Genomic DNA, 72089 nt, shown 5'->3' with positions numbered 1-72089 from the left:
CTGATATTTCTAGACAATATGAGTTTAACTTGCACTGAGTGGGTCCAGGTTAGGCAGAAGGGATGGGGGGAAGGGTTAGACATGCCTCAGCTCACCTTTGAACCTACTGGGTGCCATGTACTAAACTTCAAAAGAGGGATTCTTGTACCCGGAGTCAAAGGGATGAGAATTAAAATTTATTTAGGGATGACTCAGTGCCAGGTATTATGTTAATAATAATCATAACAATTATTATAGTAATAATAATAGTATCAAAAATAAAGATAACTTATATTGAGTGCTTTGTAGCAGATATTTCATATATATCATGTATTATAATTTTCTCAAAATCCTTCTGGAGAAACAGAGAACCTCACTTTGTTGTAGAGGAAACTAAGACTAAGATGGTTGTAGAATCTAGGTCTGTTTTCCTTTTCATTTGTTTCTGTATTTAGTGCTTCTTATCCTCAGCACACAGCCAGACAGCAAACCCAGCCTCAAAAGTTCACAAAGCTTTTGTTTTTTTGTTTTTGTTTACTAAAATCTAGAAGTTGCAAACAAGCCAATTCACCCTGAATTCAGTCACGTTGCTAGTACATATCTCTTTCTCTACACAATGTTTCCATTTAACTTCAATAGGACAGGAGCTTCCTACAAGTGCTTCCTCACCACTAAAAACTTGATAAGTTTATTTATTTACTGGCATTAATAGGAGTCAAAAATTTTTTCAAAAAACTAATAGGAATCACCAAAGATAGTCATACATTGAGACACAAGCAATAAGCAATACAAATTACAGCTCTCCTCAGTCAAAGAGGATCAGCTTATAAGTACTGGCAACGTGAATTCCATTTAAATAGACTGCTAGCTATGATAGCAAGAAAAGAATAGCGCTGGCATGAGCAATCATGCCCAGCAAGACCTGAATGCTGCCTGCCACTTTCTTGTGCTCCCTGAAAATTTTAGATAAGAGAGATCTGGACAATTTTTTTTTTTCAATAGTGGGTCTTTGGTAAACAGTTTGGAATTATGAACAGGCTGTATTCATTAATTTCCACTCAGTCTCATTTTAGGGAAACGTTTTTTGTTTATTTTTATTTATAAAATAGTTCTTTTTAGGATAATACATTTTGAATGAAGTAGATGAATTAGATGCCATCCAGTATGTATGCATGTTCTCTTTTCTAAAAGTGACCTGAGTGGCCCAGCCTCAATTTCTTTGTGATAGTATCTCAGTGGTGATGACAGATTGATGTTTTTCAGCATCATTCCCTTTTTAGCTTATGGTCACCATCAGCATGCTTGTGCAAGATACTCGGCTGGCAATGCGGTCCATGTGATGATAAAAGGTCAGAGACGTAGAAAAGTATAGCTGGAAAACATTTTAGATATTATCTGTTCAGGGTTTCTCAAACTGTATTAAAGCACGGGACTCCTATAGAGGCAAATTCTTTGGGCTTTCAGTGTTGACTTAAACTGTATTATGGTAATAGTTAAATACATACATTTATAAAACCAAGGCAAGGACTAATTATCAATTTAGTGTGACATGCTATTTTGCTAAAACAAAATTTATAACATTGAATTTAATAAAAAATATAAAAATGTTTGGGTTTTATATGTCAGCTGTGGATTGGATTCTTTTGATCTTCAACATAGTGGATCATCATTGGGGTCCTTGTTATTATTGATATTGATTTTGCCTTTTAGAAAATGAATTCAGGAAATTCCCTGGTGATCCAGTGGTTAGGACTCACGCTTTCACTGCTGGGGGCCTGGGTTCAATCCCTGGTCAGGGAACTAAGATCCTGCAAGCCACAAGGCACGGCCAAAAAAAAAACCGAAAGAATTCATATGAAAGCACCAATCTATTGAATAGACCTGTAAATTTATGGTATATTCCAATATCGGAGATTTAGAAAGTTTCTTTCAACCAAAAAAATTCTCTGAGTTTTGGTTGCTGCATTTATCCTAATGATTGATACATGTAAGCAATATGTTTGTTGGCAAAGTGCATTTGACTCTGACTGCCATGATATTATTTCTTCTTTGTTGTTGTTTGTTTGTTTTTAGTTCAGTGTGTTCAATCTGCTTTGTGATACTTGAACTCTAGCACCTCTATTCTCTATTCAGACCACTCTAAACACTTCATTTCCCAGTGCCACTGGGGTACCATGTAACTTACCTTGGTATAAACTGAATCATTTATCTATTACTTTTATATCTATTTTATTCTCATTAGCCTGTGGCAAGGAACACATCATTCTGCTTTACTACATTGTTTTTATAATATTAAATCAATTTCAATTTAGTAAGTAAATTAAGGAAATAAAGTCTTATTTTATAAAAATGTCTTTAAATTGTAAAGGAGAAAAATATTTTTATCTACCAATGGTAAACAAAAGCAAATGTAGTCATTTTCATGTTAGAATACGCCAACAGAATGGTGGTCACACTTGTTATCCAACATATGCGTAAGATAAATACCATGATTACAGGTGACCCTTGGGCATCACAGGATGGTAAGGGCAAACACAAATGCAAGTATTAAATTATAGGGCAGTCTTGGTAATGAGATAGTTATCCAGATAACTCAAAATATACTTTTTAAAAATCATCATCACTAAAACTGAAAGACAATGTTAACTTTCTCATAGTGAAATGGAGCAGGACCCTATGGCCCTTCCCCCCACTCCACCATGTCCTCCGCCTGCCTTTTGTCTGTAGAAAAATTTTAGCCAAAGAATATGTTTAATCAGAGAAGTGAGAAAATGCAGAAGCAAAGAAAAGCAGTCAAACAGGACAAAATAATAATACTTCAGTCATTAAGCAAAGTCAAGGATCTTTGGTTCCTCCTCAAGGGCTATAGAGAATATTCTGAGCCGTGTCCTGTGAGCTGTCTTGTAGATACTGAAACCCCACCAGGTGGAAGAACTATTGATACATGATGACCAGCCTGTAGCTGTGACATAAGCTGCCACAATTCTGAGAACTGGCCTCAAAGAAATGGTAACGGACCCTGGCATTGAAGATTAACTGTACTTAAAACAAGATGATGCGATCAGACCACCACATGATCAATTTCAAGATGACTGTCAAAGCCGACTGTGCTGTTTCTGCATGTAGCCCCTCCCTCCGCCGATAAAGGCTCTTGGCCACTGATTGTCAGTGGGGGGAAGTCAGCCTTTGGACAGGAGTCAAAGGAATTCAGCCTTTGGACAGCCCTCCCCGCTCCCCGCACAGCCCCGGTTGCTAGCATCCAAAATAAAGCAAACTTTCCTTTCCACCAACTTGCCTCTTTACTGGCTTTAGAGCGGCGAGCAGCCGGACCTCCACTTTCAGTAACAAAAGAACTTGTGTATTCCCTTGAGAATACATCTGTAAATTCCAGTTTGAGAAACATTGACTCAGTCTAGCCTATTTGCTGTAATTCTGGAAAATTGTCTGTTTCCATATGGAACGAGGAATATTAACCTTGGCTTGGTGTGTTAAACTTATCATTATTATCATTAGTTGTTTGAGAGACATTTTTAACAACACCTATCTGATACATTAGCTGAAAAACTGAGTAGAATAACATATCAATAGTTTATCCTGTTATTTATTTATTTATTTTTTTGGTGGTACGCGGGCCTCTCACTGCTGTGGCCTCTCCGTTGCAGAGCACAGGTTCCGGACGCGCAGGCTCAGCGGCCATGGCTCACGGGCCCAGCCGCTCCACGGCATGTGGGATCTTCCCGGACTGGGGCACGAACCCGTGTCCCCTACATCGGCAGGCGGACTCTCAACCACTGCGCCACCAGGGAAGCCCTAACCTGTTATTTTTAATGTCAAATTTCCTCCAAATATTCAAAGACATCCAGTGCCTGGATAACAGTAGCCTATAGTTTTAGTTACTTGATTCACAGAAAATCAAAGCAAATGATTCACAATTTATTTTTGTTTTTTTTTCTGCAGTACATGGGCCTCTCACTGCTGTGGCCTCTCCTGTTGCGGAGCACAGGCTCTGGACGCGCAGGCTCAGCGGCCATGGCTCACGGGCTCAGCCGCTCCGCGGCATGTGGGATTTTCCCGGACCGGGGCACGAACCCGTGTCCCCTGCATCGGCAGGCGGACTCTCAACCACTGCGCCACCAGGGAAGCCCTGATTCACAGTTTCATAAATGATATCTGTTTTTTCACCCTCAAGTATCATATTTCTTCATTTCCTTAAGGATAAAGGCACCACCTTGACTGTATTCCTCACCTTAGTCATTAGAATATTGTCTCCTCATACACACTTTACTATGTGAGTTTCAAGCTAACGTTTTGCATGTGAAATTTCATTCTGAGGTTTTTTTTCTAAGTGGGTGAGAATGTTTACTCTGAATTTTAGAAGTGTTTAAATCTGTAATCAAGGAACTGTATGTGAGGCAAGATTGGTGAAGCTTTGAGAATCTAACTTAATTCTCCCTTTTGCAAAAGGAGTACTGCAAGTCCTTCACAATGGCTTGAGGCATAAGATGCTTCAAGAGAATTCACAATTGTTTCTTTTTCATTTTTTAAACATCTTTATTGGAGTATAATTGCTTTACGACGGTGTGTTAGTTTCTGCTGTATAACAAAGTGAATCAGCTACATGCATAAGTATACCCCATATCCCCTCCCTCCTGTGTCTCCCTCCCACCCTACTTAGCCCACCCCTCTAGGTGGTCGCAAAGCACAGAGCTTATCCCCTGTGCTATGTGGCTGCTTCCCACTAGCTATCTGTTTTACATTTGGTAGTGTATATACGTCAATGTTACTCTCTCACTTCGTCCCAGCTTATCCTTCCCCCTTCCCTTGTCCTCATATCCATTCTCTATGCCTGTGTCTTTATTCCTGTCTGGCCCCTAGGTTCTTCAGAACCATTTTTTTTTTTTAGATTCCATATATATGTAATTACATATGGTATTTGTTTTTCTATTTCAGACTTACTTCACTCTGTATGATAGACTCTAGGTGCATCCACCTCACTACAAATAACTCAATTTCACTTCTTTTTATGGCTGAGTAATATTCCATTGTATATATGTGTCACATCTTCTTTATCCATTCACCTGTTGATGGACACATTGGTTGCTTCCATGTCCTGGCTATTGTAAATAGTGCTGAAACGAACATTGTAGTGCATGTCTCTTTTTGAATTATAGTTTTCTCAGGGTATATGCCCAGTAGTGGGATTGCTGGGTCATATGGTAGTTCTATTTTTAGTTTTTTAAGGAACCGCCATACTGTTTTCCATAGTGGCTGTATCAATTTACATTCCCACTAACAGTGCAAGAGGGTTCCCTTTTCTCCAACTCCCTCCAGCATTTATTGTTTGTAGATTTTTTGATGATGGCCACTCTGACCGGTGTGAGGTGATACCTCATTGTAGTTTTAATTCGCATTTCCTTAATGATTAGTCATGTTGAGCATATTTTCATGTGTTTGTTGGCAATCTGTATATCTTCTTTGGAGAAATGTCTATTTAAGTCTTCTGCCCATTTTTGGATTGGGTTGTTTGTTTTTTTGATATTGAGCTGCATGAGAGGCTTGTATATTTTGGAGATTAATCCTCTGTCGCTTCGTTTGCAAATATTTTCTCCCGTTGGTTGTCTTTTCATCTTGTTTATGGTTTCCTTTGCTGTGCAAAAGCTTTTAAGTTTCAATAGGTCCTATTTGTTTATTTTTGTTTTTATTTCCATTTCTCTAGGAGGTGGGTCAGAAAGGATCTTGCTGTGATTTATGTCGTAGAGTGTTCTGCCTATGTTTTACTCTAAGAGTTTGATAGTGTCTGGCCTTACATTTAGGTCTTTAATCCATTTTGAGTTTATTTTTGTGTATGGTGTTAGGGAGTGTTCTAATTTCATTCTTTTACATGTAGCTGTCCAGTTTTCCCAGCACCACTTATTGAAGAGGCTGTCTTTTCTCCATTGTATATTCTTGCCTCCTTTATCAAAGATAAGGTGACCATAGGTAAGTGGTTTTATCTCTGGGCTTTCTATCCTGTTCCACTGATCTGTTTTTGTGCCAGTACCATACTGTCTTGATTACTGTAGCTTTGTAGCATAGTATGAAGTCTGGGAGCCTTATTCCTCCAGCTCTGTTTTTCTTTCTCAAGATTGCTTTGGCTATTTGGGGTCTTTTGTGTTTCCATACAAATTGTGAAATTTTTTGTTCTAGTTCTGTGAAAAATGCCATTGGTAGTTTGATAGGGATTACACTGAATTGGTAGATTGCTTTGGGTAGTATAGACATTTTCACAATGTTGATTCTTCCAATCCAAGAACATGGTATATCTCTCCATCTGTTTGTATCATCTTTAATTTCTTTCATCAATATCTTACAGTTTTCTGCACACAGGTCTTTTGTCTCCTTTGGTAGGTTTTATGCCTAGGTATTTTACACTTTTTGTTGCAGTGGTAAATGGGAGTGTTTCCTTAATTCCTCTTTCAGATTTTTCATCATTAGTGCATAGGAATGCCAGAGATTTCTGTGCATTAATTTTGTGTTCTGCTACTCTACCAAATTCGTTGATTAGCTCTAGTAGTTCTCTGGTAACATCTTTAGGGTTCTCTATGTATAGTATCATGTCATCTGCAAACCGTGACAGGTTTACTTCTTCTTTTCCCATTTGGATGCCTTTTATTTCTTTTTCTTCTCTGATTGCTGTGGCTAAAACTTCCAAAACTAGGTTGAATAATAGTGGTGAGAGTGGGCAACCTTGTCTTGTTCCTGATCTTAGAGGAAATGGTTTCAGTTTTTCACCATTGAGGACGATGTTGGCTGTGGGTTTGTCATATATGGCCTTTATTATGTTGAGGAAAGTTCCCTCTATGCCTACTTTCTGGAGAGTTTTTATCATAAATGGGTATTGAATTTTGCCAACAGCTTTTTCTGCATCTACTGAGATTATCATACGGTTTTTAACTTTCAATTTGTTAATATGGTGTATCACATTGAATGATTTGCGTATACTGAAAAATCCTTGCATTCCTGGGATAAACCCCATTTGATCATGGTGTAGGACCCTTTTAATGTGCTGTTGGATTCTGTTCGCTTGCATTTTGTTGAGGATTTTTGCATCTATGTTCATCAGAGATATTGGGCTGTAGTTTTCTTTTTTTGTGACATCTTTGTCTGGTTTTGGTATCAGCGTGATGGTGGCCGTGTAGAATGTGTTTGGGAGTGTTCCTCCCTCTGCTATATTTTGGAAGAGTTTGAGAAGGATAGGTGTTATCTCTTCTCTAAATGTTTGATAGAATTCTCCGGTGAAGCCATCTGGTCCTGGGCTTTTGTTAATTGGAAGACTTTTAATCACAGTTTCAATTTCGTTACTTGTGATAGGTCTGTTCATATTTTCTATTTCTTCCTGGTTCAGTCTCGGAAGGTCATACCTTTTTAAGAATTTGTCCATTTCTTCCAGGTTTACCATTTTATTGGCATAGAGTTGCTTGTAGTAGTCTCTTAGGATGCTTTGTATTTCTGCAGTGTGTTGTAACTTCTCCTTTTTCATTTCTAATTTTATTGATTTAAGTCCTCTCCCTCTTTTTATTTATGAGTCTGGCTAAAGGTTTATCAATTTTGTTTATCTTCTCAAAGAACCAGCTTTTAGTTTTATTGATCTTTGGTATTGTTTTCTTCATTTCTTTTTCATTTATTTCTGATCTGATCTTTATGATTTCTTTCCTTTTGCTACCTTGGGTTTTTTTTGTTGTTGTTCTTCTTCTTTCTCTAATAGCTTTAGGTGTAAGGTTAGGTTGTTTATTTGAGATGTTTCTTGTTTCTTGAGGTAGGATTGTATTGCTATAAACTTTCCTCTTACAACTGCTTTTGCTGCATCCCATAGGTTTTGCTCATCGTGTTTTCATTGTTATTTACTTCTAGGTATTTTTTGATTTCCCCTTTGATTTCTTCAGTGATCTCTTGGTTATTAAGTTGCGTATTGTTTAGCCTCCATGTGTTTGTATTTTTTACAGTTTGTTTTCCTGTAATTGACATCTAGTCTCAAAGCATTGTGGTTGGAAAAGATACTTGATATGATTTCAATTTTCTTAAATTTACCAAGGCTTGATTTGTGACCCAAGATATGGTCTATCCTGGAGAATGTTCCATGAGCACTTGAGAAGAAAGTGTATTCTGTTCTTTTTGGATGGAATGTCCTATAAATATCAATTAAATCCATCTTGTTTAATGTGTCATTTAAAGCCTGTGTTTCCTTATTTATTTTCATTTTGGATGATCTGTCCATTGGTGAAAGTGGGGTGTTAAAGTTCTCTACTATTATTCTGTCACTGTCAATTTACCCTTTTATGGCTATTAGCATTTGCCTTATGTACTGAGGTGCTCCTTTGTTGGGTGTATAAATAATTACAATTGTTATATCTTCTTCTTGGATTGATCCTTTGATCATTATGTAGTTTCCTGCTTTGTCTCTGGTAATAGTCTTTATTTTAAAGTCTATTTTGTCTGATATGACAATTGCTACTTCAGCTTTCTTTTGATTCCCATTTGCATGGAATATCTTTTTCCATCCCCTCACTTTCAGTCTGTATGTGTCCCTAGGTCTGAAGTGGGTCTCTTGTAGACAGCATATATACGGGTCTTGTTTTTGTATCCATTCAGCCAGTTTGTGTCTTTTGGTTGGAGCATTTAATCCATTTACATTTAAGGTAATTATCAATATGTATGTTCCTATTACCATTTTCTTAATTGTTTGGGCTTGTTTTTGTAGGTCTTTTCCTTCTCTTGTGTTTCCTGCCTAGAGAAGTTCCTTTAGCATTTGGTGTAAAGCTGGTTTGTTGGTGAATTCTCTTAGCTTTTGTTTATCTGGAAAGGTTTTAATTTCTCCATTGAATCTGAATGAGATCCTGGCTGGGTAGAGTAATCTTGGCTGTAGGTTTTTCCCTTTCATCACTTTAAATATGTCCTGCCACTCCCTTCTGGCTTGCAGAGTTTCTGCTGAAAAATCAGCTGTTAACCTTATTGGGATTCCCTTGTATGTTATTTCTTGCTTTTCCCTTGCTGCTTTTAATATTTTTTCTTTGTATTTAATTTTTAATAGTTTGATTAATATGTGTCTTGGCATGTTTCAGTTTGGGTTTATCCTGTATGGGACTCTCTGTGCTTCTTGGACTTGACTGACTATTTTCTTTCCCATGTTAGGGAAGGTTTCAACTATAATATCTTCAAATATTTTCTCAGTCCTTTTCTTTTTCTCTTCTTCTTCTGGGACCCCTATAATTCAAATGTTGGTGCATTTAATGTTGTCCCAGAGGTCTCTGAGACTGTCCTCAATTCTTTTATCCTTTTTCTTTATTCTGCTCCCTGGCAGTTATTTCCACCATTTTACCTTCCAGCTCACTTATTCATTCTTCTGCCTCAGTTATTCTGGTATTGACTCCTTCTACAGTATTTTTAATTTCAATAATTGTGTTGTTCATCACTGTTTGTTTGCTCCTTAGTTCTTCTAGATCCTTGTTAAATGTTTCCTGTATTTTCTCCATTCTGTTTCCAAGATTTGGGATCATCTTTACTATCATTACGCTGAATTCTTTTTCAGGTAATTTGCCTATTTTATCTTCATTTATTTGGTCTTGTAGGTTTTTACCTTGCTCCTTCGTCTGTAACACATTTTTTGTTGTTTCATTGTTTTTTTTTTCTTTTTTTTGATGGGTGGTGCTGTATTCCTGTCTTGCTGGTTGTTTGGCCTGAGATGTCCAGCATTGGTGTTTGCAGGCAGTCGCATAGAGACAGGTCTTGGTGCTGAGATGAGGACCTCCAGGAGGCCTCACTCCAGTTGGTATTCCCTGGTGCCTGAGGTTCACTTTTAGTCCAATGGTTTGGATTCAGAACTCCCAACACAGGAGCCTGGGGATTACCTCCAGCCTGGGAACCAAGATCCCACAAGCTTTGTGGCACAGTGAAAAAAAAAATAAGAAAGAAAGAAAGAAAATAAGGAGCAGTACAATATCAAAGAATAAAAAACAAAATAATATTGGAAAGATAAAAAATAGGGGCTTCCCTGGTGGCTCAGTGGTTGAGAATCTGCCTGCTAATGCAGGGGACATGGGTTCGAGCCCTGGGCTGGGAAGATCCCACATGCCGCGGAGCAACTAGGCCCGTGAGCCACAACTACTGAGCCTGCACGTCTGGAGCCTGTGCTCCGCAAGAAGAGAGGCATGGTAGTGAGAGGCCCGTGCACCTCGATGAAGAGTGGACCCCGCTTGCCGCAACTAGAGAAAGCCCTCACACAGAAACGAAGACCCAACACAGCCAAAAAGAAAGAAAGAAAGAAAGATATATTAGGAACAATAAAACTATAATTGAAACAACTATAACCAGGTAAAATAAAACCACAACAGAAAAAAGATAAGAAAAAAAATGGTGGGGTGGGGGCAACAAGCCAAAAGGACAGAGCAAGGTATAAAGAATAAAATAAAATTAGAAAATTAAAAGATTAGGAAAAATAAAAATAGAAAACAATCAACAATAATGAATAAACAAGGTAAAACAGAACCCCAATCTAAAAGAGGAAAAAGGAAAAAAATAGGCTTGGCTATGGGGGAGGAGTTTAGGTGAGGGGTGGAACTTAGGCAGGGGCAGTGTTTAGGGTGGGGTGGGACCTAGGCAGGTCGGGGGGTGACGTTTGAGCATGGGGCAGGGCCTAGGCAGGGTGACGTTCAAGCATGGGCAGGGCCTCTGCTTAGGACCTGCATAGAAGGGGTGAGGCAGCACCTTGAAAGGAGGGCCTCTGGAGTGTGGAGTTCTGGAGTTTGGAGGTAACGCCCTGAGTGAGGGTGTGTGGGTGGCGTTTAGGCCCAGCACGTTGGAGGGGGTCTCCAAGTGTAGAGGTGTGACCCTGGGTGGGAGTGCAGGGGCGGGGCTTGGGCTCTGCGCAGCAGGAGGGAGGCTCCGAGGGCAGAGGATTAGGCCCGGGAGCCCAACAGGCTCCCCCATGCCTAAGTGGACAGGGAAAGCACTGGTCACGCTCCCTTCCCTTCCTTCGCGCCCCTCCCCATCGTGTCCCCCAGGGTCTCCCCCATTGCCGCTAGACCCCTAACCATGGGTGGGTCCCACTGGGTGTAGAAACTCCTCCCCTCCCCCAGGCACCCCTCAGGGGTGCCAGTCCCGGAGGTCCGGCCTTTACTTTTGCTCCCCCTTCCCTCCCTCCCACTCCCTCAGGACCCGCGCAGCTAGAGGGGGCCTAGGTGGGCAGAGGATCAGGCCTGGGATCTCAGCAGGTCCCCCAATTTCCCCCTTTGGGCGTGGGATCCCTTCCCCTCCCCCAGCTGTCCCTGAGGGGTGCCAGTCCTGTCCCACCTCCACTTCTCCTCCCCCCTCACTCCCCTCATGCCCCATGTCCTACCCGGTCACTGGAGGTTCCTCCCGTCCCCTTAGGTGTCCGTGGTCCCCCACCGGTGCGTGGTAGGTGCCCTCATTGTGAGGAGATGTGAATTCCATGTCCTCCTAGTCTGCCATCTTGACTCCACCCCCACAGTTGCTTCTTTATTCACCAAGTCCACTGAAGTGGAACTATGAATATTATCTCTTACAATATTTTCTTCTGCCTCTTTTTCTTTCATGTTTGATCTCTATCTAATATGCAATTCTCACATGAAGACACTTTTTACCAAAACCTTTTCTGTAAAAACACCAAATGGCGGATGATGCCGGTGCTGTGGGAGGGCCCAGAGGCCCCGGGGGCCCTGGAATGGGAGGCCGTGGTGGCTTCCACAGAGGCTTCGGCAGCGATGTCTGGGGCCAGGGCCAGCGTTGTGGTTGGGGCCGGGGCGGGGGCCGAGGCCACAGAGCTCACAGAGGCAAGGCCAAGGACAAGAAGTGACTCCCTGTCACCAAGCTAGGCCGCCTGGTCAAGGACATGAAGATCAAGTCCCTGGAGGAGATCTACCTCTTCTCTCTGCCCATCAAGGAATCTGAGATCATTGACATTGTCTTGGGGGCGTCCCTCAAGGATGAGGTTTTGAAGCTTATGTCTGTGCAAAAGCAGACATGTGCTGGCCAGCGGACCAGGTTCAAGGTATTTGTCACCATCAGGGATTACAACAGACATGTTGGTTTGGGTGTCAAGTGTTCTAAGGAGGTAGCCATTGCTATCAGTGGGGCCATCATTCTGGACAAGCTCTCCATCGTCCCTGTGTGGCAAGTATACTGGGGGAACAAGATTGGCAAGCCCCGTACCGTCCCTTGCAAGGTGACTGGCCACTGGCTCTATGCTGGTGTGCCTCATCCCTGCCCCCAGGGGCACTGGAATCATCTCAGCCCCTGTGCCCAAGAAGCTACTGATGATGGCTGGAATTGATAACTGCTACACCTCTGCCAGGGCCTGTGCTGCCATCCTGGGCAACTTTGCCAAGACCACTTTTGGTGCCATTTCCAAGACCTACAGTTATCTCACTCCTGATCTCTGGAAATAGACGGTGTTCACCAAGTCTCCGTATCAGGAATTCATCGACCATCCTGTAAAGACCCACACCAGAGTTTCCGTGCAGAGGACCCAGGCTCTAGCTGTAACCACCACTTAATTTTCTATGAGAAAAATAAAGTGAATGAAGCCAGTTTAAAAAAAAAATGGATTACATTGTTTCCCTGGGCTATTATTTCTCCTGCTACTTATTTTTTAAATATATAGATCAATTTTGAACACCAAGCTTTAAAGGACAGTTGGTTCTTTGATTAAATGGCATATAGTAGAGCCATCTGTTATAGGTGACATTTTTTTCCCCTTCACGGCCTAACTAGGAACCTTCAAATATTATTTAAGTTGGGGTTAGGACTCTGGAGTAGAATTATTGTTATTTCACTTTACCATTTAGTACAGCCATCAACTGAGATCTTGTAGGTACTACTGTAAAAGGATACTTTTTTCATTTAAGGAGACCATTGGTGGTCTTGACTTCTGTCATTCTGTGAGTATGTTGACTCAATGAGGGTATCCCTTGCTAGTTAGTGTTAGAATGAGAAATGCATACCTATTTATTCAACAAACACCTACTGAGAACCACAAAGTGTTCAATATGAGATGAAGATGCCTTTTATCTCTTGCTAATTGACAATGAAAAAAATTGAGATAAATAAAATAATCTCTTGCTAATTGACAATGAAAAAATAGATATAAACAAATAAAATTATAGTTGACAATCCAAGTGTAAATATAATGCCAATTTTAATAAATTTATCACTTCCTTTTTTAGATGCTATCCAAAAGTTTGTGCTATTTAAATTTTTAAACCTTCTTTTACGTCATCCACATGAAAAAGCTTCTCTTCTTGAGGTCAGCAATGACCTCCACATGTTGCTTACTTCACTGGGCAATTATACTGATACCTTCATCTTGTCTCATCAGCAGCATTTAGCAGAGTTGATCATCCCCTATTCTAGAAATACTTTCTTCATTTGGCTTACAAGATGCCACATTCTCCTGGTTTTCTTCCAACCTCACTAGCCATTTTTTCTCTGTTTTCTTTTGCTGGCTCCTCCTATCTTCATCTTTTCACTTTGGTAAAATCCTTGGGTTTCTTCTTTTCATTATCTCCTCATTGATAATGTTACCCAGGTACATACTTTCAAATACCAATCATACACTAACACCTCCTAATGTAGATCTCCAGTCTGGCTCTCTCTCCTGAATACCAATCTGGTGTATCCAACTCTGTCTCAGCTACTTGGAAGTCTAATAGCCATGTCAAAAATCAAACTCCTGATTCACTACCTCTACTCCCCACCCCACCTGGTTCCTCTGGTGATGTTCTGTCTCAGTTAATGGAATTCAATCTTTCCAGTTGCTCAGGCAAAAATCCTTAGAGTTATCCTTGACCACTTTCTTTCTCATACACCCCACATCTAATCCCTCAGCAACTCCTATTGGTTCTACTATCTTAAAAATATAACCTTTTTTGACCACTTGTCACCACTAGTCCCCTGGTCCATAAGACTATTATTTCTTGCTTAGATTATTCCTACAGTTTCCTAACTCATCTTGTTCTTTTCCACTTTACTCTTAACAAAGCAGTCAGACTGATCATTCTGTTGATGCATTAACTCAGAACATGGTGCTTTTTTTAAGAACTGTCCAAGGGCTTATTCCATTTCTCTGAGAGTGAAAGTTGAAGTCTTTTTTTTCAAATGGGTTTTTTAAAAATTTATTTTATTGAAGTATAGTTGATTTACAATGTTGTGTTCATTTCTACTGTACAGCAAAGTGATTCAGTTATATATATATATATATATTCTTTTTTAAATTGGAGTATAGTTTCATTACACTGCTGTGTCAATTTCTGCTGTACAGCAAAGTGAATAAGCCATATGTATACATATATTCCCTCTTTCTTGGATTTCCTTCCCATTTAGGTCACCACAGAGCACTGAGTAGAGTTCCCTGTGCTATACAGTAGGTTCTCATTAGTTATCCATTTTATACATAGTAGTGTATATATGTCAATCCCAATCCCCCAATTCATCTCATCCTCCCACCCCTTCCCCCTTGGTACCCATACGTTTGTTCTCTATGTCTGTGTCTCTATTTCTTCTTTGCAAATAAGATCATCTACACATTTTTCTAGATTCCACATATATACATTCTTTTTATATTTTTTCCATTATGATTAATCACAGTATATTGAATATATTTCCCTGTGCTGCATAGTAGGACCTTATTGTTTAGCCATGCTATATATAATAGTTTGCATTTGCTAATCCAAAACTCCCAATTCATCCTCCCCCAGCCCCCTCTCCCTTGGCAACCACAAATATGTTCTCTATGTCTGTGAGTCTGTTTCTGTTTCGTACATAAGTTCATTTGCGTCATATTTAGATTCTACATATAAGTGATATCATATGGTATTTGTTTTTTTCTGTCTGACTTACTTCACTTAATATGGTAGCCTCTAGGTCCATATTGCAAATGGCAATACTTCATTCTTCTTTATGGTTGAGTAACACTGCTCAGCCATAAACAAGTTGAAGTCTTTGTAATAGGTAGCAAGGTCCTATGTGACCTAACTCCTGTAATCTCTAAGACCTCATCTCCTAATATTCTGACCACCCCACCCCTCTACTCCATCTCCATCACTCTCATCTCTCTGTTGTTCCTGAATAGGTTGGGCATGATCCCTCCTCAGTGTATTCTTATTTGTTCCTCTGCCTGGATTGGCTTTCTTCAGACATCCACATGGCTCTCTCTCTCACATCTTTCAAGTTTTTTCTCCAGTGCCACATTCTCCTTCAGACCTTCCCTGATCACACTATTTAACATTTTAATGCACTCTCTGCTCAGTGCTGTGACCTTCCATCCTACATTCATGCTCTGGTTTTCTCCATAACATTTATCACCTATTAAAAGTGTTAAATACTACGCTGTATAGTATATAACTTACTCATTTATTTTGTCTAGTATCTGTCTCCCCATACATAAATTCTGACAGCAGTTTTGTGGGTTTTTTGGCTTGATGTACCCCTAGTGCCTCAAACTGTGCATAGCATAGGTTCTCAGTAAATGTTTAGTTGAACGTATGAATGAATATGGCAAGGTAAGTGCTAATAATAGTCTAAAAATAAAAATATTTATTTTTTTAGAAAAATTAAAACATATTCCAAGGTGTCATCTAGGGTTGAGGATGAACTGAAGGAGGAAGCAAAAGTATTTTAAAGGTCTCATCTTATTGGCAGAAGTCAAGGGTCAGGGAGTTAAATAACGTTGGAAAAAATGGAAATGAATACCTTTTTATTGGCTTGAAAAACAATATCAGAAAATGTCAATTCTCACAAAATTAATAAATGCATTTGATGCAATCCTAAATAGAATTCCAAAGGAATGTTATGGTAAGGGAGAATTGGAAAATTGAATTAAATGATTTAAACATTTTAATGAAAGAATAAATGCTCCAAATCAAAAAAATACATATTTTGGAAAAAAAAGAGAGACTAGTAAGGGAGGACTTGACCTAATAGATATCAAACGCTATTGACCTAGAGATACACAAATAGACTCATGGGACAGAAGAGAGCAGAACAGAATCTAAAAATATATATCCCAGCATTTAAAAATACATATCTAAAAATATATATCCCAGCATTTAAAAATATATATCTCAGCACCCAGCGGAGTCAAGATGGTAGTGTGGGAAGATGTAGAGTTAGCATCTCCCCACAACTAGGGCACCTGCCTGCCACTGGTGGGGGACTCTGATGCCCAAGAAGACGGGAGGAACCCCAAAGTGAACCAGTAGGATGTAGGGGGACTGAGCGGGGAGGAGAAGTGGAGGCCAGACAGGATTGGTGCTCCTGAGGCCGGGGAGATCAGGAGAGGCAGGCAGGAGGGACCATCCAAGAGGAGCAGGAGAGGAGTGGAGGGTGATTGCCCCACCCACTCAGGCACAGGGAGCCTGCTGAGCTCCCAGGCTGGTCCCCTGCCCACCAAGACCCACCCCTCCCCGCCGGCCACATTGGTCCTGGGGGCATAGGAGGAAGGCCAGGGAGATGAGGAGAGGCAGGCGGGAGGGGCCCTCCCAGACCACAGACTGTAGGAGCAGGAGAGGAGAGGAGGGTGTTTGCCCTGCCCACTCAAGCCCAGGAAGCCTGCTGGACTCCCAGGTGAGGTCCCCTGCCCTCTGAGACCAGGGGTGGGGGCCACGCCTGGGCCCCTTATGTTCCTTGAGCCTAAGCCCCACCTCCCACAGCCCCCAGGGGTTTTTCCAGCTCTGTGGGTCCTGAGCATTGGCCCTACCCACTGCCCAAACCTCACCCTTGCTTAGGTCTTGCCCTCCACAGACACAGCCTCCCCCCCACCTTTTTTTTTTCTTTTCCCTCCTCCTCTTTTTTACTATTGTGGTACTGAGGTACCTTACAGTTGTTGATTCATCTATATTTCTATTTTTACATTCTTTCTAACATATCTGCTAGTTTCCTAGTCTAATTTTACTTTTTACTTTGTTTTTTGTTTTTTTTTGCCACCCTACACAGCTTGTGGGATCTGGGTTTGTGAGCCCGGGGTCAGGCCGAAGGTCCTGCAGTGGGAGCTCTGAGTCCGAACCACTGGACTAACAGAGAACCTCAGACCCCAGGGAATATTCATCAGAGTGAGGTCTCATGGAGGTCCTCATCTCAGCACCAAGACCCAGCTCTACCCAATAGCCTACAGAGTGCAGTGCTGGAAGCCTCAAGCCAAACAACCAGTAAAACAGGAACACAATCCCACTCATAAAAGAAAAAAAAAATGAAACGGCAAAAATATATGTCACAGATGAAGGAGCAAGGTAAAAACCTACAAGACCAAATAAATGAAGAGGAAATAGGCAATCTACCTTTAAAACAATTCAGAGTAATGATAATAAAGATGATCCAGAATCTTGGAAATAGAATGGAAGCACAGATTGAGAAAATACAAGAAATGTTTATCAAAGATCTAGAAGAACTAAAGAACAAACAAACAGAGATGAACAACACAATAACTGAAATGAAAAGTACACTAGAAGGAATCAATAACAGAATAACTGAGACAGAAGAATGAACAAGTGAGGCGGAAGATAATATGGTGGAAATAACTGCCAAGAAGCAGAATAAAGAAAAAAGAATGAAGAGAATTGAAGACAATCTCAGAGACCTCTGGAACAACACTAAATGCACCAACATTTGAATCACAGGGGTCCCAGAACAAACAGAGAAAAAGAAAGGGTCTGAGAAAATATTTGAAGAGATTATAGTGGAAGACTTCCCCAACATGGGAAAGGAAACAGTCACCCAAGTCCAGTAAGCACAGAGAATCCCATACAGGATAAACCCTAGGAAAAACACATAAACACACATATTAATCAAACTAACAAAAATTAAATTCAAAGAAAAAATATTAAAAGCAGCCAGGGAAAACCAAAAAATAACATACAAAGGAATCCCCATAAGGTTATCAGGTGATTTTTCAGTGGAAACTCTGCAGGCCAAAAGGCAGTGGCAGGATATACTTAAAGTGATGAAAGAGAAAAACCTACAACCAAGATTACTCTACGCAGCAAGGATCTCATTCAGATTCAATGGAAAAGTCAAAAGCTTTTCAGACAAGCAGAAGCTAAGAGAATTCAGCACCACCAAACCAGCTTTACAAATGCTAAAGAAACTTCTCTAAGCGGGAAACACAAAAGAAGAAAAAGACCCACAAAAACAAACCCAAAACAATTAAGAAAATGGTAATAGGAACATAAATATCAATAATAACCTTGACTGTAAATTGATTAAATGTCCCAACCAAAAGACACAGACTAGCTGAATGGATATAAAAACAAGACCCATATATATACTGTCTACAAGAGACATGCTTCAGACCTAGGGACACATACAGACTGAAAGTGAAGGGATGGAAAAAGATATTCCATGCAAATGGAAATCAAAAGAAAGCTGGAGTGGCAATACTCATATAAGACAAAATAGACTTTAAAATAAAGGCTGTTACAAGAGATAAGGAGGGACACCACATAATGATCAAAGGATCAACCCAAGAAGAAGATATAACAATTATAAATGTTTATGCACCCAACATAGGAGCACCTCAATACATAAGGCAAATGTTAACAGCCATGAAAGAAGGAATCGAGATTAACACAATAATAGTAGGGGACTTTAACACCCTACTTACACCAATGGACAGATCATCCAAACAGAAAATAAATAAAAAACCACAAGTTTTAAATGACACAATAGATCAGATAGATTTAATTGATATTTATAGAACATTCCACCCAAAAGTGGCAGAATACACTTTCTTCTCAAGTGCACATGGAGCATTCTCCAGGATAGATCACATCTTGGGTCACAAATCAAGCCTCGGAAAACTTAAGAAAATTGAAACCATATTAAGGATCTTTTCCGACCATGAGGCTATGAGATTGGAAATCAATTACAGGAAAAAAAATGTAAAAAACACAAATACACAGAGGCTAAACAGTGTGCTACTAAATAACCAAGAGATCACTGAAGAAAGAAATTTAAAAATACATAGAAACAAATGACAATGAAAACACTACAAGCCAAAACCTATGGGATGCAGCAAAAGCAGTTCTAAGAGGGAAGTTTATAGCAATTCAATCTCACCTCAAGAAACAAGAAAAATCTCAAATAAACAATCTAAGCCTACACTTAAAACAACTCGAGAAAGAAGAACAAAGAAAACCCAAAGTCAGTAGAAGGAAAGAAATCATAAAGATCAGAGCAGAAATAAATAGAAACAAAGAAACACTAGTGAAGATCAATAAAACTAAAAGCTGGTTCTTTGAGAAGATAAACAAAATTGATAAACCCTTAGCCAGAAAAAAAAGGGAGAGGAGGCAAATCAAAACAATTAGAAATGAAAAAGGAGAAATCACATCTGACACTGCAGAAATACAAACGATTATAAGAGACTAATACAAACTACATGCCAATAAAACGAACAACCATGAAGAAATGGACAAATTCTTGGAAAGGTACAATTTTCCAATACTGAACCAGGAAGAATTAGAAAATATAAACAGACCTATCACAAGTAATGAAATTGAAGCCATAATTTAAAAAGTTGCAACAAACAAAAGTCCAGGACCAGATGCCTTCACAGGTGAATGATATCAAACATATAGAGAAGAACTAACACCAATCCTTCTCAAACTCTTCCAAAATATTGCAGAGGGAGAAACACTCCCAAATTCATTCTACAAAGCCACCATCACCCTGATACCAAAGCCAGAAAAAGATATCACAAAAATAGATATTATAAACCAATATCACTGATGAACATAGATGCAAAAATCCTGAATAAAATACTAGCAGACAGAATCCAACAGCACATTAAAAGGATCATATACCATGATCAAGTGGGATTTATCCCAGGGAGGCAAGGATTCTTCAATATACACAAGTCAACAATGTGATACACCGTAACAACAAAATGAAGAATAAAAACTATATGATCATCTCAGTAGATGCAGAAAAAGCTTTTGACAAAATTCAACACCGATTTATGACAAAAAACTCTCCAGAGGGCTTCCCTGGTGGCGCAGTGGGTGAGAGTCCGCCTGCTGATGCAGGGGACACAGGTTCATGCCCCAGTCTGGGAAGATCCCACGTGCCACGGAGCGGCTGGGCCCGTGAGCCATGGCTGCTGGGCCTGCGCGTCTGGAGCCTGTGCTCCGCGACGGGAGAGCCCACAACAGTGAGAGGCCCGTGTACGGCAAAAACAAAAAACAAAAAAAAAAACCTCTCCATTAAATGGGCATAGAGGGAACCTACCTCAACATAATAAAGGCCATATATGACAAACCCACAGCAAGCACCATACTCAATAGTGAAAAACTGAAAGCATTTCCACTAAGATCAGGAACAAGACAACGATGTCCACTCCCACCACTCTTATTCAACATAGTTTTGGAAGTCCTAGCCACAGCAATCAGAGAAGAAAAAGAAAAAAAAAGGAATACAAATTGGAACAGAAGAAGTAAAACTGTCACTATTTGCAGATGACATGATACTATACATAGAAAATCCTAAAGATGCCACTGGAAAGCTACTAGAACTAATCAATGAATTTGGTAAGGTTGCAGGATACAAAATTAATGCACAGAAATCTCTGGCATTCCTATACACCAACAACGAAAAATCAGAAAGAGAAATTAAGGACACACTCCCATTAACCATTTCAACAAAAAGGATAAAATACCTAGGAATAAACCTGCCTAAGGGGGCAAAAGACTTGCACTCAGAAAACTATAAAACACTGATGAAAGAAATCGAGGAAGACATAAACAGATGGAGAAATATACTATGTTCTTGGATTGGAAGAATCAATATTGTGAAAATGACTATACTACCCAAAGCAATCTACAGATTCAATGCAATCCCTATCAAATTACCAATGGCATTCTTCACAGAATTATAACAAAAAATTTTACAATTTGTTTGGAAACACAAAAGACCCCAAATAGCCAAAGCAATCTTGAGAAAGAAAAACAGAGTTGGAGGAATCAGGCTCCCCGACTTCAAACTATACCACAAATCTACAGTAATCAAGACAGTATGGTACTGGCACAAAAACAGAAACACAGCTCAGTGTTATAGGATAGAATGCCCAGAGATAAACCCACACACATATGGGCACCTAATTAATGACAAAGGAGGCAAGAACATACAATGGAGAAAAGACAACCTCTTCAATAAGTGGTGCTGGGAAAACTGGACAGCTACATGTAAAAGAATGCAATTAGAACACTACCTAATGGGAGGAGCTTCAAGATGGCAGTAGAGTAAGAGGCAGAGATCACCTTCCTTCCCACAAATACATCAGAAATACATCTACATGTGGAACAACTCCTATGGAACAACTACTGAATGCTGGCAGAAGACCTCAGACCTCCCAAAAGGCAAGAAACTCCCCACGTACCTGGGTAGGGTAAAAGAAAAAAGAAAAAACAGAGACAAAGAATAGGGACGGGACCTGCACCAGTGGGAAGGAGCTGTGAAGGAGGAAAGGTTTCCACACACTGGAAGCTCCTTCATGGGCAGAGACTGCTGGTGGCAGAGCGGGTAAGCTTCAGAGCCACGAAGAGAGCGCAGCAACAGGGGTGCCGAGGGCAAAGTGGAGAGATTCCCGCACAGAGGATCGGTGCCAACCAGCACTCACCAGACCAAGAGGCTTGTCTGCTCACCCGTCAGGGCGGGCGGGGCCTGCGAGCTGAGGCTCGGGCTTCGGAGGTAAGATTGCAGGGAAAGGACTGGGGTTGGCTGCGTGAACACAGCCTGAAGGGGGCTAGTGAGCCACGGCTACCCGGGAGGGAGCCCGGGAAAAAGTCTGAAGCTGCCGAAGAGACAAGAGACTTCTTCTTGTCTCTTTGCTTCCTGGTGCGCGAGGATACGGGATTAAGCCACTTAATGAGGATACGGGATTAAGCCACTTAAATGAGCTCCAGAGACGGGCGCGAGCCACAGCTATCAGCGCAGACCCCAGAGACGGGCGTGCGACGCTAAGGCTGCTGCTGCAGCCACCAAGAAGCCTGTGTGCAAGCACAGGTCACTCTCCACACCTCCCCTCCCAGGAGCCTGTGCAGCCCGCCACCGCCAGGGTCCCGTGATCCAGGGACAACTTCCCCAGGAGAACGCATGGCACGCCTCAGGCTGGTGCAACATCACGCTGGCCTCTGCCGCCGCAGGCTCGCCCCACATTCGTACCCCTCCCTCCCCCTGGCCTGAGTGAGCCAGAGTCCCCGAATCAGCTGCTCCTTTAACCCCGTCCTGTCTGAGCGAAGAAGAGACGCCCTCAGGCGACCTACAGGCAGAGGCGGGGCCAAATCCAAAGCTGAGCTCCAGGAGCTCTGAGAACAAAGAAGAGGAAAGGAAATCCCTCCCAGCAGCCTAAGGAGCAGCAGATTAAATCTCCACAGTCAACTTGATGTACACTGCATCTGTGGAATATCTGAATAGAGAACGAATCATCCCAAATTGAGGAGGTGGACTTTGGGAGCAACGATATATATATATTTTTTTGCCTTTTTCTCTTCTTGTGAGTGTATATGTGTATGCTCCTGTGTGTGATATTGTCTGTATAGCTCTGCTTTTACCATTTGTCCTAGGGTTCTGTCTGACCGATTTTTTTTTATTACTTAAATTTTTTTTCTTAATAATTATTTTTTAGTTTGATAATATTATTTTATTGTATCTTTCTCTTTCTTTCTTTTTTTTCTCCCTTTTATTCTGAGCCGTGTGGAGGACAGGCTCTTGGTGCTCCAGCCAGGCGTCAGGGCTGTGCCACTGAGGTGGGAGAGCCAAGTTAAGGACACTGGTCCACAAGAGACCTCCCAGCTCCACATAATATCAAATGGCAAAAATCTCCCAGAGAACTCCATCTCAATGCTAAGACCCAGCTCCACTCAATGACCAGCAAGCTACAGAGCAGGACAACCTATGCCAAACAACTAGCAAGAGAGGAAGAAAACCCCATCCATTAGCAGAGAGGCTGCCTAAAATCATAATAAGGTCACAGACATCCCAAAACACACCACCAGATGTAGACCTGCCCACCAGAAAGACAAGATCCAGCCTCATCCACCAGAACACAGGCACTAGTCCCCTCCACCAGGAAGGCTACACAACCCACTGAACGAACCCTAGCCACTGGGAAAAGACACCAAAAACAATGGAAACTACGAACATGCAGCCTGAGAAAAGAAGACCCCAAACACAGTAAGTTAAGCAAAATGAGAAGACAGAGAAACATACAGCAGAAGAAGGAGCAAGATAAAAACCCACCAGACCTAACACATAAAGAGAAAATAGGCAGTCTACCTGAAAAAGAATTCAGAATAATGATAGTAAAGATGATCCAAAATCTTGGATATGGAATGGAGAAAATACAAGAAACGTTTAACAAGGACCTAGAAGAACTAAAGATCAAACAAACAGAGATGAATAACACAATAAATGAAATTAAAAATTCTCTAGAAGGGATCAATAGCAGAATAACTGAGGCAGAAGAACGGATAAGTGACCTGGAAGATAAAATAGTGGAAATAACTACTGCAGAAAATAATAAAGAAAAAAGAATGAAAAGAATTGAGGACAGTCTCAGAGACCTCTGGGACAACATTAAATGCATCAACATTCGAATTATAGGGGTCCCAGAAGACGAAGAGAAAAAGAAAGGAACTAAGAAACTATTTGAAGAGATTATAGTGGAAAATTTCCCTAATGGAAAAGGAAATAGTTAATCAAGTCCAGGAAGCACAGAGAGTCCCATACAGGATAAATACAAGGAGAAACACGCCAAGACACATATTAATCAAACTATAAAAAATTAAATACAAAGAGCAAATATTAAAAGCAGCAAGGGAAAAACAACATGTAACACATAAGGGAATCCCCATGAGGTTAACAGCTGATCTTTCAGCAGATACTCTGTAAGCCAGAAGGGGGTGGTAGGACATATTTAAAGTGATGAAAGACAAAAACCTACAACCAAGATTACTCTACCCAGCAAGGATCTCATTCAGATTTGACGGAGAAATTAAAACTTTTACAGACAAGCAAAAGCTAAGAGAATTCAGCACCACCAAACCAGCTTTACAACAAATGCTAAAGGAACTTCTCTAGGCAGGAAACACAAGAGAAGGAAAAGACCTACAATAATAAACCCAAAACAATTAAGAAAATGGTAATAGGAACATACATATCGATAATTACCTTAAATGTAAATGGATTAAATGCTCCCACCAAAAGACACAGACTGGCTGAATGGATACAAAAAACGAGACCCAGGGCTTTCCTGGTGGCACAGTTGTTGAGAGTCCGCCTGCTGATGCAGGGGACACGGGTTCGTGCCCTGGTCCGGGAGGATCCTGCATGCCGCAGAGCAGCTGGGCCCGTGAGCCATGGCCGCTGAGCCTGCGCATCTGGAGCCTGTGCTCCACGGCGGGAGAGGCCACAGCAGTGAGAGGCCCGCATACCGCAAAAAAAAAATAAAAAACAAGACCCATATATATGCTGTCTACAAGAGACACGCTTCAGACCTAGGGACACATACAGACTGAAAGTAAGGGGATGGAAAAAGGTATTCCATGTAAATGGAAATCAAAAGAAAGCTGGAGTAGCAATTCTCATATCAGACAAAATAGACTTTAAAACAAAGACTATTACAAAAGACAAAGAAGGACACTACAAAATGATCAAGGGATCAATCCAAGAAGATATAAGAATTGTAAATATTTATGCACCCAACATAGGAACACCTGAATACATAAGGCAAATGCTAACAGCCATAAAAGGGGAAATCGACATAGTATCGACACAATCATAGTAGGGGACTTTAACACCCCACTTTCACCAATGGACAGATCATCCAAAATGAAAATAAATAAGGAAACACAAGCTTTAAATGATACATTAAACAAGATGGACTTAATTGATATTTATAGGACATTCTATCCAAAAAGAACAGAATACACATTCTTCTCAAGTGCTCATGGAACATTCTCCAGGATAGATCATACCCTGGGTCACAATTCAAGCCTTGGTAAATTTAAGAAAATTGAAATTGTATCAAGTATCTTTTCCGACTACAACGCTATGAGACTAGATATCAATTACAGGAAAAAATCTGTAAGAAATACAAACACATGGAGGCTAAACAACACACTACTTAATAACCAAGAGATCACTGAAGAAATCAAAGAGGAAATGAAAAACTACCTAGAAACAAATGACAATGAAAACACAACGACCCAAAACCTATGGGATGCAGCAAAAGCAGTTCTAAGAGGGAAGTTTATAGCTATACAAGCCTACCTTAAGAAACAAGAAACACCTCAAATAAACAACCTAACCTTACACCTAAAGCAATTAGAGAAAGCAGAACAAAACCCCCCAAAGTTAGCAGAAGGAAAGAAATCATAAAGATCAGATCAGAAATAAATGAAAAAGAAATGAAGGAAACGATAGCAAAGATCAATAAAACCAAAAGCTGGTTTCTTGAGAAGATAAACAAAATTGATAAACCATTAGCCAGACTTATCAAGAAAAAAAGGGAGAAGACTCAAATCAATAGAATTAGAAATGAAAAAGGAGAAGTAACAACTGACACTGCAGAAATACAAAGGATCATGAGAGATTACTACAAGCAATTGTATGCCAATAAAATGGTAAACTTGGAAGAAATAGACAAATTCTTAGAAATTCACAACCTTCCGAGACTGAACCAGGAAGAAATAGAAAATATGAACAGACCAATCACAAGCACTGAAATTGAAACTGTGATTAAAAATCTTCCAACAAACAAAAGCCCAGGACCAGATGGCATCACAGGCGAATTCTATCAAACATTTAGAGAAGAGCTAACACCTATCCTTATCAAACTCTTCCAAAATGTAGCAGAGGGAGGAACACTCCCAAACTCATTCAACGAGGCCACCATCACCCTGATACCAAAAACAGACAAAGATGTCACAAAGAAAGAAAACTACAGGCCAATATCACTGATGAACATAGATGCAAAAATCCTCAACAAAATACTAGCAAACAGAATCCAACAGCACATTAAAAGGATCATACATTATGATCAAGTGGGGTTTATTCCAGGAATGCAAGGATTCTTCAATATATGCAAATCAATCAACATGATACACCATATTAAAAAATTGAAGGAGAAAAACCATATGATTATCACAATAGATGCAGAGAAAGCTTTTGACCAAATTCAACATCCATTTATGAAAAAAACTCTCCAGAAAGTAGGCATATAGGGAACTTTCCTCAACATAATAAAGGCCATATATAACAAATCCACAGCCAAAATCGTCCTCAATGGTGAAAAACTGAAACCATTTCCACTAAGATCAGGAACAAGACAAGGTTGTGCACTCTCACAACTATTATTCAACCTAGTTTTGGAAGTTTTAGCCATAGCAATCAGAGAAGAAAAAGAAATAAAAGGAATCCAAATTGGAAAAGAAGCAGCAAAGCTGTCACTGTTTGCAGATGACATGATACTATACATAGAGAATCCTAAAGATGGTACCAGAAAACTACAAGAGCTAATCAATGAATTTGGTAAAGTAGCAGGATACAAAATTAACGCACAGAAATCTATTGCATTCCTATACACTAATGATGAAAAATATGAAAGTGAAATTAAGAACACACTCCCATTTACCACTGCAAGAAAAAGAATAAAATATCTAGGAATAAACCTACCTAAGGAGACAAAATACCTGTATGCAGAAAGCTATAAGACACTGATGAAAGAAATTAAAGATGATACAAATAGATGGAGAGATATACCATGTTCTTGGATCGGAAGAATCAACTTTGTGAAAATGACTCTACTACCCAAAGCAATCTACATATTCAACGCAATCCCTATGAAACTACCACTAGCATTTTCAACAGAACTAGAACAAAAAAGTTCACAATTTGTATGGAAACACAAAAGACCCCGAATAGCCAAAGGAATCTGGAGAAAGAAAAACAGAGCTGGAGGAATCAGGTTCCCGGACTTCAGACTATACTACAAAGCTACAGTAATCAAGACACTGTCGTACTGGCACGAAAACAGAAAAAGAGATCAATGGAACAGGATAGAAAGCCCAGAGATAAACCCACGCACATAGTGTCACCTTATCTTTGATAAAGGAGGCAAGAATATACAACGGAGAAAAGACAGCCTCTTCAATAAGTGGTTCTGGGAAAACTGGACAGCTACATGTAAAAGAATGAAATTAGAACACTCCCTAACACCATACACAAAAATAAACTCAAAATGGATTAAACACCTAAATGTAAGGCCAGACACCATCAAACTCTTAGAGGAAAACATAGGCAGAACACTCTATGACATAAATCATAGCAAGATCCTTTTTGACCCACCTCCTAGAGAAATGGAAATAAAAACAAAAGTAAACCAATGGGACCTAATGAAACTTAAAAGCTTTTGCACAGCAAAGGAAACCATAAAAAAGACAAAAAGACAATCCTCAGAATGGGAGAAAATATTTGCAAATGAAGCAACTGACAAAGAATTAATTTCCAAAATTTACAAGCAGCTCATGCATCTCAATATCAAAAAAACAAACAACCCAATCCAAAAATGGGCAGTAGACTTAAATAGATATTTCTCCAAAGAAGATATACAGATTGCCAACACATGAAATGCTCAACATCATTAATCATTAGAGAAATGCAAATCAATACTACAATGAGATATCATCTCACACCAGTCAGAATGGCCATCATCAAAAAATCTACAAAAAAATAAATGCTGGAGTGGGTGTGGAGAAAAGGGAACCCTCTTGCACTGTTGGTGGGAATGTAAATTGATACAGCCACTATGGACAACAGTGTGTAGGTTCCTTAAAAAACTAAAAATAGAAGTACCATATACCCACTACTGGGTATATACCCTGAGAAAACCATAATTCAAAAAGAGTCATGTACCAAAATGTTCATTGCAGCTCTATTTACAATAGCCAGGACATGGAAGCAACCTAAGTGTCCATCAACAGATGAATGGATAAAGAAGATGTGGCACATATATACAATGGAATATTACTCAGCCATAAAAAGGAACGAAACTGAGCTATTTGTAGTGAGGTGGATGGACCTAGAATCTGTCATACAGAGTGAAGTAAGTCAGAAAGAGCAAAACAAATATCATATGCTAACACATATATATGGAATCAAAAACAAAAAAAGAAAATGGTCAGAAGAACCTAGGGGCTAGGCAGGAATAAAGATGCAGACCTACTAGAGAATGGGCTTGAGGATACGGAGAGGGGAAAGGGTAAGCTGGAACAAAGTGAGAGAGTGGCATGGACATATATACATTACCAAACGTAAAATAGACAGCTAGTGGGAAGCAGCCACATAGCACAGGGAGATCAGCTTGGTGCTTTGTAACCACCTAGAGGGGTGGTATAGGGAGGGTGGGAGGGAGGGAGATGTGGGAGGGAGGAGATGTGGGGACATGTGTCTGTGTGTGGCTAATTCACTTTGTTATAGAGCAGAGGCTGAAACACCATTGTGGAGCAATTATACTCTAATAAAGATGTTAAAATTAATTAATTAATTAATTAATTAAAAAAATAAGTGTTAACATGGTGTAAATTGCACCCAGAATTACATTAAATAATTTGTGCCAAGTAAACATGAGAGAGAGAAAAAAAAAAGAATACTACTTAACACCATACACAAAAATAAACTCCAAATGGATTAAAGACTTAAATGTAATACCAAACACTATAAAACTTTTAGAGTAAAACATAGGAAAACACTCTTTGACATAAATTTCAGGAAGATCTTTTTTGACCCACCTTCTAGAGCAACAGAAATAAAAACAAAAATAAACAAATGGGACTTAATTAAACTTAAAAGCTTTTGCACAGCAAAGGAAACCATAAACAAGACAAAAAGACAACCCTCAGAATGGGAGAAAGTATTTGCAAATGAAACAATAGACAAAGGATTAATCTCCAAAATATACAAACTGCTCATGGAGCTCAATATCAAAAATACAAACAATCCAGTTAAAAAATGGGTGGAAAACCTACACAGACATTTCACCAAGGAAGACATACAGATGGCCAAGAGGCACATGAAAAGCTGCTCAACATCACTAATTATTAGAGAAATGCAAATCAGAACTACAATGAGATATCACCTCACGCCGGTCAGAATGGCCATCATCAAAAAATCTAGAAACAAGAAATGCTGGAGAGGGTGTGGAGAAAAGGGAACCATCTTGCATTGTTGGTGGGAATGTAAATTGATACAGCCACTATGGAAAACAGTATGGAGGTTCCTTAAAAAACTACAAATAGAACTACCATACGACCCAGCAATCTCACTACTGGGCATATACCCTGAGAAAACCATAATTCAAAAAGAGACATACACCACAATGTTCATTTCAGCACTATTTACAATAGCCAGGTCATGGAAGCAACCTAAGTGTCCATCGACTGGTGACTGGATAAAGATGTGGCACATATATACAATGGAATATTACTCAGCCATAAAAAGAAATGAAATTGAGTTATTTGTAGTGAGGTGGATGGACCTAGAGTCTGTCATACAGAGTGAAGTAAGTCAGAAAGAGAAAAACAAATAATGTATGCTAACACACATATATGGAATCTAAAAAAAAAAAAATGGTACTGATGAGTCTATTTGCAGGGCAGGAATCAAGAGGTAGACATAGAGAATGGACTTGATGACATGGGGTGGGAGGGCGAAGCTGGGGCAAATGAGAGTAGCACTGACATATATACACTAACGAATGTAAAATAGTTGGCTGGTGGGAAGCAGCCGCATAGCACAGGGAGATCAGCTGGGTGCTTTGCGATGACCTAGAGGGGTGGGATAGGGAGGGTGGGAGGGAGGCTCAAGAGGGAGGGGATATGGGGACATGTGTATGCATATGGCTGATTTGCCTTGTTGTGCAACAGAAACTAGTATAGTATTGTGAAGCAATTATACTCCAATAAAGATCTATTAAAAAAATAGTAAAAAAAAATTTTGTGTAGCATATTTGAAGGTTGCTAAGAGAGTAGATCCTAATAGTCCTCATCTGAAGAAATAAATTCAATAAATAATAATTAAATAATTATTTAAATAATATTAAATTATTAAATAATATTAAATAATATTTAATCATTAAATATTAAATAATATCTAATCATTAGATGATGTGGTGAGCATTTTTATTAAGCACATGCCCTTCAATATTCCCTCTATTTTTTCCTCAATGACCTTTCATCATCCAGCACACAAGCAAGATAATTACTGTTTTAATATAAAGATTTGAGTCTGTTCAACTTGAGAATGTCAATTCTGTATTTACTCCACCAAGCTTCTAGTTTTCAAAATAAACAAATGACTGGCTTGTAGTCAGAAACTACTTATATCTAACTGACCTGCCTATGAGACACCTGCTTTTTAAAGGGAGTGTTTCTTACTTCAATTCATTTTGGCATTACATGAATAGTTTCTGAAACCCTAGTGGAAATATATCCTTCAGAGGAGAGGTCCAGTATTTCACTCCAGATTCCACTGAGAATATTAAATTTTTTTTTTCAGCTGAACAAAGTATCTTTTATTTGTGACATACAAGTACAACCAATGAGAGAATTCCTGGCAATCCAGTGGTTAGGACTCCATGCTCTCACTGCTGAGAGCTCGGGTTCAATCCCTGGTCAGGGAACTAACTAAAATCCCACAAGCCACACGGAGCAGCCAGAACAAACAAACAAACAAACAAAGAAAAAACAAAACAAAAAACCCCCCAGGAAAACAAAAACAAAAAACCCCAAAAACCAAATACAGGACTTCCCTAGTGGCGCAGTGGTTAAGAATCTGCCTACCAATGCAGGGGACACGGGTTCAAGGCCTGGTCCGGGAAGATCCCACATGCCACGGAGCAACTAAGCCCATGTGCCACAACTGCTGAGCCTGTGCTCTACAGCCCATGCTCCACAACAACAGAAGCCACCGCAATGAGAAGCCTGCGCACCGCATCGAAGAGTAGCCCCTGCTCACTGCAACTAGAGAAAGCCCACGAGCAGCAACGAACACCCAATGCAGCCAAAAATAAATAAATAAATAGATGAAAACAAACAAAAAACAAATACAACCAATGCAAAAAGACGTCATTTTCCCCCTTTTCTTCCAGTGATAACAAGTTGCTAAAGAAAAAATATATATATATCAAGAAGGAGTTTATATTCAAAGTTTCCTCTAAAAAAAACAAACCAGGAAGGGTTAAAAAAAGAACCATAAACATGTCATACACACATCTGACATCAGTGAAAATAACCTGAAATACGGTAGATACAGCTAAAAAAAAATCTCAAAATTAATATTTTAACATCCCCCAAAGAAACAAACAAAAAATCCTGGTACAAAAGGCCTGCTATGTTTCTCAAAACTAAGACATTGGGGAAATGGAGAAAGATTGATAGTTGAGAACTGAATGGACTCAAAACCAACAACAGGGTGACCTGCAGGTCTCAGGCAGCCGCTCCCCCGACAGCAGCCCTTGGAGGCAGCTGGACCAGCAGGGCCCAGCACAAAGCACCCATCTACCAGCGGGCTCGCTGCCAGGTACCCAGGGAGCAGAAAGAGAGAACGTACACTGAACTCACCTTATGTGGGATTTACGCTGGGTTCCCTTTCGGACACCTTTAGTGGGAGGCATCAGAAATCCATGATCTCTAAAAAAAAAAAAAAAAGTTTACTTTAATAAACTTGTTTTGGTTTTTAATGGAAAAAAAGAAAAGAAATCCATGATCTAATACAGTAAATATTTATCATCCTGTGTCCTTTGAGAGAGAGCAGGGATCAGAGGAAAATCTTTTCCTAAATATGCTTCTGTCGCCCCATGATTCTTGGAATGAGCCCTCCCATCCCCTCCCAGTCATTAAAATTCTTACCCTTGGGTAAAATCCCCTGGGAGCCAGCAGGGTAGGGGCAAAGGTGGGCTTATTCCTGTGTAAAGCTGCAAGGCCACGTCCACTGCTGGCTGGTCAAGAGCAACGCACAGCGCAGGGCTGGGCCGGGGGAAGGAGGCCGTGTGTACAGGGCCCCCCTGCACAGGCGGGAACGGGGGTGGGTGTGGAGGAGGCGAGGCGGGGGGCGGAGCGGGGGAGAAGCAGGAGATCCCGGGAGATCTGCCAGCACGGGCGGCCCGAGAGAGGGCAGAGGGTGGGACAGCGTGAGCAGACAGCGGTCAGAAGGACGGACAGGCCTCCTCGCGAGCAACCTCACGAAGGCAGAACCTTTGGGACACTCCCTAACGCAGAGCTCAAGGTTGTCCAAGGGAAGGCGTTAGGTGCTTCTTCCTGGATAAGGATTTGGTCATTTTCTTCCCTGGAAGGGGAAAAAGGGAAGAGATCGCCCTAGAGATCAGGGCGAGTTTAAACTCTCTCTATCCCACGAGAGGAGAGGAAGACCTTCTCCTGGCTCCCACCTGCTGCCACAGGTGATACCGGAAAGAAAAGCAGCTGTTTGGCCACTGAGAGGCGTTCCTGCTGCAGCCTGCGCTGCCAGCCAGGGCAGTGGCACTGGTGGCTCTGTGTGGCAGCGAGGGGCCAGGCCGGGGAGTGCGGGCAGAGGGGCCCGCTGCTGGCTGGGGGCTCTCTAAGCAGGCGGGGGGATGGGCGGGGCGGTGGGGAGGGATACCCACCTTCAGAGAGCTATCAGCACCAAGACAGGAGAGGAAGCGGCACTAAATACGCCAGGAAAGAGGGGCCATTTTGGGGGAAGACGAGGGGCTCCCTGATGTTATTCTCCCCTTGAGAGTAAGAACTTGGGTATCTGGGGTGGCGTGAGAGGCAGAAGCAGAAAGAGTGGTGAGAGGTGACGGAGAAGAGCAGGCAGAGCCTCCGGCTGTTTTCTATGAAAGAAAAACTCGAGTCACTGCCATGAGATCAAGAGATTAAGGTCAGGATGTAGCCAAGTCCAAAAGCCCGGAGAAACCATAGTCCCCGTGGTAGGCCCCATTCACACCTGTTCCTGGTCCTCTCAGCCCCTCACTGGCAGCAATGGCGTGAGGGAGACAGCCTTCCTCCCTGAGTCATCTGGTCCCCTGGCACAGCTCTGCTCTAACTGTGGATCCATAAAAGCACAGCCATAAGGAGCTCTCTCGCTTCTTTGTGTCGCGGCACCAAAGACCTTCCCAAGGTCTCCATCCGAGCATCACATCCATGAAACGGGAGGCTTTCCGAAGCCTCTCTCTACGCCTAAAAGCCCAAATCTACACCGAGTCCATTCCTCTTTGGGAAGCAGCCAGACCCTGACCCAGGGGTCCAGAACTTTCAGAAAGGCGGGTATAAACACTCCACTGTCCAACTGTCAGCATGTGTTTGCTGGTGGTGGCGCCGGCGGGCTTCTAAGGCATTCCGCTGGAGGAAAGTTGAGGAACCCTACGCGGCAGGGTTCTCACTCTCGCGAGAGCCGAGAGCCGAGTGAGCGGGCGGCCGCTATGAGAGCACGCGCCTTGTGCCCAGGCGTCCGCCGGCTCTTCCCACAGCATCCTATCCCCTCTGCTCCGTCCTGACCTCCTGCTCTTCTAGGAGAGAGCGGGAGGGGCAGCGTGGCCTTCTCCTCCCCAAGGTTCTGTGCTCTCAGGGTGCAGCCTGGCACGGGGAGGGCTGAGGAGGCCACAGCTCTGAGGGCACCTGGTAAGCGGCATGAGGCCAGGGAGAGGACAGGCCTGAGAGAAGTGTTCTGGCTTGGGAGTGCAGGGACAGCAGCCACCAGAGTACCCGCCCGCGTGGGAGTGCTGGCTGTCCCCAGACTTCGTCCTCCGGCTCGGGACCCCATTGGAGCAGCATCCGGACACGCTTGGGGGAGAGTCGTCGTTTTCACATTGCAGCGCTTCTCTGAAGAACCTGTAGGCGCCACGATTGTGCTTACATACAGCTAACATAACTCTCTTCCTCTGTGTGCTGCTGTCCGTGATCTGCTGGATTGTATGAGGAGCTTGCCCAGGCCTTTCCGCCACACCTTGCTCTCCATCTGGACTTCGTAGTGGTACAGGACTTCGTCCCTGCACACCACGTCAAACCGGAAGAGAGGAAGGGCGACATGGACCGAACTGTTTTTCCCGAGCGATGAGAGGTAATCCATCATTTCCTTGTGTTTCTCTCGGTCCTTCCAGCCCCAGTCGCGTCGCTCATACATGGTTTACATGTTGGTCAGGTTGAAGGCCCAAACAGTGACTGGCTCCAGGCCAGACACTCGCTTACATTCAATGAAGACATTTAACCCATTCCCATCATATTTCTTGAACACTGGGAAAGCCTCTAAAGGGTCTCCAAGCCTAGTCTCTTAAAGCTCTTTTGTCTTTTAATTCCCCCAAATGCAACAAGCATAAAAACGGCAGGAAGGAAAACTTAGAAATAACACCATCTGAAGATTTTACTCTGAAAATGTTAAAAGAATCTTCCCCCAGCCTGTTTGTTTGCAATGAGTCTCCACTGTAGTTGTCAGTGTTTTTAACATCCAAGAATCTTTTTTTTTTTAAATTTTAACCGTCTTTTCTTGGTTTTAACCAGTTTTTAAATTTAAGTATAATTTATCAGTTGTCAGTTTTTGCCTCCTCACTGATTGATGAGAAAAATAATTCAGTACGAGTTTTGGCATGAAGGTGGATTTCAGCCTGGAAATTTATTGGGAAGTCTATCCAAATGTCCTAAAGTTAAGCAAGAATAGTCATTAAATATGCAAAAATAAAAATATCATGTGATAGGAATCAGAGAAAAATAGATGCCATAATAATTATAGCTATAATAGCATTAAAACAATGATTTTTATCAGTGACATAAACCAACGGTTTATTTTGGATGGGCTACAACTTAGTTTTATGGTTCTCCCTTATTCAATTTTGGAATCTCTAGTACAAAAACTACAGATATCTGGGGGCTTTGATCCATGATGAAACCAAATAACTGTCCAATTTCTGTTGAGATGGATTGAAATTTGAATACTATTTTGTGGCTATAGTATGCCACCTGCTTGGTGTATTAAAAAAAAAAAAGAGAAAAACTCTTGTTCTGTTTGAAAGCTTTCATTGTTTCACTACATTTCAAGTAACTTTGCGAGTAAAAGATGCTGGACTTTGGTGCTTGTATTTCAACCATTAGGAATACATTGCAGAGATAGGACAGCTGAATATTAGTAAAACCCAGCTGGTGAAAATTATTGCACTCCCATTCTCCCATTTATGAGACAATTTCTTAAATCTCTGAATTGGTTTCCAGACTGCAATCCCATAATCCCATTGTGTTTAGGAAAAAATGAAAGATCTAGCAATGGCCAATTTAAAAAAGGGATCATTGGAGTTGAAGGCAAGGGGTGAGGAAAATGGTAGGCTATTATTTGAAATCTCATGGTGTGTCAGTTAGCTCTTAGTGAATAACAAAGCACCCCAAAACTTAGTGGTTTAAGACAACAGCCATTTATTTGATTCTTGTTTCTTTGCATCGGGAGTTGGAATGCACAGGGTGATTCTTCTGGTTTAGGCTGGCTCTTATTTACCGGCAGATAAAAGACTGCAGTTAGCTCTTGGTCAGCTCTGCTTCCGGGGGTGGGGGTAGCTCTTGGCTTGGGTGGCAAGGCTGACTGGACCACATGCCTTTAGTCATCGATAGGCTCGTTTGGGCTTCTTCATATGGTGGTGGTGGTGGTGGTGGTGGTGGTGGTGGTGCTGGTGGTGGTGGTGGTCTGAGGGGAAGCCCCAAAGCACAAGTGTTTTTCAGTCCTTGCATCATGTTTGCTAGCATCCCATTGGTTAAACATGTCTCATGGCCAAGTTCAAAGTCAAGTTTGAGGGCGCTCAAACTTCCATGACAAAGAGGGTATGAATACAAAGAGATGAAGCATGTGTGGCCATTTTTCCAACCTACTGCATATGGTTTATTGAGTAAGATAAACCATTGAATTATGTGGGGAATCCTGACTGTATAATTTTGGCACAACTCAAAATCTGTCATGTAAAAAAATGTTTTGGAGATTTGGTCAAAGACAGGATATGTTCAGCTAAAATTAATACTTTGTCCAAAAACTTTTGGGAACATCGTTTGGCTGATCAGACATCATGAAATTCAGTCCGAAGGGGTTATGAGCTCTCTCTGCTCAGAACCACTGTAGTCTGTATTAGAAAATGCTGAGAATTGCTGCTTGGGTTCTAGAATGGCTATCTTAGATAATTCAGTGCAACCCATCCTATCCTTTTGTGTGTAGAATTTTAGTAAAAGTATGTATTTTTAGCTTATATGCTTAATGTGTGTATAATTATAGCACAAATGAGTTTTAGTGAAGCAGTAGTCGTAAAGGCAAGTTAGAATACAATATTGCAGTTCTCAAGGGTTGAGAATTATTGATTCAGAGAGCTGAAAGAGGCATTTTTCCATCACTGCCTAATATTAGGGTGAGGCCAGAGTGTGACCCCTATCACTCACTTCTGGAAAGGGGCAGAAACTGCTCCTAGGTGATAGGATTCATCTAAAAAATAAAATACAATTATATTCCCCACCCCATCTATTCTAGCCCACTCTACCCAAAACTTTGCTTTAGTATTTCAGGAAGTTCAAGAGGTTTGAATTTATTTGGTTTTAAGAAAAGAAACTGATTTAGTTCTTATCATCTAAATAATTAGCACCAATGTACATAAACTAAAGTTAAACTGTTTTCCCACTTAGTATGTCAAATAAGAGCTTTCTTTTCTGCATTAAAACTTCCTTAAGTGACTCTCTTTGACTACTGCCCAGTGACTCTTTCCATCTCTTTTAAGGAATTTGTCAATTTTCAACCCTCTTTTTATGTTTCTTTCTTGCTGTCACATACCTGTTGCTCCAGAATTGGTTTGTGATGTCAAGCACGAATAGAATGCTAGATGCAGCACAGCCTCAGTAATTAGCATTACTTCGGAGGATTGATTTGAAGCAGTGAAAGGTTTGAACTCAAGCTACTCTGAAGAAAAAAAAATTTATCGAATGATGTTTCCACACTCTGTTGAGCTCTTTGGATGTTTAAAAAAACAGTGAAAGTCAGCGGTACCTGACTTGAAGGAATTGGCGCTCCATTTCAAAACCTGCTTATGAAAAAAAAAAAAGAGACTAGGAAGGAAAGCTGTACTGCATAGCTAGAGTGGGTGGAATGGATCTTGAAATTCAGAGATGAGTAACTCCATAAAAATTACTAGGAAAATTAGTCTTTCTTAAAGGAAGCGGGACTTGAGTGAAACTTATAGGAAGTGGAAATTCTCAAAATCAAAGTGAGGAATTGAGACCCTAAATCATAGCTGTTGGAGCCCTAAGGTTGGGAAGCATCTCTGTTTCCTAGATTCTGCTTTTAGAATTCATTCCAAGATCCTGAAGCACCAAGGACAGAAGGGGCAAGCCAGCCCTGCAAGCCAGGGTCAAACTAGCATGGGATGTCCAAGGGCCAGAAGAAGAGTAGCCTGACTGAAGAAGAGGTTATACTAGGGAATAATTGGAGCCAGTGCTGGGTACATAAATAGAGCTTGATTAAGGAGGGCCTTGATTATCCAAATGAGGATCTTGAGTGTGATTTGTATACATTAGAGACTCAGAAATGTTTGAAAAGAAATATATATATATATATTTAATGTTAAATATTTATTTAGTATTAGAGCACTGAACTTATAGTTATTTGACTGAAGATGGGCAAGGAGTGCCTGAAGGGGGAGCCCACAAACTGCTTTTACGACCAGATAACGGTAATTAGTAACCAGCTCATTATTTATATACCAACGGCAGCAGTTGAAATTTTTTCTCTATTGGTTCCCCAATTCTGCAATCTTGTTAACACTTGCAATTGCCTCAGTAATATTTTTTGCATATATGGTACCACTGGAAGCTTCAGATTCCCCAGTTCAAACAACGCCAACTTCAAATTAGTGGTATCTAACTCAATAAACCATTACTTATGTTGAATGGTTATCTTAGAACTCTGAAGAGCTAGACAATAGAAATTATGCATTTTGATCTCAGGCTGTCTTAACATTAATCAATGTGCTGTTATTACCAAAAAGGTAGTGTTATAGACAGAATTGTGTTTTCCTCTCCCCCAAATTCATATGTTGAAGCCCTAACCCTTAAAGTGACTGTATTTTGGAGGGCTTTTTGGGAGATAATTAAAGTTAAAAGAGGTCATAGGGGTGGGGCCATGATCCGGTAGGTTCGATGTCTTTATAAGAAGAGAAAGAGACACCTAAGAACTCTCTCTGTGTGAGCAGAGAGGAAAGCCATTGAGGACAGGGTGAGAAGGGGGCCATCTACAGGATGGGGAGCGAGATCTCACCAGAAACTGAATTTTCCAATGCCTGGTCTTGGACCTCTAGCCTCCAGAACTGTGGGAAAATAAATTTCTGTTGTTTAAGCCACCCAGTCTGTGGTTCTTTGTTATGGCACCCTGAGCAGACTAATATAGACAGTAACCCTCAAAATGAAGGACATTAGGCATGTGTGCTGGGGCTTACAGCTGCTTAATATGCCTTGTTGTCCATAACCGATTTCTAGGCATAGTAAGCATCTAGGGTTGCAGGTTTCCATTAGAATTACTTTAAAGAATGTGAGGTTACAGATCTTGACTTTGTCATCCTCGTGTACATACAGCTCTCAAGTGTCAGGGGATCATTTCTTGACAAAACCTTAGCAAGGGCTATTGTATATTTTGATCATGGGTGAGAAATTCATGAGAAAATTTCTCTGAGGAAGCCTGCACTTTTGTGCAGATGAGAGTAGTTATGTTTCCTAAAACAGAGTATTGATTCACGGGTTCTAATTTAAGTTGGTGAGTGACTGATCTCTTGACAATACAGGACTGACACATCTGTTTGTGTAGTGAGTAGATTGCCGTTTGGCTGATGGGCGTTATTTGATACTATGCCAACAAGCCCTTTCTCCTGAAAAGACCTGTGTTGCAATTTGCATTTTGTATAATAGTTGGTTTCTAGGGAGAATCAATATGATTTTGAAAGGTGATTCTCACCTACGTTTCCTAGCAGTCTTTCAGGTTTTCCATTCCCTTAAAAATCAATTTGTGCGATTCTAAGGTTAAAGCTTTTCTGCCAGAAACTATTTGTGCCACAGGAGGCATAATAATAATATTGCCTCCCTCCCTCCCTTTCAAAATGCTACCTGTTTTAATCTCTTGGTAATAGGAAAAAATCTATTAATTCAAGCAGAACCTATTAAGATGTCTTGTTTTCAGTTTTTTAAAAAATGTTGTTTTAGGGGCTTCCCTGGTGGCGCAGTGGTTAAGAATCCGCCTGCCAATGCAGGGGACACGGGTTCGAGCCCTGGTCTGGGAAGATCCCACATGCCACGGAGCAACTAAGCCCGTGCGCCACAACTACTGAGCCTTCGTGCCACAACTACTGAAGCCCGTGTGCCTAGAGCCCGTGATCTGCAACAAGAGAAGCCACTGCAATGAGAAGCCCGCGCACCACAACGAAGAGTAGCCCCCGCTCACCGCAACTAGAGAAAGCTTGCGCGCAGCAACGAAGACCCAACGCAGCCAAAAATAAATAAATAAAAAATGTTGTTTTAGTAGGATACTTACTGTAGTTTCAAGATCAGTTCTGGTCATTTGGAACTGAAGCAATTCTGCCTCACCCGGTGTGATTGCAGCCCGGAATTGGTGTTCTCTGTCATAACCAGATTATGCCTAAATGCTGGTTCTTTATCTCATGGCGCATTTTATGGATTTTTCAGACAGCCTTCCTGCTCCCTGGCCGAGAGGCTTCAACATTTCCTGAAGTTGGCTATGTGTGCCCTGGCTGACCCCTTTCAGCCTCTTTCTGCATGGCTCACCCCATCTCTCCAGCCATCCCCTGGGACAGGGTCCCTCAGAGGTCACTCAAGCCTATCTTCTGCTGTGCCCACTCTAGCCCTTAGGAAACATGTCCCCTCCATCCACTGTGGGTGCAAGCGCAGCTTTCTTCATCCCAGCCTTCTCTTCTTGCCCTGCAGTCCAAAGGCATTCCAGCCAGCTTCTCTCTGTAAGATCTTCCAGATAAGAGCAGGCCCCAGTGTCTGCACTCTCCATCCGCAGAGGACATGGGTTAAACTCTTTCCCAGGCGCCAGGCAGACTAACACACACCTGCCTCTCAGCAAACATCCCCCTGGGGCGCCCTCCTCTGAGGTCCACCCTTCATCCTCCATTCTGTTTGAGTAGTTCTCTGGAAGCTCTGTCCTTTGGCTGAGGGTGGGAGTGGGGACTCCTCTAACAGGTTGGGGTGGGAATATAACACTGACAGTTCTGTTCAAAGACCTCACCAATAACCTCAAGTAATTTCTTAGTTTCCTTTCCAATATCCTGGCGATTGGTGAGGTATAAAGGATTATAGTTTTCAGTTTTTTGGATGCTTCTTAGCCAGTCCTGAATGTGTATTTGGCACTTCTCTTTAGAATGTAGGGACATATGACACCTATTCATTTCAGCTGAGATTAGGAAAAGTCCCATTTAACATTCTATTATAAGAAGAATGATTGGGATTGAGAAGCGGAGGGAATTGACATAAGACTAATCACGATGAAATCTAAATATAAGCCATCAGCAACTTATAATCAAGGTAGAAAAGCAGGACAGAAAAATATGTTTTATAATTGTGAGCATTGCAATGCATGATACTAGGGACAGCTAAGCACAGATAATAAATACACCATATGCTACCTAGGCCCTTATTTTGAGAGCTTTTTATAGGACATGTACATGAAGTGCCAAACTATAGGGAACATATTAAAGAGTACAGCTTAGCAAAGCATTCACATCCATCAAGCAGCATTTGATTCTTAGGTTTATTGTGTCACATCTAAGATAATAAGATTGTTAATTGAGTTTACCTTTAAATATGTATGTATATAAGTGAGTGAAGGAAATGCACCAAAATTTTGTAAGTAACAGTGAAAATTTGATAGAACTGTTAACAGTTATTCTTTTTATTCTCTTAAAATAAATTTTTATTTTAGAGTAGCTTTAGATTCACAAAAGAGTTGCAAAGATAATACAGTTAGTTCCCATGTATTCTGTACCAAATTTACAGGATTATAGTGAGAATTAAGCATGAGAAGTGCCTAGAACATGGCTAGAACTCAATAATTGTTTTAACTACTATTATTATAAGTGATAGTAGTAATATTCTGGCAACATGGTATAGATGAGGAGGTAGATGAACCTGTGATTCGTGTGAGACTGACACAGTAGTTTAGAGTAACTGAGATAATGGTCAACATGAACTGTGGAGATGTTCCCAAGGTTGATAAGACTCCTTGGGTAGAGTCAGACAACATTTGGAACCTTGGCCTCTGTGGGCAGATAGGAAGGGCTCAGTCTATGGGCAGAGCATCAGAGCTGGGGATCCTCAATCACACATGGGCATGAGATCTTGCTCCCTGTGGCTTATTAAGCATCCATCCGTGTTATGGGCTAAATTGTGTCCCACCTCCAAGATTCATATATATATATATTTTTTTGAGGTATGTGGGCCTCTCACTGTTGTGGCCTCTCCCGTCGTGGAGCACAGGCTCCGGACACGCAGGCTCAGTGGCCATGGCTCATGGGCCCAGCCGCTCCGCGGCATGTGGGATCTTCCCGGACTGGGGCACGAACCCGTGTCCCCTGCATTGGCAGGCGGGCTCTCAACCACTGCACCACAAGGGAAGCCCCAAGATTCATATTTTTTAAAAAAATTTTTATTGGAATATAGTTAATTTACAATGTTGTGTTAGTTTCAGGTGTACAGCAAGGTGAATCAGTTATACATATACATATATCCACTCTTTTTTAGACTCTCTTCCCATGTAGGCATTACAGAGTATTGAGTAGAGTTCTCTGTGCTATACAGTACATTCTTAATATTCATATGTTGAAGCCCTAACTCCCAGTACCCCAGAATGTGACTGTATTTGGTGATAGGGCCTTTGAAGAGAAGATTTAACTTAAAATGAGGCAATTGGGATGGGCCCTAGTTCAATTTCACTTTGTCCTAACAAGAAGAGGAAATTTGAACACACACAGGGACACCAGGGGAAAGACCATGTGAGGACACAGCAATAAGGTGTCCATCTGCAAGCCAAGGTGGGGGGCCGCAGGAGAAAGCAAGTCTGCTGACACCTTGATCTTGGACGTCCAGCCTCCAGAATTGTGAGAAGATAAATTTCTGTAGTTTAAGCCACCCAGTCTTTGGCACTTTGTTACGGCAGCCCTGGAAACAAATACCGACATTGAGCTGGGATAGGGGGACAGTAGAATAAGGTTGACAGGTAAGAACCAGAGAAGAGGCTGGGCTAGGAGTTGAGGTGCACAGGGGCAAGAAGAGCTGGGAACATAGGCAGCAAAGATGACCCAGGGAGCAACACAGCCCCGCTTAGGATATGCAACAGGACTGGGGAGGGGTCAAAAATAGTTATTTAGGAGGTAGAAGTAGAGCCCTCTATGTGGGAAATGTATAGATAGATTCACCTCTGAGGGACTGGAGAAGGAAGGCAGAGACCCCATAGATGATGAGGTGGTGAAGGTAGGAGTGGATCATCAGTGATTTAACTGCTTATGGCATAATTTGGTTTATTATTAGGGGTTGTGATTTTTCTTTGGGTCAAAGTATGATTTTATGCTGTGTGGAGTGTGCATGTTTGTGTGTAAAACTATATATTTAAGGAATATATTTTAGTTAAGTTTACTGCAGTCTTAAGACTATCTGAGTAGATAGGGCATTCACTCATGTTTTTCCGTTGCCTGCACTTCTTTTTTTTTTTTTTTTTGACATCTTTATTGGAGTATAATTGCTTTACAATGGTGTGTTAGTTTCTGCTTTATAACAAAGTGAATCAGCTATACATATATCTCCATATCTCTTCTCTCTTGCGTCTCCCTCCCTCCCACCCTCCCTATCCCAACCCTCTAGGTGGTCACAAAGCACCGAGCTGATCTCCCTGTGCTATGCGGCTACTTCCCACTAGCTATCTGTTTTACACTTGGTGGTGTATATATGTCCATGCCACTCTCTCACTTTGTCCCATCTTACCCTTCCCCTCCCTGTGTCCTCAAGTCCATTCTCTAGTAGGTCTGTGTCTTTATTCCCGTCTTGCCCCTAGGTTCTTCATGAGCTTTTTTTTTTTTAGATTCCATATATATGTGTTAGCATAAGGTATTTGTTTTTCTCTTTCTGACTTACTTCACTCTGTATGACAGACTCTAGGTCCATCCACCTCACTACAAATAATTCAATTTCGTTTCTTTTTATGGCTGAGTAATGTTCCATTGTATATATGTGCCACATCTTCTTTATCTGTTCACCTGTTGATGGACACTTAGGTTGCTTCCATGTCCTGGCTATTGTAAATAGAGCTGCAATGAACATTGTGCTACATGACTCTTTTTGAATTATGGTTTTCTCAGGGTATATGCCCAGTAGTGGGATTGCTGGGTCGTATGGTAGTTCTATTTTTAGTTTTTTAAGGAACCTCCATACTGTTCTCCATGGTGGCTATATCAATTTACATTCCCACCAACAGTGCAAGAGGGTTCCCTTTTCTCCACACTCTCTCCAGCATTTATTGTTTGTAGATTTTTTGATGATGGCCATTCTGACCGGTGTGAGATGATATCTCATTGTAGTATTGATTTGCATTTCTCTGATGATTAATGACGTTGAGCATTCTTTCATGTGTTTGTTGGCAATCTGTATATCTTCTTTGGAGAAATGTCTGTTTAGGTCTACTGCCCATTTTTGGATTGGGTTGTTTGTTTTTTTGATATTGAGCTGCATGAGCTGCTTGTATGTTTTGGAGATTAATCCTTTGTCAGTTGCTTCATTTGCAAATATTTTCTCCCATTCTGAGGGCTGTCTTTTCGTCTTGTTTATGGTTTCCTTTGCTGTGCAAAAGCTTTTAAGTTTCAATAGGTCCCATTTGTTTATTTTTGTTTTTATTTCCATTTCTCTAGGAGGTGGGTCAAAAAGGATCTTGCTGTGATTTATGTCATAGAGTGTTCTGCCTATGTTTTCCTCTAAGAGTTTGATAGTGTCTGGCCTTACATTTAGGTCTTTAATCCATTTTGAGTTTATTTTTGTGTATGGTGTTAGGGAGTGTTCTAATTTCATTCTTTTACATGTAGCTGTACAGTTTTCCCAGCACTACTTATTGAAGAGGCTGTCTTTTCTCCATTGTATATTCTTGCCTCCTTTATCAAAGATAAGGTGACCATATGTGCGTGGGTTTATCTCTGGGCTTTCTATCCTATTCCATTGATCTCTTTTTCTGTTTTCGTGCCAGTACGACAGTGTCTTGATTACTGTAGCTTTGTAGTATAGTCTGAAGTAAGGGAACCTGATTCCTCCAGCTCCATTTTTCTTTCTCAAGATTGTTTTGGCTATTCGGGGTCTTTTGTGTTTCCATACAAATTGTGAAATTTTTTGTTCTAGTTCTGTGAAAAATGCCAGTGGTAGTTTCATAGGGATTGCATTGAATATGTAGCTTGCTTTAGGTAGTAGAGTCTTTTTCACAATGTTGATTCTTCCAATCCAAGAACATGGTATATCTCTCCATCTATTTGTATCATCTTTAATTTCTTTCATCAGTGTCTTATAATTTTCTAAATACAGGTCTTTTGTCTCCTAAACTTGATACCAGAAAACTACTAGAGCTAATCAATGAATTTGGTAAAGTAGCAGGATACAAAATTAATGCACAGAAATCTCTTGCTTTCCTATACACTAATGATGAAAAATCTGAAAGTAAAATTAAGAAAACACTCCCATTGGGCTTCCCTGGTGGCGCAGTGGTTGAGAGTCCTCCTGCCGATGCAGGGGACACGGGTTCGTGCCCCGGTCCGGGAAGATCCCACATGCCGCGGAGCGGCTGGGCCCGTGAGCCATGGCTGCTGAGCCTGCGCATCCGGAGCCTGTGCTCCGCAACGGAAGAGGCCACAATAGTGAGAGGCCCACGTACCACAAAAAAAAAAAAAAAAAGAAAACACTCCCATTTACCATTGCAACAAAAAGAATAAAATACCTAGGAATAAACCTACCTAAGGAGACAAAAGACCTGCCTGCACTTCTAAACATGGCATCTCTGAACAGTTAACAACTGGATTTTAACAATTCTGTTGTTCTGTGTCAAATTCAGTAATAAATCATTCAATAGAACATCCTTATAGAAAATGGCAGAATAGAAAAATTTTACACTGAGAAGAAAATTGACAGCCCAGTTATATTTTGAGGCTTAAATATTAGGTGAAACTAGTTGATGTCATAATTGTTTAACATTCCAAAAATTTACTCCAGTAATGATTTGTTTTGGGTTTATTTCATTACCATTTTTTGGATATATTCTTATAATTTGTATATTCCGTTGTTCCTTTATTTACTTGTTTATCCCCAAAGTTAACTTTTCTGATGTTCTGGCATATGATGAAGTCAATTAGTAGAGCACACGGAAATAATTCGTATTGAACATTGGATAATAACATTATGCCAGTAGAGGGCATCAAGTAATGGTCACAAGTACAGCTTTTGAAGAGAGAGAAATATTGGTGTTCTAATTGCAGGACAATTTCAGCCAAAGCATCTGTACGGAAATAATTCCATGTGTAAATGTGTTTAAAGCACCATGGTTACATTATCCAGTGATCATTTTGTGTCTTGGTCACTATAGACATGCCTTAGGTATACATTTTGAAAATAAGAGTAGCTCTTATGTTGAAATGGAAATTGTTGAATTTTGACATTCTTAGGCAAAATATAAAGGGTTAAATATTTTTAAAAATGGTATGATTTCTAACTTTCGAAATATGTATATACAGCCTCCTAGCATCTCTGTCTCCTCATCTCAAATGTGGAAGATTGAGGAAATGCTCTCCGAGGTCTTTTCTAGTTACACAGTACCATAATGTGACAGTGAGTCTCTTCATCTGGGAATACCACCGCGAAGAGAATTTAGAGGCGTCCTGTCTATCAGCCACTGGAGGGCTCCCTCGATCAAACCGGAACTTGGATTGAATGTGCCATGCAGTTTCTGGACCTTGCATGACTGATTTCGTAGCGTTATTTATCGAAATAGAACCCTTATTTGCATTGCACTGTCTTACACAGGTTTAGAGATTTTTCTAATTTCAATTCCTACCCGCTCCAATCTCTTTCTTTCTCTGGCTTTGTAGTTTACCAAGACACCTTTTTGAGTTTTATGTCATTTAAGTCTAACAACAACCTGGGGAGTAAATATATATATGTGTATATATATATATATTTTAATGGATGAAGAAACTGAGGCTCTGAGAGACTAAGCAACTTTTCCCGATGTCATGCAATAATTTTGGAGTGGGAATTTAAATCTAGGTTGTTACTCCACATTCTCTTTTCGGTCCACCAGAGTAAGTTTTGACTCAGTTCCCGGTATGTTACTTGAGAGGAGTAATTTATTAAGCTGTAACTATTCATGGATATATTTTCAAGAATCGTAAGCCTTTAGAGGTGGGAGGAATTAGCTGTTCTAATTCCCCATTAACTAAAACACTTAGGGCTTTTTCCATCTCTCCAGCTTTTATTTCATCTCATCTCCTGTGTTGGTCTCATTGGCTCAGGCTCCTTCAAATAGCAGAGCGTATGGTCACCGGGTTCCTCTTTTTACAGTCCCCAGGGACCGTGCATGAGTCCCAGGGAAGGACTTTGGCCAGGCCTTGGTCACGTGCCTGCTTCTCTCTGGGGGTGGTATTACAGTGCTTGCTGTAGTTGAAAGCCTCCCTGGAGCCACAGGAAGTGGGTTCCAGGGGAAATTCTCCATGCTATTGAGGGAACTGTTTCCAGAAGAAAAGAGAAGGAAAATGGTTTCTGAGCACGGGCTGCTGGCCCAGGGTGGGTGCCTCAGGGAAGATCTGTGAGCAGCCCCGGAACAACAGGAGGACCTGGATGTCTGATGGTTACCAAAGGAGTGAGGAACACAGAAAACAAACTTCACTTATCTAACTCCTTTCCTGGGGCCAGCCAATGAATGTAACCAAGAGCAAGCATACGAAAGACCCAAAGAGTCTAGGAGTGTTAAGGGTAGAACTGCAGAAATATCCCATCAGATACTTTTTGGCTACCAATGTAACACAACCAAGCAAAACTAAGATTCTTGGCTTTTCTTGACAGTGTAGGGCCAGTCCTCTCAGTGAGGAGGGATGATGTGCCTCCGCATCTGGGGCTTACTCCCTGTATTGAGGCTTTTACAGGACACACAGGGCTGGGAATCACAGCTTCCTGGAGGGTACCAAGCTCACAGAACATGGTTTGGTGGTGCGCAGGGAGCCACGTGAGCCATTTCTCAGAATGATGACTTAGGCCCACATTTAAATCTCTTCTGTTAATGGTGGTGTCAGTTTTGGAACTTAAGCACATTTTCTAGATTAAAATGCAAAGTAAAAAGCATTTCCTTGGGAAATCATCTTTTCTTAATGTCTCCTTATGGCCTGCTTTATGTTTTTGTGTCCTGCTGTTGGACTCTGGGTTTGCAATGTCCAATGCAGGCAGGTGGGAGAGAAGCTGACTAAATTAACAGGAGCAACTTTCTGCCTTTTCCCATTTCCTTTCCATTTCTCTTGTCCGTTTCATTTCCTTTAAAAAGACAAAGTGCCTGGAGTTCCCCAGCCATCCAGTGGTTAACACTCTGCGCTTCCAATGCGGGGTTCAATCCCTGGTCAGAGAACTAAGATCCCACATGTTGCACGGCCAAAAACAAAACAAAAAGAACAAACAAACAAGAAAAGACAAAGGGCCCAATGGTTTACATGGTCTCAGGATCCAGGTTAGTTAAATTCTTCATGCTCAGGTACTCTCTTTAATGTTGCCTGAGGAGGATCTTTAAGATCTACAGATTTTATTAGGACAACAAAAGGATTAGTTGAAAAGTTATGAACCCATGGGGTAAAGTGCATCTATTGATAGAACAGTTAACTCAAGCATAACTACACACAGAAAAATTATTTTGAAAATACTGTTGTAACAATTTGGGGCCATCTAATCCCTCTACACTGTGCTGTGGGCAAAAAGCAAAAACCAAACAAACAAAAAAGACAGAGAGAGCCTGAGACATGAGGAGAGCGCTCTGTCCTGGCCCTTGTTCTCTAAACTTTCATGGCACTAGTTCCACATCTGCTTGAGGTCCCAAGTGTGCACACTCATCTCCACTGTCTTTCTATTCCAACTTGCTCAAGGATGAGCTCAGACTTTCTGCTTCAGTGTCATCAGAGTTCTGCAAGTATGCTTGTACTGTGCTTGTTATTTCTTTTTTATGTTACTACTTGCTGTTGCTCAAAGTATGAAATGAAGGAGATTTCATCCTCCTGCCAGTTTCTCTTCAAATGGTTTTGGTTGAGAATGTTCTGGACTGAGTTACATTATTCTGTATCATGCAGAGGGTGGTCCCTAGACCAGCGACATCTAGCAATGCACAATCTCAGGACTCACTCCAGACCTACCAAATCAGAAATATGAGAAAAACGGCCTTTTACTGCATTTTAACACACGGTATTGAAAATGCTACTTAAAGTCTCTCTCTTCCATTATACTTAAATTTCAGTTAGGGAAGGAATCTGTATTGTCTAGCTCACTGCTGAATATCTAGGACCTAGCATAATTCTTGGCAGATAGTAGGTTCTCAGTAAATGTTTGCTGAATGATAAATGAATGGATATCTGCAGAGTAATGGTTGTTTGCTTAACCTAATTGTTAAGTAACCAGTGTGTTTAGAAGGGCTCAACTGAGGAGTAATGCTAACAGTGCAGACAAATGAGGTGTGTAATTAGCACCTCTGATCCTGTTGTTATTTCCCAGAATAGATTTTCTGCCCAGTTGACTGTGATTAAGCGAAGGTAGACAACCTCCAAAGTGTGAAAAGGATTGGCCCATTTGGCAAAGAAGGTGACCCTTGTCCTCTCCTACTACTGTATCCTCAAATTGTGAGATTGATGATCTGCCCCTTGGCAGTCTGAAATTTTGCTCTCTTTTGATTGAAAAAGGTCATATTCCAGTTAAATCTACTGATTTGTCTCTCTTCCAATTTTATCTCTGAAATTGAAAATCTCCCCACCCTCTCTTCCCCCTCACTTTCTTTTTTTCTTTGGTACAGACTCCCCCTTACCACTCTCTGGCTATTCCAACACCTGTCTACCTAGTCTTCATTCTTACAATCCCTTTCATTCAAAGATGCTTTGCAAACTGCAGGTCTGGTCATGTTCTCCTTTGGTTAAAATCCTCAGGCATTTTTCTGCTGCTGGCAGGATGAGATCCAGTGTGCTCAGAGAGGGATTTGAGGCCCTTCATGGACCTGGCTGCCCGGCCAGCCTCCTCTCCTGTCAATCTCCTTCCTAACCCACTCTGGCCACCACACACCACATCTCATTCCCCAAACACCATCTGCATCTCTGCATCTCCATGCTTTTGTTCATGCTGTGTCTCTGAATAAATTGTCAGCCTAGTGAGCTCATATCATGTTCTGGTTCAAATCTGGAGGGAAGGCTCCCCTCCCCTATCTCCCACAGAACTGTTTATTTCTTTTCTCTGCTCACATACCACACTGTACATGTATCTATTATGCAACGCATCACACTCTGTTGTAATCACTTATTTGTTTACTTCACTTCCTCTTCCAATATATCATATTTTCCTTAATGGCTGGACTGTGCCTTGTTCACAACACAATGTGATGCAAAGCTTGACACAGAGATGTTAATAAAAGTTAGTTGATTGAATAAACTTAATCTTCAAATTATTATTATTATTATTATTTTTTGCGGTACGCAGGCCTCTCACTGCTGTGGCCTCTCCCACCACGGAGCACAGGCCCTGGATGTGCAGGCTCAGCAGCCATGGCTCACGGGCCCAGCCACTCTGCGGCATGTGGGATCCTCCTGGACCGGGGCACAAACCCGCGTCCCTTGCGTTGGCAGGCGGACCCTCAACCACTGCGCCACCAGGGAAGCCCAAATTATTTTTTTTTAGTAGACTAAATCCCTACCCACCCTTGCTGGACTTTAGTAATTTCTCCTGGTTATTTTCATTAAGAAAGGGCTCATCTCACTGGAAATATGCCCATTTGCTGGAGTATATTCAGACTTTCAACATTTTTTAAGTTGAAAGAAGGTGATTCTATTCCTCTAGGATGGTTGTGACTGTTAAGCCTGGCTGAGTACATAGTGGTTGTTAATATCATAACTCTGCTCCCCAAAGCCCTCAAAACACTTGCAGAAGATACAAGTGGAATCAGTGAAGCCTGGTGCACAAACCCTTTAAAGATGCCTGTTAGTACTTGTCATGGACTGAATATTGCATCTCCCCAAAATTCATATATCAAAACCCTCTCCCGCACAATGCAGTGGTATTGGGAGGTGGGGCTTTTGGGAGGTAATTTGGATTAGATGAAAATCGGAGGGTGGATGGATCACACACGAATGGGATTAGCGCCATTATGAGAGTCATGAGAGAGCTTGCTTCCTGTCTCTCTCTCTGCTCTCTGCCATATGAAGATTCAAGGAAAAATCTGCAGTCTGTAACTCAGAAGAGGGCTCTCACCAGAACTGACCATGCTGGCAGTCAGCTGATCCCAGACTTCCATCCTCCAGAACTGTAAAGTTCTGTGGTTTATAAGTCAACCATTTCTGTTGTTTCTACGGCATTTCTGTTGTAGCAGCCCCGATGAACTAAGACATTACTTTGATCACTCTGCCCACTGGCCCTCCCACCCTGCCCTTCCTTACTACTGTCCATTCCCAAAGCTAAGACTTAAGGAAATCAACATCACTTGCTCCTTGGGCAAAGAGTAGGTCACTTTATCCTAGGAACCAAAACAAAAGACAAGTAGCAACAACAATTGAAAAAAACCTATAATGGATAGAATTGAAATCCATGGAGTAAAAACTAATTTAGTTTCATGAGGGTAACTGAAGGGTATCAGGGAGTCAGGAAACAGTGTACGTTTTCACCCTAGAAAGGTCACTAGAAAGAAAAGACTTGAACCTGGTCCAACGGCACTTACTGTCCAAAAGGAGCCAGCGTGGCTGTTCCAAAAGCTCCTGGCTCAGAGGCCTTGGAGCTCTGTGTGTCAGGGCTCCTGTGGTTGGAAGAGAGAACAGTGCAGGTTATGGCAGGTGGTGGTGATTGACTGTGATGGTAACTGCTGTTAAAAGAGAGACAGGAGTCTCTGGAACATTCTTACAGCTAAACCTCAAGGATCTGGAGCATAGTTTGGGGACCAGAAGGCTGTCAGGAATTGTAAGAGGCAGCTCTTGATGACAGGTGACACTGTTAGTTCCTTGGGAGCAGGAATTAACTGAGCTTCATTCTACCCCTTTGCCATGGATATGAGGTGGCTACTCTTTTTGTTTCAACTCCCCTTTGCTTATCTTTCTACTCCTGCTTCCCTTGACAGCGGAATGTCTCTTCATATATTTTTCGTTCAAATTTTTGAGAGGTAAGAATGTCGTCGTTGCAACTTATCACTTTCTGTCTGGGGGGAGCTTCTGTACCAGGCTACCCCATAGCACACAGCCAGCCTGTAGACACAGTTGTTCTTGGGGCCGGTGCCTGCTGCCCTGACCAATCAGCTGATGGATGATAGGGGAGAGGGTGTCACATGGTACCACGTGGTGGATTGTGGTTCAAGAACCATCTAGAGATGCTTTACTCTGTTGTGCCTGTGTCTCCTAACCCATTTAGAAGGAGTTTATGGGCAAGTCAGGTGTTCTAAGGCAAGATGTCTTGGCTATAGACATATTTTGGAAACTCTGATCATGATTTCTCCTAGGTATTACCAGTGAGGGTGAGATCCCCATAGGCTCCTGTTCCAGTTTGTACTGTATCCAGCAATCATACATGAAATGACATGTGCATACATGGTACACCTGATGTTGCATTTCTAATTGGAATCATTCAATCAAGGACACTTGCCTGTATCAAACGTACCTTTGCTTTCCTTACTGTGCTTGAGGACATTGTTTTTGTTTCTACGGGTGTGTGTGTGTGTGTGTGTGTGTGTGTGTGTGTGTGTGTGTGTGTGATTAGAAAGGGAAGTCAGGCCTTAGTTCTTCATTAGTGAGAAACTGATAAAAAGTAAGTTGTCAGGTAAGAAGACGCATGCTGCCTCAAAAGTTTTATTGTCTATGTCAACACCATTTACTTTATGGATGTTCTTTTTTAAAATAAATTTACTTATTTTATTTTTTGGCTGCATTGGGTCTTTGTTGCTGTGTGCGGGCTTTCTCTAGGTGCGTTGAGCAGGGGTTACTCTCCGTTGCAGTGTGTGGGCTTCTCATTGCAGTGGCTTCTCTTGCTGTGGAGCACAGGCTCTAGGTGCACAGGCTTCAGTAGTTGTGGCACGCAGGCTCAGTAGTTGTGGCTTGTGGGCTCTAGAGTGCAGGCTAGTAGTTGTGGCGCATGGGCTTAGTTGCTATGTGGCATGTGGGATCTTCCCGGACCAGGGCTTGAACCCGTGTCCCCTGCATTGGCAGGTGGATTCTTAACCACTGCACCACCAGGGAAGTCCCTGGATGTTCTTCTTGTTCTCTATAAAACACCTCTTTTTCCCCCACCTGCAAAGTACAGCTAGAAAGGATGGCTGATGGTTCAGCTTGCAGCCTTAGCTTTTTTATATCACTGCTTCGTGCCTCTGAATGTGTAGTTTATCAGCATCCTTTTTTTTTTTTTTTTTTTGCTGTACGCCGGCCTCTCACTGTTGTGGCCTCTCCCATTGTGGAGCACAGGCTCCGGACGCGCAGGGTCAGCGGCCATGGCTCACGGGCCCAGCCGCTCTGCGGCATGTGGGATCTTCCTGGACCGAGGCACGAACCTGTGTCCCCTGCATCGGCAGGCAGACTCTCAACCACTGCGCCACCAGGGAAGCCCTCAGCATCCTTTTTTTAACTGACCTGCATAGACACTTTTGTTATATTGCCCAACTTGTTCTCCTTTGTTATCCAAATTCCAACTCAGGCTTGATTGCTTAACTGAGTAATTGATTTATTCATTTGACAATTTCTTATTGAGTGCTTAACCATGAACCAGAAACACTTGGGGTCACTGGTCTGTTTATTATTAGACTGCTTACAAGTCTAAATTTTCCTCAGAGAGAACTGTTTCCATTGCCATTCCTTTGGATGTCTTCATAAATTGGCATTTCCTAAATCATCCCTTGACATATGACTATTTGATACCACATGAACTGGAAAAACATGTCCATATGACCTTGTTTCTTGTATCTATGTTGTTCATACATTTTCTTTGAAGAACCATTCATTCTTTTCCATTCTTCAGAGCTTCTGGCATCACCTTCACTTTCCCTAAGAATCAGATGAGCAAAATGCTCTCCTCTGCCTCATTTTTCCCTCATCCTCTTAGCAAAGGCAATGTTTATAAACCCCTCTAAAATTATATTTTATCCAAATAGAAAATAAATATAATCAGCTTTCTACAAATCTGCCTTGAAGACCAGGGTCTCATAGTCTTACACCTAGATTTTCTGTCCTCTTTTCCCTTTTATTTTCCCCTTACAGAGATCCCAGTGCTTAAGTAGATGCCAAACTCATGCCAGATTCTCACTTGGTGTTTGTGGACCCAAAACCATCACCAGTATTATCTTCTGACCTCTACTCTTTCCATTGCTGTATTCTTGCTTTCTTCATATCATTGTTGTTATACCTTTTTCTTTTTCAATGAAAAGTTTCCATAATCTACCCACACTCATGGCAGATGGTCAGTCAGTATTCTTTGAGTACCTAAGACTTTGCTGATATTATTTTCCAGCTCCTCTTGTTGCTGTTTCTTATGTATCATCACTGTCCTGATGCCTTCTTTTCTTTATAAATATTTGACAATTCCGCTTCTGCATAGAGAAGGGACCCTCCTCACCCAGGACATACTTCTGCTTCTGAATTTCTTAAAGTCTGTAAACAATGTGTTCATTTCAATTAAATTCAGCAGACATATAAATTATATAAATTGAATGCTACTACGTACCAGCCTCTGTGCTGGGTGCTGGGAGCTTCCAGGGAGCCAACAGATTACTTTCCTGAAGCAATTCTCCCCTCAGAGTGATTCCCTTCTGTTATGAAGGGAATAATTTCAACCCTTTTTTATGGCAAGGCTGAAGCCTGCTGTGAATTCCCCAGGGTTTATGGGGCGAAAGGAGGATAATTTAAGGATCCTGGATGATTTAAGGGTCCCAGGAACATCCAGTATCTTCCTTTCTACCATTTGAAATAGCTCTTCTTCCTACTGACAGGTATCTAAGATTGTCTTTTAATTCTAAGCCTGAGGTGACTTAGGTGAGACTTCAGTTTTCAAAAACATTTCCAGCAGGTAAGGATATGAGTTAGTCCTTTGAAGCATCAATGTCTCCTCTTTGATGATAGACATTTTATTGGGTCCCTTTTCTTAATGACCTCTGCCAGTGTCACAGGAAACTCTAACCAATGTGGTGTCTGTATGTGTTGGCCTGACCCTCATTTTGATATTGGCAGATTCAAATTAGTCTCGAGCCTTTGAAACCCTCCATGGTTTACAATAAAAGTTCATAGGCAGCACTTTCACCATGCATAGTCTTTAAGTTCTCAAATATCCCCAAGCCAACACCGGAATTAACATTAGACCCCTGAGTATCCCCACGCTGATGCTGATACACCTGGGGTTTTCAGCAGGTGGTGATAATGGTGGTAATGGTATTCTGGGTGGGGCAATTCTTTATTGAGTGGGACTGGCTTTTATTTTTAAAAAATATTTATTTATTTATTTGGCTGCACCGGGTCTTAGTTGCAGCACACAGGATCTTTAGTTGCAGCATGTGGGATCTAGTTCCCTGACCAGGGATCGGACCGAGGCCCCCTGCACTGAGGGCGTGGAGGCTTAACTGCTGGACCACCAGGGAAGTCCTGGCTTTTTTTTAACTGCAGGATTTAGCCTCCTTGTCTCCTACTACAAAATGCCACTGGTGTTCTCTACTGAAATAACTAAATGTGCTCACAGACATTCCCAAATACCTCTTAGAACCACTGTGTGATGCTCAGACATGTTCCCATCTCATTAATCACTTTTCCTTATTTCCTGCTGATTATAGTTGATAATTTTAGGCACAGTGCCTTTTCACATGTTGCTCTTGGTGGCCCTTGTAAACTGAAAAAGATTTCATCCCATTCTCATATACAATGGTCGTCACTGTCTCATCACTTTTAATTTAAAAATTACTTGTATTTCTGTTGTAGTCATATACTCCTTTTTGCTGTTTTTTTTCTAATGTTCTCACTGTTTTTGTAAATACTGTACATAATGAAGTTATGTGTAGAAGGCCTTAAAAATTAAGCAAACACAGCAAATAAGCAAACACACATGAGTAGACTAAGACCAACGTGATGGTCGAAACTAAAATGACTTGTACAGGAAACCAGCAGAGTTAGTTGCCGGATGTTGCTCTGCAGCTGACCTTGTACACAATTATCAGAGTTTGCAAACTGAAGTTCATAAGTGTGGAAGGCCTATACAGTTATTCAAAGCAGATAGTAGTAGCAATGCTACTAGGGGTACTTACTGACACCAGTTACAACCAAAGCTTCTACCAGGTCTCCAAGGGAGTGACATGTCCAAGAACTCTTTTACCAAGTACACAAACCAGGAAGTCCTAATTTATTAGTTAATGGAGGTGATTGAAATGTCACCCCTGGGTTTTACTTTTAATCTGCTAATGTTTACCCTAGAAACACTGACCATATCAGAAGGTACTGTTACTTCACTCAAGCTTTAATTTAAAGGGGCAATAGTGGTCAATAGCAGCTAGCCCTATCAGTTAAATGAGTAAACCAAACAACAGAATTTTTTTCAACAGGTTTGATTTATACTAGGAAACATATGCAGATTCTTTGCTAAGGGCAGCGGTGGGTAGGTATGAGAAAATATATTTAATTAGGATTTATCTAGTAAATTAGAAATGAGATTTATCTAGTAAATTAGGAATGAAATTTATCTAGTTAGTGAAAGTGAGTAAGTGAAAATTAGTTATGCTTCTGCTTCTTTGTTTTTTATTTCTTTAGACTCTTAAAATTTTTTAACTCTTGGGCTTCCCTGGTGGTGCAGTGGTTGAGAGTCCGCCTGCCGATGCAGGGGACACAGGTTCATGCCCCAGTCCGGGAAGAGCCCACATGCCGCGGAGTGGCTGGGCCTGTGAGCCATGGCCGCTGAGCCTGCGCGTCCGGAGCCTGTGCTTCGCAACAGGAGAGGCCACAACAGTGAGAGGCCTGCGTACCGCAAAAAAAAATTAAAAAAATTAAAAAAATAAAATAAAAATTTTAAACTCTTATAATTGCCAAGAATTTTCAATGATGACATATGGGGGGGTGATAAGAAAGCAAGCGAGTTGCCCATATAGTTTTTAGATATTATAGATATTACAGTCATGATAAATACTAGATTTTCAGCATAGGCACGATCTCAGTTAAATCACCTGTAATTTAAATCTCAACATCCTGGTACATAGATCACCATTAGGTGGACAGCTGTCTGACTTGCCTTGTAATATTTGAGCTGCACATACAGAAACCAATATCCCCTTGTGGAAAAGACTGCTCATTAACCCCTTGTATCCATCCTCTCCTGCTTCCTTTTGTTATAAAGTTCTCACTTTAAGCAAGGCACATGGTTGCCCAACTAGAGATTCACCCCTTATTCTCTTTTACGGCTTGGTGTGGCCATGTGACCAAGTTATTGTCAATGGGCTATAAGGAGAGGTAAATGTGTACAATTTCCACATGACTTCCTTAAAAGGAAGTTGTTTGCTCTCCATTTCTTTCTCCTCCGTTCTATGGACTGGAATGTGGATGTGATTGTGAGTCAGCTTTGGCCATGCAGACGAGGACAAGCCTTGAGGGGACGGCAGAGCCACAAAATGGAAGGACCTGAGTCCCTGGAGGACATCGTGGAGCAGAGTCTTCTGCTCACTCTGGGCTGCCCTCCTACCTCTTGACTGTCATGTGAGAGAGAAAGAAACTATCTTGTTTGAACTACTATACTCGGGGGTCTCTCCTTTGAGAGCAGCTTAGCTTGGATCCTAACCAGTAAAGGACACTCATGTATTCAGTGGAGAGAGAAATCCATTTTCTTTCCATGTGGAAGCATTCCTAGCAGTTTTTGAACAAAGATGGGAATGATAGGGTAAGTTTTAAAGAAAAAGGAAGTGTGTTATTACATCATAGGATTTTAAAAGTTTGCTTTTCTCACTGAGAGAACATTGCACATTTACATTTCTTTTCTGGGAACATTTATTGAGTGCCTACTGTGTGTAAAACACTGTAGGAGGCCCTGGGGATACAGAGATGAAACAGACACAGTTCCTGCCCTCAAGGAGCTCACAATCTACTATAGCAGACAGAAGAAATATACAAACAAATGCACTACAAGATAGGATGCATATAACAATAGAGATCCCAGTGAGCTTCTTCGGGAGCATAGAGCTGGGAGAGGACTTTCACATGACAGAGAAGGAAGGAGGACCTCAGGAAGGCCTCGCAGAAGAGACTGCATTTGCACTCCATGGTGAAGGACTGGGAGAAGAAAAATGGGAAGCCAGGGGGTCAGGTTTCTGGAGCAGTGGGGACAAATGTTAGGGGAGCTTAGAAAACACAGGAAATCTCCAGACTTTTCTGGAATATGAGGTGGGTGAGAAGAAGTGCTGAGACTTAATTCTGGAAATGTGGTTTGAGGCCACATAGTGAAGAAGCCTTGAATGTTATATTTAGGAATTTTAATTTATTTTGTACTGGTGGGAAAATACTAAGGGATTTTGAGCACTGAAGTTAGAAATCGACAGGACATTCTAGGAGACTGAATCTCAGGCTTTAGCATGCACCAGAATCTCCTAGAGGGCTTGTTAAGATAGAGATGGATGCCCCCCCACTTAGAATTTCTGACGTTGTGGGTCTTCAGTGGGGCCCTAGACTTTGCATTTCTAACAAGTTCCCAGGTGATACTGACGCTGCTGGTCTGGAGATGTTGCTTTGAGAACCACTGTTCTAGGAAAATGTATCTGGCAGGTGTGCAGGGGCAGAGTGGCAGGTGTGCAGGGGCACAGTTGCAGGTGAGGGGTCCAGAGGTAGGTGGATCAGATAAGAGGATTGGTCCAGGGGAGAGGACCAAGTTATTGGAGAAGAGGGGTGAATATACAAACATTGCTACAGAGGTAAATGCATAAGACTTTTATACTATCTGGATGTGAGAGACAAGCTACAAAGAGAGAGAATCTCATTGACCTAATGTGAATGATAAAAAGTAATCCTGTTATCTGATATTGAGAAGGTGGAAAAGGAGAAGGTATGAGTGTGGGAAATTATTATGAGTTCAGTTTAGAAAGGCTGTGTTTGAGGCACCAATAGAGTGTTAGCAGGGAGATGTTCACCAGACATAATTCATGGGTCTAAGGTTTGAGAAAGAGAGAGATCAGAATTAAAGACACACATTTTAGAGCCTCAGGCATGGAACTATTTGTGGAAATGATGGAGGTTGGGGTGGAGTATGAATATATGGGAGGTGAGAGCTGAGGATAAACCCCTAGGATGAAGAAAAGGAGGCAAAGAGTGAGAAGGTAGCTGGAGAACCAGGTTAGTAAAGGGATCCTGGAAGGCATGGGCTTAAACAAGAAAGGGATGGTTAGCTGTTTTAACTGATGAGAGTGGGAAGTAGATAAGGACAGAGGAAAGGACACTGGATTTGCCCATTGGCAAGTCACCGATACCCTTTGGGAGATCAGTTTTGGGGGAACTGGCGGGGGGGCATACCCAGATGGCAAAGGAGAGAAAAGTTAGTGGAAGGGGAGAAGTGGAGGTAGAACGAGCAGGTTAATGACTGGGGAGACTCAGATGGGAGAGTGTGCAGAGAGATGGAGCAGGGGCCGGAAGGGGAAGTAGGGCTGGAGGACATTGGTTCTAATGTCTAAGAGACTTGAGCAAACTGATGGGTGAGATTAAAGAAAAGTGGGGAGAGGAAGGGATGGTGGGAGGGAGGGAGAGAGAGAGAGAGAGAGGAAAGTAGCAAGATTACAGAAAAATTGAGAGGGGATAGAACTAAGGGGTAAAACATGGAGGTGGAAGTGCGCAGGGGGCAAAGCAATGTCTTCTCGACAAACAAACAAGAGACGTGATCTGGGGGGAGTGAAGAGGTGGGAGAGGCTGTGGATGGGAGGTGAGGAGCAGAGGTCTAGAACAGTCACTTACTGAGGAGTGTCCAAGAACTTCCACCCTTTCAGTCCCTTCTGTCATCACTCTTGACTTAGTGACGAGCTCCACCATACGACTAGAGCCATCAGTCCAAGCTGGCCACGCACTGTGTGGCCTTGGGTCCCGCCTGCAGCCTCCTGGATTCCAGGAGACACAATTTCATACTCATTTGCTAGTAGGTGGCCTTTGCTGTAAACACAGATTTTCAATTTTTAATTTTTTTTCCAAGTGCACAGCTGGTAACTTAATGAGCAACAGTCTCCAACAAAGTTCTTCAGGTAATGGATTCTCTCATTTGATCCCTGCACCCCTTAATGGGTTCAGCAGCTTAATACTGCTTTAAAAGTTCTCCACATTTGACTTGTACTCACACCTTAATCCTGCTAGAATGGGAGAGTGTACTCGAGGCTCAGCTGGGACACTTCTTAGAACTGGAGGAGGCCCAATATGTCTGTCAGGTTAAATAGCAACAAAATGACCAATTTCCATGATTGTTTTATAATACTATTTGCTTATGTTTCACATTCATAGTCAAAGACCTAGGAAAGTGCCAGTACATTCATTCCAAGTTCTGTTTAGAGAATGAGGATGTGTGTTTAATCATGAACTAAGAAGACATGCCAGCTGTACTATCTGTGTTGGAAAGGAGTGGGCCACGTAATCATAATAAGTGGCTTTAGATCAGGTCTGCAAGCAGTAGATGACAGCACACCACTTTTTTTTCTTTTAATGCTTTATGTGGTCATGCAGTTTCCACTGGAATTGGTAAGCATTTGGATCCATATGCTCAGAACTAATGCCACACACCAGGGCAAGTTATCAGATATTTGATTTATAAGTAATAAGAAATTCTCCAAATGAAGATTTATTTTGGTATTCTTTAATTGCAGGGTTAACTGAAATGTCTAAAAAAGTGAAAAGTATTTACTATTTTACCTTATTATTACTGCTGTGAAATTTCTGTTTTTGTATGATAGTGTTTATTTGCAATTAGGTACCACAAATAAGACCAGAGGTAGAAAACAGCACACCCAATAACAAGCCTCAAACAAAACAGAAAACAAACAAACAAACAAAAACCAAGACCACACATACATACAAACCTCCTGAACCAACTATGTTCAAGAATTAATAAGTTGCACCCCTTACCCCTGTGCACTCACGAGGCTGGTAAAAGTCATGCCTTCCAGCTTTTTACAATCTAACTATGTTCTCGGCACCGAATAAGCTTTTTAAAAGCCAGCTTGAAGTCTTCATTAAAACTTGTGTAGAGCAGAGGGTTGATCAGAGAATTAACATAACCAAGCCATGTCAAAAAATCGGCCACTTCAGAGGACACGGTGTAGATGCTCAGACCTACAATCAGCTCTTTGATGAAGAATGGCAGCCAGGACAAGATGAATGCACCCAAAATCAGTCCGAGGATGCGTGCTGCCTTGCGCTCCCTGGTACTGGAGATTTGCTGGCGTTCTCCCGGGGTATCTAGGTCATGGGCAAAGGGAGGGATCCTGATGGAGGTGTGGATCTTTTCAAACTCTGTGGGAGGGTCTGAGGTGGAGAAGTCAGACACACAGAAAGTCTGTGTCAGTTTACAACTGGCGAACGAATTTTGGCTATCCGTGCTTCTGTTGCTTAAGTGCCGGCTCGATCCTCTTTTCTGGTAAAGGCTCTTGGCTGCATGGTAAATCCGGTAATAGAGAATCAGTATCAAAGTCAAGGGGATGTAAAATGCCCCAAGTGTGGAGTAAATGGTGTAGATGATGTGGTCGTGCTGGATGGTGCACTGACTAGGGGGCAGGCTGAGTTGGCGGTGGCTCCTCCAGAACAGAGGGGGCATGGAGATGAAGACGGAGATGGTCCAGACCGTGAGGATCATCAGCCCGGCCCTCTTGGCGGTCCTCTTCCTGGCATACTCAATAGCGTTGGTGATGGCCCAGTACCTGTCCAGGGCAATCACACAGAGATGAAGGATGGAGCAGGTGCAGCAGGTCATGTCCACACTCAGCCACACCTCACAGATGAAGTACCCCAGCTTCCAGCTGTCCGTAACGATGTACGTGATGCTCAAGGGCATGACGAGCACGGCCACCAGGAGGTCCGTCACAGCCAGAGAACAGATCAGGTAGTTGGCAGGCTGGTGGAGCTTCTTGGTGGTGCAGATGGCCATGATCACGGCTGAGTTTAGCAGCATGGTCAGGGCGGTGATGATCACCAGAGTCATGGAAATGAGCATCTTCTCAGTGATGGTCTTCGGTCTCACAGCCACACTGGCTTCTGGGGTACAGTTAGTGATGTTCATTTTCCCCTGTTCTAATCTACACTGTGGAGAAGCTGATGGTTATTTTCCTGCAGTTGGAAACTATGTAGACTTGAAAATCTCTCATTTGTAAGGAGGCGGTAATTTTTTCTTCAGCTGCATAGTCTCCTGGGTTCCATTTCGTGTGGGTAAAGGGAAGCACCACAGCATTTCTTCTGAATGGAGGGTTCCTGGAAAATAGTATGCTACTGGTTAATGAATGAAAAAGCCATATTCTTCATGGACATACATACACTAGCAAATGTAAAATAGATAGCTAGTGGGAAGCAGCCACATAGCACAGGGAGATCAGCTCGGTGCTTTGTGACCACCTAGAGGGATGGGATAGGGAGGATGGGAGGGAGATGCAAGAAGGAGGAGATATGGGGATATATGTATATGTATAGCTGATTCACTTTGTTATAAAACAGAAACTAACACACCATTGTAAAGCAATTATACTCCAATAAAGATATATTTTTTAAAAAGCCATATTATTTTACCTGGAAGACAAAATGACAGTATTTTGGTATTCATAAAATCTTTACATATTTTTGATATAATTTTTTTATTATTTGAATGTAATCTTCATCTTTTTTAAAAATTGAAGTATAGCTGGTATACAATATTATATAATGTAGAGGTGTACAATATAGTGATTCACAATTTTTTTTTTTTTTTTTGTCAGTGTGGCATGTGGGATCTTTTTTCCCTGACCAGGGATTGAACCCGTGCCTGTTGTAGTGGAAGCATGGAGTCTTAACCACTGGACCTCCAGGGAAGTCCCGTGAGTCACAATTTTTAAAGGTTATACTCTATTTATTGTTATTATAAAGTATTGGCAATAGTCCCTGGGCTGTACAATATATCTTTGTAGCTTATTTTTTATTTTATTTTATTTTTATGTTTTTGCGGTACGCGGGCCTCTCACTGTTGTGGCCTCTCCCGCTGTGGAGCAACAGGCTCCGGAGGCGCAGGCTCAGCGGCCATGGCTCACCGGCCCAGCCGCTCCGTGGCATGTGGGATCTTCCTGGACCGGGGCACAAACCCGTGTCCCCTGCATAGGCAGGCGGACTCTCAACCACTGTGCCACCAGGGAAGCCCTGTAGTTTATTTTATACATAATAGATTCTATACATAATACAATCTATTATGTATACTTCTTAATCCTCTACCCGTATACAGCCCCTCCTCCCTTCCCTCTCCCCACTGGTAACCACTAGTTTGTTCTCTATATCTGTGAGTCTGTTTCTTTTTTGTTATATTCACTAATAAACTTCATCTTTACATTATTATTCAAATGCTACATTTTTAAAAAATTCCCAAACTCTTTATGAGGAAGACATTATCAAATTTTAATTCTATCTTGCCACCCAAATTACTGCCTCATTTAAATTTATAAGGCTTTTTACACTTGGAAACATATATTCACATAATATCACGCTTTAAAAATTCTGGGACCATTACATTAAAGGAAAAATTATATTGTTTATAATAAGAAGCCTTCAAACCAGATTTAAAGTTTCACAGCAAATATTTAACTTCAGAGATATTTTAGTGTCACAGTGGGATGGTGCAATTTCGTCTAATTATTTCTGACATTTTACGTATCCCACTGTGCCTTTCTCTGGAGAAAAGAGAGAAAAAAGCATATAACGTCACTTTGATGTTTATGGCAAATTGTTCTCAGAGTAATACAGTAAATTGACTATGAAACAGAATGATCACCAAGCTCAAAGATCTCTATATTTTTTAAAATGTGTTTAGTTTTGGTTAACATTTGTGTTTATCTATCCATCTATCTATCTATCATCTTTCTAACGACCTATCTGTCTTGTCACCTGTCTACTGGAACACTGTCATTAAACTGGGCAGTCAATGAGATAGTCAGTGACATTTACTGAATGCATAGCTGTAAGGAATTTTTAAAAAATAAAGTCAAATATAAATGTATATTCATGAGAATAAGTCAGTCAAAATCTGCATAGGAATATTCATGGCTAATGACTATTGGTTAGAACACAGATCAAATCTGATTTGACTCTATGACATTAGGTCCAGGAAAACTTCAGAGAAATACTGGTGTTTCAGCAGTTTTAAGAAGGGACATAGATTGTTGTGGATTAAGCCCAACAGACATACTGACTTCAGCAGAGGATGAGGGCAAGAGCAGCTGAGACATGTGTGAAATGGGAGTGAAGGTGGGTAAGAGGTCTTTGGATAAAGTGGAAATTGGAAGGCAGTGGGCAGGAATCAAAATCTCCAGCCTGGATGAGATTTAGCTCTAAATTTAATTTCTCCTGTTTATAGGGCAAAAACCAAGAAGAGGGTAAATGAGGATCATTTATCTTTTAGACACAGAAAATGAAAGAAAATAATGATGATTTCCCTAAAGATCAGAAATGAGGCAGTTATTTTTAAGACAGTCTGTATCTTTCTTCTGCCTCTCTGTTTCTATGATGTTTTACAGTGTTTCTGTGGATGTACCTACCTTTTTTCCTCCTTTTTTTGGCTGCATGGCACTGCATGTGGGATCTTAGTTTCCCCAACCAGGGATGGAATCCATGCCCCCTGCAGTGGGAGCACGGAGTCTTAATCACTGGATGGCCAGGGAAGTCCCTGGATGTACCTCAGAAGTCCACTTTTGAATGTCTTGTGTTTCTCTAGTTCTTTCAGGGGACTTGTGCCATCAACAATTCCTTCTTTCTTATAAATGGAATATTTTTTTCGCCGCTGGTACCTTTCCCTCCTTTTATAATCAGTTTAAATGTGCATGTATATTTGAGACCAGGCTATAAAACTGAAAGAATATGGGCTCTGGAATCAGACAGACATGGGTTCAGATCCCAGCTAAGCCATCTACTAGCTGCTTGGGGCAACTTCTCTACATTTTTCCTGGTGTCTTATGTCTTTATCTCTCCATTTTGACCCCTTTCTGTTTAATAGCATGAAATAAAGTTGTTTTTTTCTCCAAATATTAATCCTTAGCTATGTGTTTCTTGGGTTCTTGAGGTTTGTGGGGTTGAGTAGTTCTCAGTAAAAAGGCTTTTCCACTCCGATTGTAAGATTAAGAGCATACAGTAGCATGAATAAGGGACAGAAAACTTTAGAAATTTCAATTTGATTATAGAGGCAATTAGGAAATGCATTAATTTTGAAAGTGTGCAGTAAAAAAAAAATCAGAATAATTTCAGCTTCATAGAGCTTTTAAAAGCTGCTCTATTTAGCTGAGCTCCCATAACTCCTACTTGTAATTTCTCTGGTGACACTCTTTTGCTCCTTATTTTGTAACTATTTATTTTTCATTCCCCTCATCAGACTGTACATTTCTGGAGGGTAGGATGTATGCCTGATTCATCTTCTTAGCTTTAAATTAAATTTAATTTCTAGTTAAATTAGTAAAAACATTACGGTTTGAGGGGACTGCATTGTCAGCTCTTTAATGTGACTTCCTGGTTTATTTGTGCCTGAGCCTCTCAGAGTAGAAGTTTTCTATCCTTGTATTGTCAGCCACCCTAAACTCCTGCACACATCCAACTTGCCATCTTTCATCTGTTTTCATTTAACAATATATCTTGAAGTTTGTTCCATAGCAACACATGTAACACATTCTTTCAGATGGCTGGGTAAGATCCCCTGGGGGGTGATGATAAATTGAACAAGTGTGGAGAACTGGGCTTTGGAGCTCTTCACTGTTTAAAAAAATCAGGTAGGTAAGGAGGAACCTGCAGATCAGAGGACAAGAAAAGCTCCTGAGGTGGAGGAGAACGAGGAGAGAGAATTCCATGCCACGACCATGTGAAGGAAGTGTATTAAGTAAGAGAGCGTGATCCACTGTGTAAACACTGCTGACAGACTGTGGATGGGCTGGGCAATCCGGGTGACATCCATGACCTTGACAAGAGTCATCTGGTGCCATGGTGGAGTTTACTGAAAAGAGGAGCAGAAAAATAAGGTGGTGGATGTGGAGGGAAATGTGGAGTCAGGGTTGTTTTCTTTTTAAGATGAGAGGTTGTCTTTTTAAACCAAGCTGTTCATAGTTTTCTTTACTGCTACATTCAGTATCCTTTGTATTGGGCTGGGGAGCATTTGTGGAGTGAGTGAAATGTAAAAGAGGAAGCAGGAAAGCCGTAAGGAGGAGGCTCGAGTCAGTCAGTGGGGCCTCGGGACACCAGGTTAAGTAGAATTCCCTGAGCAATTTAAGGGATCATGCTGGGGGCGGTGAAGGGGCCAGAGATACAGCCATATTCAGGAAATGACCCAACCTCAATTGTCTTGGCTTCCTTTTATAAGAAAATAACACAGTTGATAATCACTACCAACTCCTTAGGAGGTAGTATGATTTCTAATTAGAACAGAGCTTGTTACATAGCACCTGAAAATCTCTTAAGCATCTTTAGCTTCTCACATAGTGCTGGGGGAGGGACTCTAATAACACTTCAGTCAAAACACATTCTGCAGAACCAAGGCAAATACTGATAGCAACACACCAAATTTCATTAGTCCCCTGGAATGGAAAATTAACTGCAGTAATTGTAGCTAAAACCAGACATATCCTATCAGGAGTTGATGCAGGAACATCTTGGGGGGTTTATAACTTTCAGTTTCTGCTCTAATTATGACATGGAAAATACCGGTGCAGTCCAAAGCCATATTTAAATAGTTTTTCATTAGGATTATGAATAGGAGAGAATCACTGTAAACCAAACAGCTCAGTGTATGCTGCTTCCATTTACCGAGATGCTTCAGAGCCTCTGATTTATACTATCCCAGTGATGGTCAGAGCACCAGTCACCAGAGTTATGAGCACACTCAAACTCCTTTCTAATTTTACCTTCTTATCTAGTCTCCTATTGGTTTTAGATAACTTGCTATAAATATTCTTTCATCTCTTTGATTGTTTTCATTTTGCCCTAATTTCTTCAAATCATGAAAAAAACCCTCAGTATGTGCCAATTTCTTTTTGTTATTTCAGGAGTGACAACTTGCCTTCATATTACTAATTTTGTCTCCCTAACTGTTTGTTAAATCCACTTCCTCAGCCTTCGTAAAGACTTTTCTTTGCCTGTCCAGGGGAAAGGAAGGGTGGATAGTAGTACGTTTCTCAATTTGACCTTTTAGTGGGCGCAAAGGAAGAGGGAGAGGAGATTCCAGAGTGTGGTGTCCTTTATTCTCTTTTTCTTATTTATTTATTTTAATTACGACTGGGACATGACATGTGGTTATTATGAGGTTACTATACTCATAACAGGAAAACATTATCATTGTAAAAATTCAAGTGAAACAGAGTACGTAGTTTTGGGAGATGTTTATATATTCTGGACACAATTCTTTTGTCAGAACAATGTTTTGTGAAAATTTTCTTCTGCTCTGTGGTTTGCCTTTGTATTTTTCTATGTAGCCTTTTGATAAAGCAGAAAACTTTAATTTTGATGAAGTCTGTGGTCCATGTTTTCTTTACGATTAGAGCTTCCTGTGTCCAAAGAAGGTTTTTCTAACCTCAAAGTCACAAAGATCTTTTTTTTGTATTTTCTTTAGAAGCTTAATAGTTTTAGGTTTTATGTTCATCTTGGGAGAGGTCATCCAGAGGACATGACTGCCTGTGAGCTGGACCAGAGCAATGGGAGGCTCCTCACTCCATCCCCCATCCTTGGAATGCATGTTCTGCTCACAGTTCCCACAGTGGGAGCTGTTTTCAAGGATGCAGCCTTGAGAGATTAAGGTGTTATTGAGACCATCTGGACGGTATACATGACTGGATCCAGTTAAGGCCTCCATATAAACTTTAAAGATTCTGGTAGACAGGTGTGGAGATCTATTCATCTCGTGAACACTTGAGACCAGCCTCATATGTAAGTTCCCTTCCTTAGTAAACCTCCCACCTACCCATCTGGAGTGGTCTGCCTCTATCTTTGGCCTCTCCTTGCCCTCTGTGTATGGGGGCCAATTTCAGATTTCACTCCGGAAGTTCCTGAATTTGCAAACCAACAATTGGTAAGCCAGTCAGGAGACTGGAGAAGTGGGTTTTAGGAAAGCGGCATCTGTGGGGGAAATCCCGAATTGGCCATTGACTCTACGTGGGGAAGGGTGACCTGTATGTTAGATGCTTGTGGTCCTCCACATGAATCCGGGGACACCCTGGAACCCTGGCTGGCTTAGTGAGCTTGTTTGAGGAACTCTGCATGGTGCACTGCCCCAAAGAAGGGAAATGAAGGGCTGACAGTGGGCTAGTCTCTACTGTGGCAGTTCACTGGCCACTATGCCCAGCTAGAGATGGAAGCTCAAGTAGAAGTTGGAAGAAGAGCTGAGGTTGGAGAAGGGTGTGCAGTGTCCACTAGTCTGCTAGCTTCCGGGCTGGCAGACAAAGTGGGAGAGCAGAGTAAGAAGTTAGAGACTTTAGTGTGCTGGTTTGCAAAGCTAGGAGGGCACAAGCTGCTTACGATTAAGGTCTAAGCGTGGGACAAAGCCTGACTGGGATGCTAAGAGGTGGAATCCCTGGGAAAGGAATTTGAATGAAGAAGAGGATGTTATGGTGATTGACATTGAAATAGATGAAATGCCCCTGCTGTCTGATCCCACCGATGGTTACAGAGGGCAAACCATTATAGTCAGGAAGTTCCCTTCGACGTTGCAGATTGGGCGTTCTCCCCACATCAACAGAATGGGCCCATTACATTGATGATATAATGTTAACACATGAGGACTTGGCTTTGCTGCAGGACACTCTGCAGGGCTGGAACCTCTGTGGAGGTGATGGACAATGAACCCACAGAAAATTCAAGACCCAGGCCCTGCCATCAAGTTCTTGGGAGCCATTTGTTTAGGTAAGATGTATATTGTCCTAGAAGCTTTGACTGATAATGTACAAACCTACCCAAACCCTAAGAACATGAAAGGAATTCAAGTTTTTATAGGGATTTGGAGGTTTTGGAGGTTTTTACTCCCCACCTGGCACAGTGCCACCATCCCTATACTGCCTGGTAAAGAAAGGGCGTGCGTGGGACATGGATCAGAGCAGCAAGCCCCCTTTGAGAAGGCAAAAATACTAGCGAAGCTGATTAAAGCTCTGGGCATCTCTCAAGCAGGGCTACCACTGGTGTTAGATGTGCCTGTAACCCTGGAAGGTATGCGTTGGGCACTGTGGCAAAGACAACAGAATACCCCTAAGATATCTGTCCCAGCTCTAAAAGGGGGCAGAAACCCGATATAACCCCATAGAGCAAGAGCTCCTAGCAATATGCACATTCCTCCAGGTAGAACCTCTCAGCGTATACGGTAAGAACTTCCCTTCCTATCAAGGGGTAGGTTAGGATGTTGCTTTCCTTCTCCCACAATCCCTTGTGCCCTTCTTTTCCAACCCCAGACCAGCAGGATGGCTCCTGCAAAGGGTGCCGAGAAGAAGGGTCGGTCCACCATCAACAAGGTGGTGACCAGAGAATACACTATTAACATTCACAAGGCATCCGTGGAGTCGGTTTCAAGAAGTGTGCCCCTCGGGCATTCAAAGAAATCCTGAAATTTGCCATGAAGGAGATGGGGACTCCAGATATACGCATTGACAGGAGCTATGCAACACACTATTTCTTTTTTTTTTATAAATTTATTTTATTTATTTATTTTTGGCTGCATTGGGTCTTTGTTGTTGCACACACGCTTTCTCTAGTTGCAGTGAGCGGGGGCAACTCTTCATTGCGTTGCGCGGGCTTCTCATGGCGGTGGCCTCTCGTTGTGGAGCACAGGCTCTAGGCACACGGGCTTCAGTAGTTGTAGCACGTGGGCTCAGTAGTTGTGGCTCGCGGGCTCTAGAGTGCCGGCTTAGTAGTTGTGGCGCACGGGCTTAGTTGTTCCACAGCATGTGAGATCTTCCCGGACCAGGGCTCGAACCCGTGTCCCCTGCATTGGCAGGCGGATTCTTAACCACTGCACCATCAGGGAAGCCCCGCAACACACTATTTCTTGTTTCTCAACCTAAAGTAGGTTGAGCAAAACCCCCCCAAAATATGTACCTGCAAACCTCCCTCTTATAAACATGACCTTGGAGGCGGTTGGAGCGGAGCCAAGTGGTCTGAGACAGCAATACTTTGCAAGGTGGAAGCTCAGTAGGAAACCTTAGCTCTGCAGGCAGCTTAAATGCTCATTTCCTTGAGTCTGGTACAAAGGCACACTGCACTGCAGAAGACTTAAGAGAAAAATGTGTGCACAGCACAGGAAGGAGCCCAGATCTTCTCTGATGAATTGAGTACTTCAGTCGTGTCATTAAGCTGGATCAAAAAAAAGTCATTTCACTTAAAAAAATTTGCTAATACAACTTCAAGCACCAGCTAGCTTAAATGACAGGCACTTCATAAAGTTCATTTTTATTATTCTCAGCTGAAAAGTAAATAACACTTCTATGGGTGCCCTTCATATTAAAAGGCTTTATTTGCCCGCAGTAGAGACTGTTTATTGACTAAAACCTTATCTATACTTCACAAGACAGATTGTATTTCCCCATCACCTTTCAAAGAGATGTATCCAGTCCATACAGGAGAAAGAAAAGCAGTCTGACAAAAGAGATGCTAACTGAAAGAGCTCCCAATGACAATGACTGCAAAAGCTGGGACAATATGAGCAGTGAAACAAATAACACAGTATTGGATTATAACCCAGAAAATAAAATAAATATCCATGAGTCCATACTGACATAAATAAATAATATAAATAAGCATCAGCAAAAATAAATACTGTATAATATCACTTACATGTGGAATCTAGAAAAATGATACAGATGAACTTATTTGCAAAGCAGAAATAGAGACACAGACATAGAGAACAAACTTATGGATACCAAGGGAGTAAGGGGGTGGGTGGGATGAATTGGGAGATTGGAATTGACATATATATACTACTATGTATAAAATAGATAACTAATGAGAACCCCCTGCATAGCACAGGGAACTCTACTCAGTGCTCTGTGGTGACCTACATGTGAAGGAAATCCAAAAAGGAAGGAGATATATGTATATGTATAACTGATTCACTTTGCTGTACAGCAGAAACTAACATAACATTGTAAAGCAACAATACTCCAATAAAAATTAATTTAAAAATATATAAGCATCAGCTGCACTTTTATAAAGGTAATTTCCCCAAAACAAGAGGCTCCTGTCCTCTCAGGACCGAGTCATAAGTGTATACACATATAAATTGTTGAATAAATAAGTGCTGAAGACACAAATCTTCCTTAAAGAAGAATTCCAAAAAATGTAAGTACATATTCCCCCCTCCAGGAATTGGACCTTAATTCCCCACACTTGAGGGTAGGCTAGACTTAATGACTCACCATTGTAAAAAGTAGAGTAGGGAAAGGAAAAAATAGTACCTTTGTAGAGGAGAATCCTGGCAAGCACTACCTTAACCAAGTGATAAAGGTTTACATCCCCAGTGATGTCATGTGGATATGATATACTCTGATATGATGTAATGAGAAGGGCACTTCTCCATGGTATTCTTTCCAAAAACCCATAGCCCCAGTTTAAACATGAGAAAAGCACCAGACAAACCAAGATCAGGAGTCATTCTGCAGGATACCTGGCCAGCACTCCTCAAGACCATCAAGGTCATGAAAGAGAAGCAAAGAGTGAGAAATTGTCACGGGCCCGAGGAGATGGGAAATGCGACAACTAAATACAGTGTATGTCCTGGATTGAAACAGAAAGAGGGCATTACTGGAAAAACTGGTCGGATCCAGATAAAGTCTGGAGTTTGGCAACAGAGATAAGACTGGGAACGGCAACAAAGCCTCATCTCATGTACCAGTTGTATCACTGGCTGCATGGACTGCTGTGTTGGATTTTCTAAGGTTGCATCTGAACTCAGCATGACAGTGCTGTGAATGGCAAGTGTTATTTGCTATGGGTGTGGGCAGGGGCTGGAGAGCATGCACCCTATATATTTGCCTTTTCTTGGTCCTATATTTGTTTGTTTACTTTGCATTTGACTGTCTTGCCTCAAAAAGTAAATGTGTTTTGATTTTCCCATAGTTATATTATCTGACTCCCAAACTCACAATATTTACTTTGTCAATTTTTGCCTAATTTCCTTTTTCCTTCATCACTATTATGCTTATTAAGGGGGCCAAGGGAACTTTGTATGTTTCTTTTTACTCCTGATGAATCCTCTGAGTTGCTAAGCTATTAAGAGCCACAGTCCCTTCTAGAGTACAGTTAATTAGATTTCACTATTTTCCAGCAAAGTGTTGAAATTGTTTATAGGGATTAGTAGCACTGATCAGAACTTAAAAGGGCACTGATATCTCTGCAAATATTATAGGATTATATATTTTGCTTTCGAAACTGTTACAGGTGAGGTACTTCAGATATAATAGGAAAAGGAAATAGTTTCACCTCATATAAACCCCAACTCATGGGTCCTGGCTGCTGGAGTGCTGGACTGAGGATTCAGAGGTGGTAACCAGACTAAGCAAGAGTGTTATGACTGATTAGTGATCAATCACTAGTAACTAGTCTGGATTGGTATCTGAAAAGCTAAGATATTTTTATTTCCCTAGAT

The 72089-nt window shown here is 41.5% G+C and overlaps 1 protein-coding gene and 2 pseudogenes across 1 annotated transcript; 1 reads left to right on the top strand and 2 right to left on the bottom strand.

Moving 5' to 3' along the window:
* The first annotated feature begins 11578 nt into the window (after positions 1-11578).
* On the top strand, positions 11579-12652 carry LOC111168604 (small ribosomal subunit protein uS5 pseudogene; annotated as a pseudogene).
* A 20910-nt stretch (positions 12653-33562) lies between these two features.
* LOC111163392 (N-alpha-acetyltransferase 40-like) lies at positions 33563-46048 on the bottom strand (annotated as a pseudogene).
* Positions 46049-57184: 11136 nt separating this feature from the next.
* HTR1E (5-hydroxytryptamine receptor 1E) lies at positions 57185-61715 on the bottom strand. The gene has a single exon (XM_022552246.3). The coding sequence runs from the start codon at positions 61539-61541 to the stop codon at positions 60444-60446; it is 1098 nt and encodes a 365-aa protein (XP_022407954.1). The 5' UTR covers positions 61542-61715; the 3' UTR covers positions 57185-60443.
* Positions 61716-72089: the final 10374 nt, after the last annotated feature.

This window comes from Delphinapterus leucas, chromosome 12, assembly GCF_059928025.1.
Source record: "Delphinapterus leucas isolate spDelLeu-1000000601 "Yukka" chromosome 12, BTC_Dleu_Yukka2, whole genome shotgun sequence".
In the NCBI taxonomy this organism is placed as follows: domain Eukaryota; kingdom Metazoa; phylum Chordata; class Mammalia; order Artiodactyla; family Monodontidae; genus Delphinapterus; species Delphinapterus leucas.
This window is presented reverse-complemented; position numbering and strand designations above follow the sequence as displayed.

Coding starts and splice junctions, on each gene's coding strand:
- HTR1E (XM_022552246.3), bottom strand. CDS start 61,541: ATGAACATCACTAACTGTACCCCAGAAGCCAGTGTGGCTGTGAGACCG.